Here is a 72,089-nt window from a genome sequence, read left to right on the forward strand (position 1 = left end):
GAACGCGGGTGGAGTTGTAGCTGGGAGCCTCGGTCAATACCATGTTGAGGGAATATCGACGCCTTGTTATCAGTGTTATTTTCCTTGTGAGCAGTCCTCCACACCGCTAAGCCTTCGTGACAGTAATGTAATAAAACTAGCAATATATCATGTGAACACCATAGCGCTATCGGCAGGTCAATGTTTGTCTTTCCAGAATTAACTTGGTAATAAATGTGACATGGTATTACACAGCTGACGAGGGTGATTCAATTCAAGCTCTTCTATGTACCGTAATGTTTATACGCATATATATCCACCAGCAGAAGATATGTGGCAATGGACCCTCCCAGGAACGAGTTCAAACACGCATGACTTCGTAATAACATAGGTCCCAATGGATTTCTTGATTAAGCTTTGGTTGATGACCGCTTTATAGACCTTCCTGCCTTACCGTCCTCGCGTTGAAAGGAAATTTGACTCCACCTTCCCCTGAAAAGACACACACATTAATTCCAATCAGTAACGCTATAATTACGTTTCGCGGCTGTAGATACAAGGTTATATAATTACAGAGAAGGCAGCCAGTCGAGGCAGTAGCACATTAATTTCCTTCCACTCTTGTCTGTGGTGATGGAAGGGCTAAGATTTATGTGTGAACCTTACACTTCGGAAACGTATGTTACATTAGGTTTGGATGGTTTATTGAAAAACGAGTTTTTAAGTAAGAAGTCATTTTTTCTGTGTGGAAACCGCACACGCGTTAGTCATGGGTTTACAAAACAGCCCAATAGTTTCCAACAGTTATATCTGGTCGAATGTATCCCTATGGTCATAGTCGGAATAAAAGCCTGTAAGGTTTTACGTTAATTGCATGTATACCCGGCTGTAAAGTAAACTTCTTGAATCAGTACTCTTGAAACAAGTATAGTAACGTACGGGTTTTCAGTACACATCGGAACTCTTTATGTTAGACACTTTCACCCTACCCCCAGCCACTCTCCCCAACCCACCCACACGCTCCACCAAAAGTGCAATAAACATAAACTGTCTCTATTTTAATATCTTCTTGTCTTGATCTACAGATAAAAACCGTTAACTTCATAGCAATCAGTGAGTCGAGGCAATTAGACACGCGGTAGAGGGATTGACGTGTAGTTGTTTAAATATAGCAGCTATTTATTAGATCTATACAAGAAAGCAAGTTCCTAAGCTCATAAAACTATTGTGAATATGTGTATGTGATACAATTCATTCAAGCTTACATGGGTTTATTCTCGGGAGGTTATAACGGGAGACTAAATATTAATTAATACACTAAATCATATCTCTCCGATGTAATAAAACACCGCTGATTCATATACAGATACATATAACATATACATATTTGGATTATCGACAACCTACATACTAGAATGGCACACGATTTGAATATTGATTTCACCCATAATATTCTTTGCGTCTTTCCAACAGCATTGAAAATTATTGACTGCTTCTCTTTGCATAATTCCGTCCTATTTTCGTAATTTATTTAAATTTTTAAGTTCGTTGCTTGTTGGTTTGTGTTAAACATCGCTAGGGGAATTGGACTTGTGATTACTGACCCGCGACATCCAATTTGGTTGACGGCTGGTTTATGAATGTATGTTTCGACGCATAGATTCACGTGTGTCACGTGGTGGCTTGTACAGACGTGTATTGAAGGCGTATTTTAGTTATATATTATATTTATGAATTGTACGTTCTGACTGAGTGTGTCTCGATGATTGAAATATTTCATATTATACAACCATGAGTTCATGTCTCTCACAACAATGATTTATAATACGGTGGTCAGGTTTACAGGTAGATGTAACGGAGTGACCACAGTACACCATCTCCCTTCGCCAGATCTGCTGGCAACCTCACCAAGAGAGCTGGGTGCGCGCCTGCATTAATCTTCTTAGGTAGAGGGAGATTGGGGGCGCCTTAAGCAAATAAGCCTGTGAGAATCAGCCTAAAATAAAAAATCATACCGTCGCCGTAAAAATGTATTCATTTCTATATTTAAAATAATACCTTTACTCTATACTCGCGCAAAATTCTAATCATACGCTTATCCAATTAGGCAATGGTAAATAATACTGGTTTATATATACATGAATGTCTACATATGCTTCTGAAGAAACGACGCCATGAATTAAATGCGTAGCTTGATAAGTACCGTTGCAGAAATGCGTATGTCTTAATTCAAAACATGTTCGACCCTGTTATGTTTTCAGTGGGCACAAAATAAAATTATAACATTCATCTTAATCGTCAGGTGTAGCTGGTGTCTGAGTTATAGCGACCGAGGTGCAAGCACTCACATCATCCGTCGAAAACACGTTCAAGAGGTAGCCAAGTCGCAGTGTGTGAACGGGTATGTGACAGACGATGTCCTGTTTTCACGCGAGTGGCTAGTAAAACGCAAGTCCTTGTGGCAAAACTGTACCGCGTGAACGAGGCTCAGTACACAGTAACGTAATAGACTAACAGTGGAATTCATGCTGGTTGTAATATTTATAGTAGTTCTTTGTCTTATGGTGTTACAGTAATTTTATTTTACGCTACTGTGGTAAGTTTCAGGTTTAAGGACACACGCTCTTAATTACATGGAAGGTTTTTAATTCCAATATACACAAGAATATTTAAGAGCTGTTGATAAAGGATGAGAGGGATTTACGTTCGTTAATAATAAGGCAGACTACGAAATGCCGGTGCATTTGTAAATTAGCGAACTGTAGATCTTACCTTCTGGGGGTACAGGACTTCGGCAAGAAGAGTGTATATTATCTCCAAACTTTGTCAGGTGTAACAGTAGGTCAGAGCCATAGTGTAGTTACGCGGTGCTACCAGGGGGCATGTTGCACCAAGGCCTGTCGTCTGTAGACTGTATATGTATTGTAGCTAGGACACAAAAATGCCGTTCAGGTCAAGCGACGAAAGTGTCCCGGCCTTGCGACTAGGGGTGACACTCGAGACTTAATCTTCCCAAAATGCAGCTTAGCAGGTAGATTAGTATGACCGAATTTTGTCGCTCCAACGACTGGGTCGTAAAGCTGGAGTTTACGAGAGCAATAATTCCCCTAAGCTTCGCAGGAGACAAAAGGCGAATGCAAAGTCTTGTTTGCATTCTCGAAAGGGGTGCAACCACTTTGCCCCCAAATGGTGTAAATATGAGAGCGAACTCTTCAGTGCATGGTGGTACTCTCGGTCCTGTTGTTTCGTTGCATATGAGGTGATTTGGTGGAGGTGGGTGAAGGGAACAAGGCACCTGCTTTAAGTCATTTATCAAGCACCCGAGGTGCAATAAATTCACCGGAGTCGACAGGGAGGCAAAGAGCCGTAAACCCCCTACCTTAGTTGACATCCACCGAGCGACCCTTTATTCACAACCTGTGAATTATCCGGCGTCTTGTTATATGTGTGCATATTGAGATTATTTATTAGCAAAGTGAATTCCGCTGAATTCTTTCACACGTTGACATTTATTTCACCAGTGCATCTGAAGCAACTACATTTACGATTTGGTTTATGCGTAATGTTTCACACATGGCTACTATTTAAAAGTTTATATGCCTCTCGTTCAGCAGAGAGAGTGGCTAAAGCAAGGAATAAGCAAGGTGCCAGTATGGTAGCGTCAGTATAATCTGACAGGGTGGGATGTTATGTCTGGTGTCTTCAGCGTGATACTTTAGTGGCCGATGCACTTTGACTTCATGGACTCGACCAGCCATAAGAAAACACAGTATATGTACACACACCTAATGACTCCTCGTCGGCGTACGACGTAAAACATCAATCATATTTACATATATTTAAGCTTATACGTGCATTGACAAGCACATATAGGTTACTGCCACGGCTGGACAGATATTGGTACTCCTATAAATATTTTCAGAGCATACAAAGCAATCCATTAATCAACAAATCAATGAATGACAAAGGCTGTTCAAACATACGTTTAAAGTAAAGAGTCGTAACATTTAAGAGAGAAGAATACATCAGTCTACAATATCAGCTACTCATTTTTGAGGCTCTAGACGCAAAATCCACTAAAGCTTTTCCAACTAAAAGTCCAGGTTTATCGTTAAAGCTGGTAACACCACAGAGAGTTAGTCATCAACGCTGGTAACAGCACAGAGAGTCAGTCATCAACGCTGATAACACCACGCAGAGTCAGTCATCAAAGTTGGTAACACCACAGAGAGTCAGTCATCAAGGCTGGTAGCACCACAGAATGTAAGTCATCAATGATGCAGGCAAGATAGTAGGTTTCCTATGCAAGGCATTCATTTCCAACTCAAACTCGTAGCCGCGATTTCTAACCAATGGAATCAAGTGATGGCATTACTAACTGTTCATGAGGCTGTTATGTTAGTCTCCACCAATCAGTGCGCTGCTTACTAAAATTTGGCCCGGATTGTTACACGGAAAAATAAGCTACATGTGCATGCATCTGAGAGAAACAGATAATTCACCCATTCGTTGATCTTTCTGATGGTGACGTAGTAAAAGGAGAAATAACGGAAAACTTCCGCATTCATTCCCTATAAGTAATAAGCCATTTTAGTCATGAACGTGTTCACTGATAATTAATCGAAATAGAATTAATGGATTGCTCCAGTATCACCAAATCTTTGAAATACCGTGAACGAATGTTGACTCCCATTAAGATATTACCCAAGTGTGGGAGTATTTCCCATTCACGTGATTGCAAAAATCAATATATTATATGTGCAAGGCCGGGGTTGAAGGCTTTCTGGACCTTATTGCAAATATGGTTTGCCATTTGTAATACTATAATAAAATCATAAATAAGTACATAAGCTGATGTGACAAAATTAACATCGAGATGCCGAAACCTTTTACACATTCACATACAATATATACTGAAGAGTGACGTGGCTCAAAGTGCGACACTCCCAGTCACGCAGTACACGAGGTGCGTATTTATTTATTATAGGATAGACAAGCAATATAAACACGTTTATATATGTTTAAAACGGAGTCAAGGGTAATGCATTTTCAAATTTAGTACAATACTTGCACCACCGTCCTTCTGTTAGCCATATTAATTGTTATCAAATGCCCATTTACATTTGTGTGATGTGAGGCTATATCCAGCAACAAGTACACACAAGAATACGACTGCTAGCCAACACATTTTTTGTGCTACCTCACTGAACACTATACCAAATGTGACGCTTCCCCCAGTCACGAATACCGGACCGGCAAGTATGGTTATATAATCTCTTACATACATGTGTAGGATGGAAACAGGGTAATATTAAGCAAAGTTGCAATGTCAAAGTCGGTTTATCATTTCAAAATAATTGCATGTACATTTCTCCAGCACTACAACCGATAACAAACACTTACAAAATATTATTAAATTTTCGTACTTAAATATTCACCGCTTGTATACTCACATAGCTGTTTGAACCAATTGTTTCTATCTAGTCGATGTTGTTTAAACCGCGTAATGCTTATACCTGTACAATTAGGTCAGAATTCAACCGATCTATAGCCTGTTTGTTTTTGTCGCCTATATTCAGCTGTCTGTAAAATCAGTCAAAATTACTTTTAGTCAGTGACACCTAACAACAAACGTTCTACATGTGGACATGTTGGAAGGTCATATTCTTGCAAAGAAAACGAAATTAGAACACTGTTTGTAATTCATAATGTTAATGTCCATAAGCTCGGTTTCAATGGCAAGAATTTATTGCCTTGGGCGACGTCAGAATTATTAAGAAAACATCGACTTAACCGTAAACCCTATTACTGACATTGTCATGTTCGATATTATTTACACGTTTTAGCATAATATAACCGTAATAAATGAATTTTATTTTATCTCTTGCCGTATATGATCTCATGGTAGTATAAATTTAGAGGTACATGTAGATATTAAGGAATATAAGCGATGTACATGTAGTCTATTTGCAGAGAAAGTAGTGTAGGTCGTGTTACTGAGTGGAGTTTGTTTTAACCGCCTGTTGGTGCAACCATTGTAACACAAATAACTCTCCACGCTCAATGCCCCCAGCATGCATCTTGCTTTTGAATAATTATGACGTCAGTCATATGAGCAATGAGTCCTTTTTGGGGTAATAATATGGAAGTTTAACATATCAATGTGTAGAGCTTGTGTTGTTATGTGTCACTGACTAAAGGCAATTTTGGTAGCTAGATTTTACTGACAGCTAAATATCGGCAACTCGCTTAAAGAAATAGAGTATAGATACATTACTTATTAATATGGTGCCACAATCTTCCATAACGAACATAATTTGTAATTATTATTCCTTAAACAGGCATAATGGGATTTTTTGGCTTAAAACTTTTCTGTAAAGGCTCCTACCTTTTCAAGTGCGTGCTCTGCGGGAAGGCTATTCACTTGTCACCTGACAAAGAAAGACTTGTCGTTGACGTCTGCTCGCAGGATCTTAACAAAATGGCTACGTCATGTTGCCTCGACTTCTCGGCAAATGATTTCGCGACAACGACTGGAAGAATACCAGCAAATAATAAAACAATCGATCACACGTACTTTCATTAGCGGAAAATTATAGGTCTCCGTCTCAGACCGTTCAGTGGATTAATCTAAGCTCAGACTGTATTGGGTCATCTTAAGCAACGGGACTGTCCCCGATAACACAGTTGTTAGAGTGTCCGCTTCGGAAGCGGTAGATCCAGGGTCGAGTCACACCTAAGACTTTAAAAGAGGAAGTTGTAACTTCCTCGCTTGGCGTTCAGCATGAAGGTGATAGTGCAACAACTGGTTGACCCGTATCAGTATAATGTCCCTGGCGGGGCGACTTACTTGCCTTCGGTAAGTCGTCTCAGTGAAGCTGCACTAGATAAAAGAGCGGTGGAAATCCGTCCTGCAACAAGGAGGCACATCACATGCACACTAAGGATTCCTTCGTCGTCATATGACTGAAAAATTGTTAAATACGACGTTGAACTCCAAGCACTCACTTACTCACTCAAGCAACGGAAAATCAGGTCATTTATACTTAAATATATGCAATTGCCTGGTATTTCTAGTTTATACATGCCGGTGAAATAAAATCCCTGGAACATAAACAAGGCTGTTGTATCAAAGATAATAGTCCAGGTACTCATACGTAGGCACTCAATGTGGCCAAACATCGGTCCCTCATTGAAACAAACACGAAATTATTCCAGATATCGCTAATCATGATCTCCGTTTGGTCTCCATAGTTGTGGACTCACATATAGGGGGATAAGCATTAATACTAGGCGTGATAAATGTTATGGGGATTCTTGTTCAGAATATTTCAGAGATTTATTAAAATGATTTTGATTTGCAGTTGGTTAAAAAAAAGAATGATTGTGTATATATTAAATGATTAGTTTGAGTAATTCTATACCAGATAGATCGTAGCTGGGTTCTAGAGGATGTGTCAGTCCCTGCTATTTAAGCATTTACATGAACAGTTAAAATAAAAACCCAAACTCATTTAAAATCACAAGAGGCCGGATTTTATCGGTTGCCTGTGACCATTTGCCAACTATCACACTGTCATAGCTGCTCTGGTCTTATATTAAATATTTTGATGTGTTTATTCCATCTATAGTTTGGAGGGTACATGTCACTGATTCTGTTGGACATACGCGAGGGTTTATATTTAACGTTCCAGTTAAGAAACAATTCATGTAGCAAAGCATTAGGCATTATGCAACAATCGGCTCTATAGAATGGCTATGGACAAGATCTATGGTAGTTGATCCGATTGCAAATTCCTTATCAAACATATCATATGTAATATTGAGTCTTAATAATCGACTCCTTTGAAGCTTGCAACGCAGGTATACCACTGAGCTGTATTCATAACCCTCTTTGAAAGCAAGGTGCTCCTGCAGAATTCACGCAAAACCATGCAAGTCTGTTTCCAGAGCTTCTAACAAGGGCCAGACATTTCGTCTCTCCGAATAAGTGAAAGCCATGGAGACGGCGCATGCCCGTCTCTAGTCATTAGGGAAAGATTTACTGAGAATGGCCTAGGTCATTCCAGCAACAACCATGATGATCTCTCTGTGTGGCACTAAAGCCTTGGCGGCAGGATGGCTTGATGCTGACACCAGTTGAACAGCGGCTTATAGATCGGTATTGGGCTGCGTGGCTCGCCTGCGTGGCTCGACGGGCTCTGAGCAAGGCAGTCCTGGCGGTCATTAGCAAAAGACTTTGTTAGACTGGCAAGCAGCAAAGGCCAAGTTCAGGCCATCCATCCGGAAATAGGGCTTCGTTTCCAGGCTGATCCAGAATATACCTGATCTTGCTGTTTTAAGCGCCAAAGGCTTAGTCCGCATCATCGTCAGTTACTTGAATTACTGTAGAGCGGGTCGTTCTCGAACAGTTGAGACGCTAACACCAGTTGCCCGTTCAAATCTGGACTCGGGCAAGGAATTTGTAAGTGGGCTGCGGTCGTGGAAGCTTATGTAGCCGTGTGCACAGTCTAGTGTTCACCGAAGGCAAGGTTATCTTCCACCCAATATGGGGTTCGTGTCTGTAGGTCGTACATGGGACAGTTGGTGTGTAACGTGCCAAACGTTGGTAGTTTATTCTGCCAATAAAACTTTGAGGTATGAAAAATACTTAAACAACTATCAAACAAATATATATTCATGCTTGATAAATTAATGATTAATTATATGGTTATATGTACTACACGGACGTCAGACTAATTAATCGTTTCCTGTCACAGCGTGCATGTCAACCGGTGAGGAATCCAGACATATAACGGATCACTTCGTGAATCAGCTGATAACTCTGTTATGTATCTTTACATTTATTTAATTTCCTCGTAATTTCGGCGTATATATTTCAGGTGGAATTGAAAAATCCAGTTTTCCAACTGAATTTGGGACCATTCCTGTTGTGTGGTGCTAGTGAAGGTACATATTATTTTGTCTGTAAAATATCCCAAAGCTGGATATCTATCAGCGGTGGATTACCGTAACGATTACCTAATGTATGCAAAAGGACCTGGTATGCTAAGGCGGGGAATAAGTCTCTGTGCAAGAAACTGTGCACCTGAAGAAGAGAAAATGACTATAGCCGTGAGTGGCCTTACACTCGTACACTCGTAAGGCCACCTTTTTCAGTGCTGTTTTACTCTTCTTTTCCTGTTATATGGTAATCATGCAACTTATAAAGGGTGGCCGAGATAGTTAATAGCCCAGACGCCTTTTATCGGCTGTCAGTTCAAGTCCAGTTCACGCTGGTTTCCACTCGGCCGTACTTGGATAGGTCTTCCAGCGGGCTCTCTCCAGTTTTCTCCCACCATAATGCAGGCCGCCGTCGTATAAGTGAAATACTCTTGAGTACGGCGTAAAACACCAATCAAATAATTCAACTTATAAAGCTCCAAAATGCATTGAAACAAAATGCACTAATCTCATGAAATCGAGAAATTGTAGCCCACTACAGTCACACTAAAATATCTTTTTTGTATTAGACACCAACTAAATAAATATATCAAAACTGGTATTTTTTAGTCAACTTAATCATATTCGATATATAACAAACAAACAAAAAAGGAAACAAAAACAAAAAAAACAAAACAAAAAAGAACAACATGCTTCATGTACTCCAAAGTGGGTGTGTTACTTCACTGTACTATAAAAGGACGCCTTCAGACATTATGAATTAAAAATAGGATTTTAATTGCATTTTTTTGGTAATAATATGGAAGTTCAACATATCAGTGTGTAGATCTTGTGTTGTTACGTGTCACTGACTAAAGGCAATTTGGTAGCTAGATTTTACAGACAGCTAAATATCGGCAACTCGCTTAAAGAAATAGAGTATAGATACATTACTTATTAATATGGTGCCACAATCTTCCATAACGAACATAATTTGTAATTATTATTCCTTAAACAGGCATAATGGGATTTTTTGGCTTAAAACTTTTCTGTAAAGGCTCCTACCTTTTCAAGTGCGTGCTCTGCGGGAAGGCTATTCACTTGTCACCTGACAAAGAAAGACTTGTCGTTGACGTCTGCTCGCAGGATCTTAACAAAATGGCTACGTCATGTTGCCTCGACTTCTCGGCAAATGATTTCGCGACAACGACTGGAAGAATACCAGCAAATAATAAAACAATCGATCACACGTACTTTCATTAGCGGAAAATTATAGGTCTCCGTCTCAGACCGTTCAGTGGATTAATCTAAGCTCAGACTGTATTGGGTCATCTTAAGCAACGGGACTGTCCCCGATAACACAGTTGTTAGAGTGTCCGCTTCGGAAGCGGTAGATCCAGGGTCGAGTCACACCTAAGACTTTAAAAGAGGAAGTTGTAACTTCCTCGCTTGGCGTTCAGCATGAAGGTGATAGTGCAACAACTGGTTGACCCGTATCAGTATAATGTCCCTGGCGGGGCGACTTACTTGCCTTCGGTAAGTCGTCTCAGTGAAGCTGCACTAGATAAAAGAGCGGTGGAAATCCGTCCTGCAACAAGGAGGCACATCACATGCACACTAAGGATTCCTTCGTCGTCATATGACTGAAAAATTGTTAAATACGATGTTGAACTCCAAGCACTCACTTACTCACTCAAGCAACGGAAAATCAGGTCATTTATACTTAAATATATGCAATTGCCTGGTATTTCTAGTTTATACATGCCGGTGAAATAAAATCCCTGGAACATAAACAAGGCTGTTGTATCAAAGATAATAGTCCAGGTACTCATACGTAGGCACTCAATGTGGCCAAACATCGGTCCCTCATTGAAACAAACACGAAATTATTCCAGATATCGCTAATCATGATCTCCGTTTGGTCTCCATAGTTGTGGACTCACATATAGGGGGATAAGCATTAATACTAGGCGTGATAAATGTTATGGGGATTCTTGTTCAGAATATTTCAGAGATTTATTAAAATGATTTTGATTTGCAGTTGGTTAAAAAAAAGAATGATTGTGTATATATTAAATGATTAGTTTGAGTAATTCTATACCAGATAGATCGTAGCTGGGTTCTAGAGGATGTGTCAGTCCCTGCTATTTAAGCATTTACATGAACAGTTAAAATAAAAACCCAAACTCATTTAAAATCACAAGAGGCCGGATTTTATCGGTTGCCTGTGACCATTTGCCAACTATCACACTGTCATAGCTGCTCTGGTCTTATATTAAATATTTTGATGTGTTTATTCCATCTATAGTTTGGAGGGTACATGTCACTGATTCTGTTGGACATACGCGAGGGTTTATATTTAACGTTCCAGTTAAGAAACAATTCATGTAGCAAAGCATTAGGCATTATGCAACAATCGGCTCTATAGAATGGCTATGGACAAGATCTATGGTAGTTGATCCGATTGCAAATTCCTTATCAAACATATCATATGTAATATTGAGTCTTAATAATCGACTCCTTTGAAGCTTGCAACGCAGGTATACCACTGAGCTGTATTCATAACCCTCTTTGAAAGCAAGGTGCTCCTGCAGAATTCACGCAAAACCATGCAAGTCTGTTTCCAGAGCTTCTAACAAGGGCCAGACATTTCGTCTCTCCGAATAAGTGAAAGCCATGGAGACGGCGCATGCCCGTCTCTAGTCATTAGGGAAAGATTTACTGAGAATGGCCTAGGTCATTCCAGCAACAACCATGATGATCTCTCTGTGTGGCACTAAAGCCTTGGCGGCAGGATGGCTTGATGCTGACACCAGTTGAACAGCGGCTTATAGATCGGTATTGGGCTGCGTGGCTCGCCTGCGTGGCTCGACGGGCTCTGAGCAAGGCAGTCCTGGCGGTCATTAGCAAAAGACTTTGTTAGACTGGCAAGCAGCAAAGGCCAAGTTCAGGCCATCCATCCGGAAATAGGGCTTCGTTTCCAGGCTGATCCAGAATATACCTGATCTTGCTGTTTTAAGCGCCAAAGGCTTAGTCCGCATCATCGTCAGTTACTTGAATTACTGTAGAGCGGGTCGTTCTCGAACAGTTGAGACGCTAACACCAGTTGCCCGTTCAAATCTGGACTCGGGCAAGGAATTTGTAAGTGGGCTGCGGTCGTGGAAGCTTATGTAGCCGTGTGCACAGTCTAGTGTTCACCGAAGGCAAGGTTATCTTCCACCCAATATGGGGTTCGTGTCTGTAGGTCGTACATGGGACAGTTGGTGTGTAACGTGCCAAACGTTGGTAGTTTATTCTGCCAATAAAACTTTGAGGTATGAAAAATACTTAAACAACTATCAAACAAATATATATTCATGCTTGATAAATTAATGATTAATTATATGGTTATATGTACTACACGGACGTCAGACTAATTAATCGTTTCCTGTCACAGCGTGCATGTCAACCGGTGAGGAATCCAGACATATAACGGATCACTTCGTGAATCAGCTGATAACTCTGTTATGTATCTTTACATTTATTTAATTTCCTCGTAATTTCGGCGTATATATTTCAGGTGGAATTGAAAAATCCAGTTTTCCAACTGAATTTGGGACCATTCCTGTTGTGTGGTGCTAGTGAAGGTACATATTATTTTGTCTGTAAAATATCCCAAAGCTGGATATCTATCAGCGGTGGATTACCGTAACGATTACCTAATGTATGCAAAAGGACCTGGTATGCTAAGGCGGGGAATAAGTCTCTGTGCAAGAAACTGTGCACCTGAAGAAGAGAAAATGACTATAGCCGTGAGTGGCCTTACACTCGTACACTCGTAAGGCCACCTTTTTCAGTGCTGTTTTACTCTTCTTTTCCTGTTATATGGTAATCATGCAACTTATAAAGGGTGGCCGAGATAGTTAATAGCCCAGACGCCTTTTATCGGCTGTCAGTTCAAGTCCAGTTCACGCTGGTTTCCACTCGGCCGTACTTGGATAGGTCTTCCAGCGGGCTCTCTCCAGTTTTCTCCCACCATAATGCAGGCCGCCGTCGTATAAGTGAAATACTCTTGAGTACGGCGTAAAACACCAATCAAATAATTCAACTTATAAAGCTCCAAAATGCATTGAAACAAAATGCATTAATCTCATGAAATCGAGAAATTGTAGCCCACTACAGTCACACTAAAATATCTTTTTTGTATTAGACACCAACTAAATAAATATATCAAAACTGGTATTTTTTAGTCAACTTAATCATATTCGATATATAACAAACAAACAAAAAAGGAAACAAAAACAAAAAAAACAAAACAAAAAAGAACAACATGCTTCATGTACTCCAAAGTGGGTGTGTTACTTCACTGTACTATAAAAGGACGCCTTCAGACATTATGAATTAAAAATAGGATTTTAATTGCATTTTTTTGGTAATAATATGGAAGTTCAACATATCAGTGTGTAGATCTTGTGTTGTTACGTGTCACTGACTAAAGGCAATTTGGTAGCTAGATTTTACAGACAGCTAAATATCGGCAGCTCGCTAAGAGAAATAGAGTACAGATACATTGCTTATTAATATGGTGCCACAATACGCTAGAAATACGTATTGGCCAAAATATAACAAAATTGATCACTTTATGAAGTTTATGTTTTACATATGAAGACAAACGTTAACCAAAATGAAATACAAACATTGAATAAGTGAAACTTTTAGTAGAAATATTTTTTTGGTTAACGTCGATTCACATACAGTAGATGTTTGAGACAAAATTGGCGTTTCTGATCGAGAGTGCAGTTTGGGCGGGTTATTACTGAGCAGCCATCTCCTTTAAGGGAGTATAACTTTTATGGCCGCTTCGACCAAGTTTTATACTTCTGATTCGGAAATTTACAGAATTCTGTCGAGTATTTTGAAATTTGCACTATCTTACCGATTCCCTGCTGTAGCATACCAGATCCTTTAGCTGAACTGAAAGTATACTATATTCAGAAGGACTGAAAGTAAGTTCACCTGGCTTTTACTAGCTGCAGTACTAATTAAGCGCTTGATCTCAGTAAAAGTTGTCCAGAGATCATCAGATGAGCAACTATTATCTTCAACCGCAGCATGAAACCTTTTTGACAAAAATGAAAACACATCACGCTATCCCTTTGTCTTCAACTTTTTTCTGCAAAATGTCCGACAACTTTAAGTACACAAAGTGCTAACTGCTACGGAAAATCTGTTGAAACATTTGAGATGTATGTTTAATAGTTGCCTCATTTGCAAACATGAAAAACGGGCCAATTACAAGAATTGATACGTAATAGGTTTGGGCCTATCCAAAGTAGATAAGTCCACAAATCAAACGTACAATATTTGATTTATCTTTGCCTGGTTTACCACTATGAATTAACAAATACTTGGAAATCAAAATCATAGATTTCAGTGCACGAAATACTCATTCATTAATAATTTTACAAATTCTACTAGCATTTCTACAGAGGCCGGCGCGGTGGATTCCAAATCAACGTAGGCCTATATGTACAAGCAGCAGAGCACATTAGGAAGTACCTAAGGCAACGCTGTAATGTGTCTCTGGCGAAGACGTGTGCCGATGGCTGGACCTTCAAGCACTGGAATTGTATATTTAGATTCGCTCAAAAATGCTGATGTAAAAAGTACTCAAGGCTGGGAAGGAACATAACACAGACATGTGGTACATGTGTTAAAGAGACGATCATACGCACTTCCTGGCGGAGATGCTAGATTTATATCTGAGCAAAGCCATGCTGCAGAAACTAAATGCCTCGTATTAAATACTCGAAAGGCCGTAACGAGAGGGCTTGCTCTGCTGAGCTAATACAAAGCCTTACGCTGAGATCAGAGCCTGGTACAGCCCGTATCCATGTGTACGTCAATATCTCCCTGAATACCCCAGAGCGAGTGGGAAAAATCGATGGACGAGTTCACGGTCCCCTGAGACGGTGAGCTTTATGTGACGCGTCCATGTTCCCGAGACAACGATAGGTCCGACTCAGCCTTGGCCAAGCTGCAAAAGGGTTTTCAGTCGCGTGTTTTGGACAAAACCATATTGCTGCTGGAGGACCAAATTACTGGAACCGTTCATTGCCTGTGTCCATAGACGGCGCTAATTGAAGCTGTCAATATTTAAACATACCTGGAAATACCACGGACCCCAAAAGCGAATGGACCGACCTTGTAGGTCAATGCTGAGCCGAGATACTAGTTTTGTTTTGATTCCGGTCCAGGCTATCTCTATGTGGTGAGGAATCCACCATCTCTAACAAACACATCTAGCTTAATCGAGCAATCGCTCGTGTCGGATTTTGCAGAAGTACGGATTTTACAGGATTCAAAACGGCGCCATTGCACATCGCAAGGATGACATTCAAGCTTCTCTTACTTGGAGTCATACTCGCTGCAAATACAGGTAAGCAGATTTATTCCAGTGATGTTTTTTATTATGACTTGTGGGCTAGTAGCCGGATGACATGACGTCATCGGGGGACAGCTGCCAATGTTGGAATGTTACATGGAGGTGAAAGGAAATGCCACATTGCAGGGAGGCCTCTGATTATAAACAGTGTTATTTTGCTAGCAGAAATACCCCTACAGATGCTGTACGCGTGTATTGATTAAATGGTATATGCAGTGAGTACGCCCTGATTGCGGCTTAACAACCACTGCACACAGGTAGTGGCAAAAAAAATACTTCACTAAGCATCAGTGAACAGCGTTGCAGTGAAGCCTGGGCTGAGCTACTGTAGTTTATTTATGAGGATGGCATACTTCTGCAGCTTAAAGCTGACGTACATTGCCGCCATGTTAAGTCCTCAGCAGTATCCTTCTGCCAGTCTATGCATGTTATCACCTACGTTACCCAATCAACAACACCCGGATAATCAAATGTCAATGCATTTAATTGATCTTAATGATTTATTGTTATGCGCTAAATTACCACAGTTCAATGTAATACATTTATATATTATACTAAGCGCAACTCGAATAAAGGCAATCTTTCGTTTGAGTTGGTGGGGGATCTAATATTAGGGTAGTAGTAATATTAATATGGGTTTTCCAGTTCTAATTGATTTTTTTTCTTTTGATTCTAAAATACTTTGCTGCTCATAATCCTTTACGTGCTGCTGTGTGTAAGAAGTCAAATTTATGTTACAGAAACACTTGTTGACACAAGAAAATTTCCTATATTTCCAAGGAACAGTTCTCAGCTAATGAAATTTGAATGATTTAGATGGCAAGGAACCGAAGGAATTATCATATGTATTGTATATAATTAAAGATGTATAGCACAGAGTAAAACAAAGCAGTGACGGTTCAGAGTGGCTCAGTCGGTTAGTGCGCTAGCGCAACGTAATGACTCATGAGTCTCTCACCAATGCGGTCGCTGTGAGTTCAAGTCCAGCTCATTCTGGCTTCCTCTCCGGCCGTACGTGGGAAGGCCTGTCAGCAACCTGCTTATGGTCGCGGCTTTCCCTCGGGCTCTGCCCGGTTTCCTCCCACCATAATGTTGGCTGCCGTCGTATAAGTGAAATATTCTTGAGTACGGCGTAAAGCACCAATCAAGTAAATAAATAAATCAAAGCAGTGACGACTGTGTGATATCTGGCAAATGGTCACACTTAACCGATAAATTACAGCCTGTTGTCTATTTACCTCGGTTAAGGATTTACCCTAACTGTTCATACAAATGCTTAAATAGTAGCAAATTACATGCTCCCTAGTATCACGTTTATGAGTTATGTAAAAATGTAGTATCAGGGTTATGTAAAAACAATGATGTTAAGCGCAATTTATTTGACGTCACCGGTCTAGACTACTTTGAATGCTATGATGTCATCACATTTAACACTCAGTAACATAAAAACAATGCAAAGGGACATTGACAATGGCATTGGCAGAGCTCAGTGATGTTGCAGTCGATGGCTACCAGCTATCAAGCGAGCTATGTACCCACTTGTTGCCCATATAATGGATTGGTGAATGTGTCATGATCCTTACGTAGGATATGTTTGTGCATAAATACCTCGCATGGAAGTTTTTTTTTGTTTCAAATGGAGGTGGGCATGCGCAATTGAGCGATGTTCATTATTATGCGAATGAGACTGTAACCTTCAAGAAAAATACCTCATTATGTTTAGACTGTGTTATAGAACGACGGAAGTGTTTCTTTCAGATAGACAGAGGAGGCGTTTTTACTTAATAAAGATACCAACCGCTTCTATTTCCGTTTCTGGAGAGTTAATATATCCTTCAGATCGAAATGGTATTTTGTGAATTACTCTTCAGTGGAGGTGTTGTTGATAGACAGGAAGGAGGAAATCTGTGAACCAAGCCTAAACTTACAAAGTGCATGTAATCCAAGGAAGTCGGTCAGGATATATATAATCCGTTTTGTTTTGATGGTTATCTTCTCTTTGTCTGGAACTCTTTCGCTTTTAGCAAATGTTCCCTTCCAGAACACTTTGCAAGAGTTCGAATAAGAGATAATGATTATTTGCAGAAGCTTAATAAGGTGATGATGTGCATCCAATCAGCCGATCCATTTCACAGGTGATAAATTTAACCGCCCAGTGATCGGTGTCGGTGACAGTCAAAGCGAGAGAATTCAGTCAGTCAGCTGTTTAGTGAAGCAGCCATGTCTGGCAAAGGAAACCAAACGAATCGATCATATATAAGTAGACAATAAGCCAGCCAGGCAGCCATCCGCAGCAGACTCTCGTTCTATATCACCCTGCTATGTGGAATGAGATGGTAATCAGTCTCTTCTTTTCATCACACGACCCATCATGTCCATCACGCCGAGCAATGCTTCAGTTTGACTGAAACGGCGTCAGACTATATGCGGATATTTTTCATTTTAACTGAAGGTACATTCAAGTTTACAAGTATGTCCAAAGGATTTGATCCCTATAAATCGGTTCGGCAAGAAGGAATAAATAATCTTTCGTGATTTTGACTAAGATTGAGTTGAATTATATATTATTTCTGTGTAGGAAAATCAATTGTAATTCTTTTTGTTCGAAGAAATCATTTCAGAAGAGTCTCTATATATTAACTGAAAGACAGTATATCATAGACTGGCTATTAAAACATTTCTTGCTTTGTGGCATTTTACTGTCACTTATATGTATGGCAATTGTGCAAGCTTACTCTAATCCAGGTGACTTTTATTTTCAAAACGTTGCCTCTACATTATTTCAAGAGGTTCTGTCAGTGAATCAACCCTTCTTAATACAAAATGTTGTCCCCTGTATCATAGAAAGATGTTCTGTAGTTGAATCTGTCCTACCTAATATCAAATTTTGTCCTCTATATTATAGAAAGAGAATCTATCAGTGAAAATATCCTTCGCAATACAAAATGTCCCCCTATATTGTAGGGGTTCTGTCAGTGAATCAGTCCTTTTTAATATAAACTGTTGTCCTCTATACCATAACAAAAGGTTCTAGCAGTGAATCAATCCTTCTTAATACAAAATGTTCTCCTTTGTATCATAGCAAAAGATTCTAACAGTGAACCAGTGCTTCATATTACAAAATGTTGTCCTCTATATTGTAGCAAGAGGTTCTAGTAGTGAATCAGTCCTTCCTAACACAGAATGTCTTCCTCTATACATTAGTAATTCCTTCTTAATTCCTTCCTTCCGTCCTTCCTAATACGGAATGGTGTCCTTTGTGTCATAGCAAGAGGTTATATAAGTGAACCAGTCCCTTCCTAATACAAAATGTTGTCCTCTATATTATAGTAAGAGATTCTAGCAGTGAATCAGTCCTTCCTAATACAGAATGTTGTCCTCTGTGTTACAGTATAAGGTTCTATCAATAAATCAGTCCTTCCTAATACGGAATGTTGTCCTCTGTGTTATAGTATAAGGTTCTGTCAGTAAATCAGTCCTTCCTAATACAAAATGTTGTCCTCTATATTATAGCAAGAGGGTCTAGCAGTGAATCGGTCCTTCCTAATACGGAATGTTGTCCTCTATGTTATAGCATAAGGTTCTATCAGTGAATCAGTCCTTCCTAATATATAATATTAACAAGGAAACCAGAGGATTACAAACAAATCCGCTTAATAGTTTAGGTGCGATATGTATCCTTGACAGTAATATGAGAGTAAATTGACACGTGAAAGTCTCATGTATTTGTATATGATATGGAACGATTTGAACGATGACGAGAGCTATGGAACTAAGTGCTATTCCATTGCATTAATCAGGAGTACAGAGCCTATAGACATCACAGTCTAGGGACACGTTTTCATTATGAGGTAGATTAGACATAACAATACAAGCCTCATATCACATCCGTCAGTGTTTATTGTACGAGGTCCCGTTTACAGGGCGTTAACTGATATACTGACTATTATATAAACAAGGCCGTCTATAAACTGACGGACTGATTTACCCAGCCAGCCAGAGCACGGGTAATTTCCAGCAATAATTAATTTGTCTGCATTGGCTGTTTCCTAGCTACATATGAAAATGGATTTGAGCGACAAACACACGACAGAGAGCTTTGTTTGCACGCTTCAGTTGTGGTATAGACTACTGCAGACACTGTACCCACCTGATGTCGTTGCACACGCAGATTTGCCAAAGTTACACGCGTATCCACTATGCCATTTTATTTATCAGCATGTACCATAGAGACTCGCTTTTGCTCGATCGACCTCATGATGATGATGATGTTATTAATTACGCCGGGACAGGGAGGAGAGTTTACGGTGGAATGTTGATAAAGCTCGTCTAGCTCTGACCTAGCCCTTTGGGGGTAGAGACTGTCCACACGGCATACTCCCTGATCGATGGCCAGTACCACGTTATTTACAAAGATGCTCAGTCTGTATTGGCCGGTACATTGATGTAACGTTGGAGTAGCCTTTGGGTCTACTGAACTGGAGATCCAGGTTTGCTCTCTCGCCTATAGGCTGACAGGCACTCGGGACACAAAAGCAGAAGGGCATTAGCAGATTCAACCTTCCGTGACCAAACCAGCGATCGTTACGTATCGATTTCTAGGCTACACGGCCTACGGAACTCAACAGATTGAATATAAATAAGTAACCACGTGACTCCTACATAGATGTTTTAACAATAGAGTCTGGTGGAATTTAAAAAAAAGGTACTGTAGCTTGTAAACTCGAGTAGAAAGGCTTTATAGTTTACCATTGCCACACAACAGAGGCTATTGGGATACATTCCGATGGATGTCACCACCCTCACGTTGAGTAAATATTGACATATGTGTAGAAACTAAAAGGCTAACAGCCTAAATAATTCTGATCACCATTTTGGTACCAAAAGAATGGTATGCAAATATAAAGTTATTGTTAATTTTCAATAATAGTTATTTAACCACAATGTTTGAAATTTGTTTCTGACATGTATTCTGGTTTTTTTTTATTAATTTAATATAATAGTGTTATAAGAAAGAGCACACCAGATAAACTGACACATCACCAGATAAAATGACATCTCAAGGAGACCAATCATTGTAGTACAGTGTGTAATAGTTCGTTAGCAGCTGGTACAGTTACAATCCGCTCAGTCTTCCCCCCCCCCCCCCGGGAGGGTTCAGTCATATCAAGCGTATCATTGACCCAAAGGCATCAGCGCGTGACAAAATATGACCTTTAATACTTTATAAGGGTAAATGTCAGACATTGGATAAATGAAAGAACGACAAAAAAGAAAGATTAAGCCGCTTATCAACGAAATTATAAACTAATAAATATGTGATCAAGATGATGATTGAACGAATAAACGTAAACTAAACGTAAAAGCGACAGTTCGAAAAACACCACGTACATGAATAAATTAATAAAAGAACGATAATACAAATTAGAGGTTGAAAGAGGAAAGAATTTAGGAAATAAAACCTTCGTTTTGTCCTGAATCACAGATGTGTTTCTTGCCGATAAACATGATGTAACGTTCATTTTGTCCTGAATCACAGATGTGTTTCTTGCCGATAAACATGATGTAACGTTCAGATCCAGTGACGAAAGCGCGTTCTGTATTGCACAGCACTTTCAATCACTTTTCATTCAGGCCTGCTAATAAAGGAAATCTAATGATTTCAGTAAAACTAGTTAAACTTTGACAGCAATTGCTGAAGCTTCTGGAACAACATAGTGGTTCTCTTCTTTTCATGGCTGCATGGCTGCATGAATGCATTTCAGTCTCCCGTAAATCGCTACAGAATACAAGAAACTGATATATTTCTTTATTCAATTTTAAAATACTTCGATCATTATAATTGATCTTTCCCCCAAGGGAAATAAAGGAACTAATGCAGACTCATTCGTTTCGCCTAAAATAGCGAAGAAAGCATGGAATAATACCAGCCCGTTTTATTGATACTGACGGAAACGTGCGTGGTACGGTAAAATATTAACTGGTGTGTACAGAATTTTGGACCATGTTGGTCGCTGTAGAGAAGACTGAAAACCTTTAGCATTGGTTATAAAAGTCCGTGGGTATAAATGTTCTGTGTGTGCACAGAATTGGAATATGAGCACAAAAACCTTTAGGTAATCTATCTGGCTTCTTAGTTTGCCTTCCAAGAACCGGTTCTGATTAAAACGTATCTGTGCGCTTGGTTATAAGTAAAGGCTAATGGCATATCTTGGAAACTGATTTTCTGCGTCCAGCAATTTTGCTTAGCGTTATAAATGCTTTCGGCTGTGGATGGTAGTGTGACAAGTGATGCTCAGCTGTAAAGCGAACGAGAATATGAAGGAGTTAGACGTTGTCATCTAAATGTAGACGAGAGGGCCTCTTGATGTCCAAGCCTTTAAACGCGACGTCATGTGTCAAGAAACGTTATAAAATATGCTATCTGAATAAGGGGGCATTTTTTAAATAGCGTCACCTAGATGGTATTGGGTATATAAGTAATGTTATAATGAAAGTAAAATATTTTTGAGCTTCTAGATTCAGAGAATGGCCTGGTAAAATAACACGAATCAAATAATATCCCCTCATACGACATTCTAATAATATTAGCCCTATCTGGCAAAATGTGACATTTTTAACATGGTTTGTAAGTAGAAAGTAAATCACTGGTTGAAATCAAAAGACATTGTTTCCCAATGTGTACAGATGATTGGCAAGTTTTTCTATACCTTTCTGTCAGCATCATAGTTACATTTTACATTTTAATAAAGCGTCCCAAAATATGTGAAAGCAATTGCATTTAAATGTAACAAAACCCAACAGACTTTTTATCCGCAAACTACTGAAAGATTGGGTGTGCAGTGGAAGACACTTTCACTCCTACATGGCAGGTAATTGCGTCCAAACGAAAGTTTTCTTAGTGATAAGGCAACTGGAGATGTAGGTAAATTAGGAGTGGTTCCTTTAATTTCTTAAAAAATATGGTTTTTGAGAGATTTGACTGCTGGACTTTGGCATTAAGATTGTTGAATTCAGATATTGGCTTAGAATAAGTGATACCACTTGCAATTAATTCTCCAAAGAAATGACAGACATCTAGTGAAATAGAGAATTGATTATCAGTATTAGTTTTCTATTCTCGACAAGAGTTTGATGGATTGGCTGAACGTCGCTGGGTCAGTATCGGCTCACCTTTGTCTGCGCTGTATCCTGTCAATATTTCTCGGGAAAATTAGGTTGTTAGAACACCCGGGCACAGTGGAGGCGAGAGAACCTATATATTAAAAGTACATATCGGATATACAGGTGTCTGTTTCCAGGGCTATGTTGGCAACGTGGGGTGGAAAGATTCTTTGAGGCTTTTTGTGTGGCTTTACATGAAATTCAGTAGATCACGTGTTCCATGCCAATATGACTACTTCGTGTTTTACTTCGTCCTTGACCTTTTTTAGAGTACGGCGCACAACACCTATCAAATAAATAAATAAATGAAATGAACAAATTTTCAGTCATATGACGACGAGAATTCAGTAGGCGTGTGCACGTTTCCTGTGACAGGGCCTCCACAGTGCTGCCGTCACTGAAGTTTCATGCCGGAGACAGCAACCAGACATGACAACTTACCCCCCCCCCCCCCCCAGATCTGTGGGTGAAAAGCCGTGGGTCACACGTTTTTAAGATCGACATTAAGATCGGTCATGCCACTTCATGTAGGTAATCATTGTAGTAAATAGTAACTGTCAAGTCAGAAATCAGCGTGTATAATGTCTGTGTCGACTCTTATTATCAACCGTAGGCCAACTTTAACATATTGATATTTTAACTATTTCGTTTTTGTATCTATCAAATGCAGACTATCTAATTTAGAATAAAGTCTGTGATTTATGATAGCGTCATGTGTGTTATGAACTCCTCAAGTTTTTGGCCACGCCTTGTTTGTTACTTATTATCAACAGTGGAAAATAGATTTATTTATTTATTTGTTTGATTGGTCTTTTACGCCGTACTCAAGAATATTTCACTTATACAACGGCGGCCAGCATCATGGTGGGAAGAAACTGGAGAAAGTCCGGGGAAAGCCCATGCCCATCCGCAGGTTGCTGACAGACCTTCCCATGTACGGCAGGAGAGGAAGCCAGCATAAGCTGGACTTGAGCCATCGCATTGCTGAGAGGCTCCTGAACCATTGCGTTCCTCTGGCGTACTCACCACTTCGGTCATGGGGGTAGGTGATAATTATATACAAACATCTTGGAATACATTGTCGTGGGAGTTTTATATACAATCGACAGTGTTGCTGACATTACTGACGGTCTACGGGGCTGTGAAAGGTAAAGTCGACAGTGTTGTGGAAGTTATAGCGGGAAGGTACTATCGGCTGTGTGGTTGATGTTATAGTCGACAGTGCTGCCCCAGTTACAGTGGGTACACTGGTGAGAATTAGGTTTTGCAGGGGTAACAGTAGACGGTGTTTAGAGAGTTACCATCGACGGTGCAGTGTCAGGCGCTTATATGGATATCTATGGATATCTATGGATAACCATGGGTATCACTTGCTACGGTAATGTAACATAAGCAGAATATGGGTCGCAAATCATACCATGTATTATAATGTGGTTAGTTTTTTTGTGACCATTGTATAACAAACTTTTATTCATTTCTACACAAATATTTGTGTAAACAGAGCCCTGTTTATAAGTATTTGTTCAAGGCAGAATTTGCCGTCTGCCATGAGCTTACATAAGACGTGATCGGCCTGCAACCTGCGGATGGTTGTGGGTTTTCCGAGGCTCTGTCCAGTTTCCTCCCACCGTAATGATTCTCACCATCGTGTAAGTGAAATATTCTTGAGTATACGGCGTAAACTACCTATCAAATAAATACATCAATGAATACATTAGGAGTTGGTCGGACTCTCCCTGGATCAGTCATCTAAGGTGTTGGCCGTCAACGTGTATCACAAACTCTTAACATGACATACTATGATGGCATCCAATTCCCGCTGATTCCGCATAAATTTGTCTGGTAGGCTACCTAACGATGTGGTGTGGTCTCATCTGGGCTCTGTCCATTTATTCTCAGCCGTGTATTTTTAGATCGGACTAATAGAACATTCGTATTATCTTACTATAGGTATACAGGAGCCTATCGCTGGTTTATAAATATATTAGGTCTTGAAATTGAAGATAGATCCGTTGCCTCTGTGGCTCAGTTGGTTAGCGCGCTAACGCAGCGTTATGACCCAAGAGTCTCTCACCAATGCGGTCGCTGTGAGTTCAAGTCCAGCTCATGCTGGCTTCCTCTCCGGCCATACGTGGGAAGCAACTTGCGGATGGTCGTGGGTTTCCCCCGGGTGAGATAATCTTGAGTACGGCGCAAAACACCAATCAAATAAATAAATAAATAATAATAGAAGATAGGTCAAACACACAGTATGGGCTGGTTGTATCGGTGAACGTTTATGACTTTGAAAAAAATATTTTTTTTCAGCATAAGATGTAGGTAATGAGAATAAAGCTTTTTGGAAACAAATTGTTTTATAGTCAAAAGAAGGTATTTTCAAAACTTCCCAGTGGATCCTCCCTAATAAAATAAGAGTTAAACAGATTTGGGAACACATTCCAATTGAATACATGTGTGTTATATTATGGGCACATATAGTAACACATATTACAAAAAGGTACAAAGCACTCGGCGAAGGTAGCAGTTGCTACCCATAATGTAATAATGTTACTTTACGAGTGGCAAAGTCTATCCATATTGTAATATTATTACATTATGGGATTGCGTTACATTACGGGCGTCTAAAGGGAAGCGACCAGCCATTTGACCGCAAAAAGCCGCACGCTCAAGTCCAACTCTTTCCTTCTCGATCTCGGTTTCAAGCTAGAAGTTTTGTCAGGTTCCCAGCTACTTATAAGGGCCCCCATTAGTATTGTCAGTGTTGTATGCTGTATGAGCCATCCACGGTTTTATTCGAATGAACAGTGCTCTAAATTAGCTAGAATTCCAGCAGTAGCTTTCCGGGCTAAGGACCCTTGAGATATATCATGGTCACTGAATATTAATACGATGTTAATTCCGCTGTGGCCAATGTTATTTAGTTCTTTGGTCTCTGGTATAGATTTACTAACGGATGGTATGTGTCGGATGTTTCTCTTCATCAAACTGACCCTACCGGTCAGGGACCCTTGAGAGTTATAAATATAAGGACTCATGTTAGCAAGGCGAAGAACAAATCCGACGAAATTCATGTCCTGGCTTCCAGCGAGTTACACAAATGTGTGAACATGCAATATCCCGCGGAATCCCCACATATCTTCTTTGGTTCGGAAGTATATATCATGTAATTTTGTTTTATAGAACAATTTTATTTCTCATGGCTTTCCATATTTTCTGCGTCATTCTCTAACGGTGATATTAAGCGGATCCAAAATGCAAATATTTATAGCGCCAGATGTCATGACAATACTCTGGAAGAATGAGAATAAAACTGGAAAAGATTAACAAATTTGGAATACGCCTGGATAGCTATAGCGATAACGAAGTTCACGAGGTTTATGAGTAGCGCACTGCGTGATGCGATGCAATTTCCGCAGTTTTCTGAACCATTCTCTAGCATGGCACTAATAGAGTTAGATATCTACTGGTCAGGTTTTGCAGCTGCTTTAGTAAACGCTGACCAGTGAAATCAATCTAAACTCAATTGCCCGGACTAGACGAGGAAAACACGTCGCTTATATATGGACAACTGGAACGCTGGAGTGTGATTAGCCTGTGGTCTTTGAGGCGCTTATTTCATTTAGCTATACGAAGGTAAACACTGTGTTGGATCCAGTCACTCAGGGGAGTCTTGACTAACTTGTGGTATTAAGGAACCCACGGGAAAGAAGCGGACGACGGCTCCACAATGCAAACATAGCATGCCAGTTAACCATTCCCGAAATGATGAAGGATTCAGCATTAAAAGTGACCACCATTTGTTCAACGCGCACACAAGGTCATTCCATGTACCGTGTTTTTTGTGTTATCATACAGTATTAAGAACTGTATACTTTTCTAATCGGTGAATTTCCTACCACTCTCTCTGTTTATCTCAAATGTACTTCAATATCCGTTTATTTTCTGGAGAAACAGAATGCATTGTGTAGGAGCATGAACATTTAGGAGACAGGTAATATTTGACCAGAAGTATTCATTAACTCGATTCTTCGAATATAGGTCTTATACATTTAAACAGATTAAGTGGCTAGTCTGTTATGTTCAAAGATATTTGGATAATGCCTGACTTACGTTGAAACACAGGCATCCAACATGTATTCCCCTGAGGCCTTAATTTGGGGAGTTGAGATAAAAGTTCCTGGCTGTTGCCAGTTGATGGATGACACTCTGGCAAGCTTGGAGAAACTAATATCTTATTCAAGTCTGACATATGAACTGGTATGATTTGCCCTTGCGTTCATTCACAACTTACGTCGGTGTTGTGCTCTCGGGTACGTGGTTATAATACTATATGGTCAGTTGTCAATTTGTTCGCTTTTTTCTCAGCTTAAGACATCTTCCAGGCTGTTCGTCATCGTTCGGCCACTATTCACATACATATAGAGTGATACAGATGGTTTTCTGTCTGAAAAACACAAACGCCAGAAACACCGAGGTAATGGGCTTTTGTTGCTATGCCTCCCAAGGGTGGGCGGCTTCCGTTGTGTACACGCCTGCCTGGTTTAACCAATCTAGGTGTGTTAGAAAGGGTTTGTGTGGCTGCACATCAGCCAGGCATCGTCCACGACAATAAGCCGGGAGAATCATCGGCTCTTCCCCGGGCCGGATTGAACATCAGTGGCCGAGTAAATTAGGTTTTCTACGAAGACTAATCTCATTGGCAGATTAAAGATTTTTCCTTTCTTTAGTTGTCGATAGAGAGCAATAGTCGAATAAAACAGAAGTAAATCGGTATTTAAATTTGTCCTGCTGGGACCCCACAATCCGAAAGCAAAAATCGATTTTTCCAGAGTGAAGATTTGGAATATGGGTTTATTCTCCAGCGAGTTCTGATAACCAGGGATGTTCAGGTTTGCAGGATACATTAACATATCGGTGGCATCGTTCGTTCACTGATTTGGTGACAAGTATTATAGTACTTTCCAGACAAGCCTTGCACTAATCGGTTTCAGTATGATACACTCAGTGCATTGCTCTCCGATTTACGTCGTTAAGTGCCAAGATATGTTAAAGTTATGTCATTAATTCCTTCCTCTGTATGGTTTACTGTAACGCTACCGTGAAATACAAAATTCAATATCATTGCACAAATATCACTGAAAGGTCAAGTTCTGTACACAATGCCAATGTTGATTGCAACCTCAGTGCAAACTTTTGCCGAGAAAGGCATTCCAGTAAACAATGCCGATGTGTATGCCAGCTGAGAACTCACTGCCACTCTGACGCTTACCGTAGCTGACAATGTCGCTGGTTGTTTCAGCGCATCCATGTGAACAATGTTGCTGGTTGTACCAGTTCAGGCTGCCACTGTGAAGGCTATCTGAGTGAGCAGCAATCTAAGTGAACAATGTCATTGCTTGTCTCAGCGCACGAAACCACTGTGCTGTATCATTCAACACCGAGACTGGTTCAGTGCTCAATGAATAATGCCATTGTGAAAGCAATCTAAGTGGGAAATGCCATTATGGAAGCCATTATGGAAGCGCAAAACACATCTACCAAGGCCATTTTTATGGAAAATACAAGTGTTAAGTACATTTCAGAAATATTGCAGCATCTGCGAATGAGCCAAGATGGACTGGTAGGGGTGTACAGACAGATTGGGGCCTTTAATTTATTTATCATTTTGGATCGGTGTCGATTGCTGTTCTTGAGAATTTTGCACTCATATATCAAGTTTATGGATGGAAGAAACTGGAATGCCCGGAGTAAGTGCCTTTGACAATATGTTCGGTCGCCGTTGTATAATATTCTTGAGGACAACGTAAAACACCAATCAATTAAATAAATAAATCAAATAAAAAGGCCTCGTTTTTGGTCATTCCAAAAACGGCCTGCTGCAGTAGAAACTCGTATCGTGGGTATGTCTGTTTTTGGTAATAAATACCCCAGCTGTCACCTGAATCATCATGGTGCAACTTTTTACAACCTTTATCTCGTTAATGTAAGTTATCCTCAGATAGTTAATGAAAAATTAGTTCTCAGGTCGGATAGAAAAAAGCGAAAATATCAACTTTTAATGCCACAAATCGATCTCAAGCCGTACATCATTGTCAATTACACGAGACCGAATATAATCCGGTGCGTTGACAGAGTAGAAAGAAAACATGTGGAGGGAAAATTAACAAAATCGATTAAAGTGGGACATGCACGGTGTTGAAATGCTGTTTTCATCAAGTTTTTCAATAATTAGACAAGAAAAGGAAATAAATTTCACCCAATACCTAATTTCCGCTCTGTTTATTTTCCACAGATCCTGCCTGGGGCGATAAGAAGAAGGTGGCTGTAATTATCGTGAGTGTTGCTGTTTTCATCTTCACCTACACATAACAACATGTAGGAAAGCTCAACAACAGCCACTGTATTTCTATTTCTTAGAAGCCGTACATACTTAACAGTTTTAGCCTTGGCTATTTAAAGACAAAATCTCCGTCCATTAGATTGCTGAATAAGCCATCAGTCTATTATCTTGAGAAAATAACCAATTGTACCTCGAGAGCCTGGAGTCTTGACATCTGATAAACTGGCGATGGACATGCAAACAGCAAGAAGAAATGGCTGTTTCCAAGTGGGTTGGTCGAGAAAATTCCAGCAACTTTTAGGAGATATTCGTGAATATATAACCAGATTATTAATTTGTATTCTGTCAGTAAACATATTGTGTCAACCAAGGCTGTGTGAAGAAATCCTACTTCTCTTGATATTTGGCATATATATTAACTTGTCATCACCTGTCTCTGAAGCTCGTTAATCCTAATAACATTTCACATTGACCAGCACGGATGTTTGGCTTTTTCCACAGGCTCCTCCGTTTATATACGAGAGGGATGGAGGAGGTGACAACGTGACGTATGAAGGGTTAATCCCCGACGTTCTGAAGGATGTCACACGCCGGACAGGCATAGAGTTCACCATTACCCCCTTGGGCAAGGGCAAGTTTGGGGAAGCCGCTAACGAAACATGGGCGAAAATGACAGACGTCGTCACCAACCAGGTCATTGTTTCATGATTCATAGAAGCCGGATACATTTGTTAGGTTGTGAGAGAGTTATATACACTTGTCAACTGGAGGGGATGTTGGACAGTTGATCAAAGAAAATAATTTTAACCAGATCAGAAAACATATAGCTTAGCTGGTCATACACATGTCAACTGTACACAACATAAGTTGCTTTATCGTCCTATACAATTGCATGTAGGGCCCTACACTGTTCACGTAAGTTCTCGGTTAGTCAAAAGGATCTTAAACGAAGCCGGGAAGGGTGGGGTGCATTTCCGGGCAGTGGTCGAGGTGAAGGGTATAGAATTTTGCCTGTATGAAGTGCGTCATCATATAGAATTTAGCAATGAAAACAAAAACAAGAAACCAGCTAGCAGTAAATTGTCTTGCTTTACCAATGCCACTAATCTACTTATACAACCGATAAATACCTGTATTAGACTTGTATGATTGTTCACTTTTCACATTATACTGTCTTTCACAGGGAATTGCTTCCAGCAAAGTTATCATGCCATATCTAGCCTAATCTCTAGGCTCGTTTTATTATAGTTTGAATGTTATTTGTAATTCGACCACATTAACTTCTTGTACTCAGGAGGCTTACGTCGGCGCCGGTCCCATTCCTAAGACCCGATCCCATCCTCGAGGGATGCACTTCGCATCGACGCTGGTAGAGCATAAGGGCTGGGCAATCTTGATCAGGAAACCAAAGTTTCCTGCCAAGAATTACCTCAGAGAGGCCCTGTCACTGTTCAGACCATTTGATCCCTCCGTCTGGCTCGCCCTGCTAGCTGTTTTCATCATTGTACGTATACGTTTTTATATTTATCTTATCGTCGAAATACATCTTCATTTTTCAAGTTGAACCATTGTTTAGAATTTAATTTGGCAGTTGTTAACAAGTAAGTAAAGTAAATAAATATTATAAGATGCCTTTTACGGTTGTCACGGCAAGGAAAGTTAAAAATGTGGACCATTTTATGGAATGCCCTGTCTCTTCTAAACTTGTCACCCTGGTCAAATTTTCCAAATTGCACCTTTATTTCTTTGTTCAGGTGAATATTTTATTCCAGAGGGCTGCTAGTCAGAGGCCTTTTGGTTACATTATAAGCAGCTAATAATCCGACATGTACTTTCTATCTAACTGTTATTGGGCATCAAAGGCTGGACATTGTAGCCGTACCTATTATTTTCGTGTAAACGGGTAGCACTTGTACTGACCTTGAACATCTATTGTTTTCATGTAAATAGGTAGAACTTCTACTGACCTAGAACATCTATTGTTTTATGTAAACAGGTAGCACTTCTACTGACCTTGAACAACCTAATTAACCCCAACGAATACAGATACCTGTACAAGAGGGACAAGCTTCAGAAGAAAGATGCGAGCCACTTTGGACCGTTTGGGAGCTTCCTCTTTGCCTTCAGCACGCTGACTTGGCAAGGTAATGATCCTTTATACCCTGATTCTGGTGCAAGTTTGCAATACATGTAACTTGTCATTTATTTTTTAACCTATTGATCATTAGTTTCATCCCACCATAATGTTAAACACCAGTTATATAAATAAATATTAATCATCTTCTTGTTCAACTTCTAATTTGATATGGACGACCTGTCATGAATTAATATCATGAATCCGGCCATAACATAGAAGGGCTACAGATACTTACAGATAATTTCCCCTTTTAAAATTAACATATATTGAGTTGGGTGAATACGATTTTCTTTGGGATGTGGTAGTGGGAACAGAAAACGATTCTTCATTTCCCGTTATCGTTTGACCTGCGTTTGTATTCACGACATGGGCCCGCGGCCAAGCTGTGTAGTTGTTTACGTCTGGTTGGCCGCTGTGGTAGTCGTCCGCCATAGGATGGTTGCTTCAAGGGTGAAGTTGTATCCACAGCTGCTCCGTACCAACATTACCTGACAGGACAGACGGATCAAGGCACTTGGGCATCAAACAGAGGCCGGCCAATCAATAATTACTCCGGCTTGTAAAAAATGTTGACGTGCAACATTTAGAATGAAAAAAATGTAACAGGCAATCTCCTCCATCGATTTTACGCAATGTGTAATTCTGCTGTAAAGGAGCTTATTTTCAGACAATGTGAAAAAACAAGTAGTGGGAAATGCATAAATTCCACATAAAAGGAACACAGATAAAGTGACATGGTTCATTGTGATAAATGATTCGGCAATTAATCATTTTCTGGGACGACTGGTATATTCATGGAAGGGCTCTAGAGGCTTTTACAGTGATTGAAAATGTATTTTTACGATAAATTTACTCTGCCTCCTCATATTCACTTTAATCGAGTCAACCGATTTTTTTTCTTTCACATGTGAGAGATTGAGGTTCAAGCCCGAGTCAAGGCATGTCTAGCAGTGGTGTGTACATTATGTTGACTAAAATCACGGAATACATGAACAGTGACCGTGTTGAACAAATTCGCCATGTTGGATTATGTGAGCCCAAATGCATATTTTTGATTAACAACAATTTAAAAACTAGCATGACACATGCTTTAAATTTTGACAAAATGTACGTGCATAAAGCATATCCATTTCATATATTTATTTGATTGATGTTTTACTCGGTACTCAACAATATAGGCCTTACACGACGACGGCTAGCATTATTGCGGAATGACATCATCTGCAGACTCTCAGTATGTCTCGCGTGTTTGTGTTAATGCTGGACATATAGATCTCAGTCACATGCTAAATCAGTTGTATGTACGTCCAGCATGTAATTAAAGACATACTTAATGCGAGCTGTATTAAATCTTATTCATTGTCGAAGTGGACAGAGGACTAGCTCACGTTTTGAGTCTTTGATGTTCAGATTTACTCTCATGCCAAGCACCAGTTGCGTGTGTGTATCAAGTCAATACACGAGCAGCTGTACGCGTATGCTTATGGTATAAATAAATAATGCGACTCCCGTTACCAGGTTATGTCAGAAACATCGTCAAACATCAAGCCCAGCTAAGCTATTTTTATCTAGGGCAGAGATTGTAGACATCACGCTGTTAACCGGCTATTGGGTAGCGTGAATCAGACTCATTTTCAGTCATCACACACGCTAAGTAACTGTATGCTTAAAACACTAGCACTATTATACAGTACATTTAACATTGAGCATTCGTTTACATCATGATGTAAAAATACACTTATGACATAGTGGTATTCAAAGGTTTTTAATGCGGGAATTTCCTCCAGCCATTGTCTTGTATGCCGAGAACTAATATATCTGAGTTATCTACCCTCAGGCATCATCCAGATGGCGCTATGCCGATATTTGTCATGGGCCATGACTGAGTATTGCTTCCTATTGAGATTCCTCAGTCATGCAGAACAGAGATAAACAGTACGAAATATAAACTGCTTTTGGTATAAAATCTGCCACTTAAAAGGTACAGAGCCGTTAAAGATAATCAAATATATACACTTTGTCTACTGCACTGACACAATGCAACCAAGCATGTAAATACAACATTTTGTCTATTGTAACGCTGCACTGTCACATCGCAATCAAACATGTATATACAACACTTTGTCTACTGTAACTCTGCACTGTCACATCGCAATCAGACATGTGAATAAACACTTTATCTACTGTAAAGCTGCACTGTGATATAGCAATCAAACATGTAAATACAACAGTGTGTCTACTGTAATACTGCACTGTCACATCGCAATCAAATATGTAAATAAACACTTTGTCTACTGTAACGCTGCATTGTCACAGCACGATCAAATATGTAAATACAACAGTTTTTCTTCTGTAACGCTGCACTGTCACATCGCAATCAAACATGTAAATACAACAGTTTGACTACTGTAACGCTGCACTGTCACATCACAATCAAACATGCAAATACAACACTTTGTCTACTGCAGAGCTGCACTGTCACATCGCAGTGAAACATATAAATACAACAGCTTTTCTTCTGTAAAGCTGCACTGTCAAATCGCAATCAAACATGTAAATACAACACTTTGTCTACTGGTACGCTGCACTGTCACATCGCAATCAAACATGTAAATAAACACTTTATCTACTGTAACGCTGCACTGTCACATCGCAATCAAACATGTAAATACATCACTTTGTCTACTGGTACGCTGCACTGTCACATCACAATCAAACATGTAAATACAACAGTGTGTCTACTGTAAAGCTGCACTGTCACATCGCAATCAAACATGTAAATACAGCAGTTTTTCTTTTGTAACGCTGCACTGTCACATCGCAATCAAACATGTAAATACGACACTTTGTCTACTGTAACGCTGCACTGTCACATCGCAATCAAACATGTAAATACAACAGTGTGTCTACTGTAACGCTGCACTGTCACATCGCAATCAAACATGTAAATACAAAAGTTTGTCTACTGCAAGGCTGCACTGTCACAGCACAATCAAACATGTGAATACAAAAGTTTTTCTTCTGTAACGCTGCACTGTCACATCGCAATCAAACATGTAAATACAACAGTTTGTCTACTGCAACGCTGCACTGTCATAGCGCAATCAAACATGTAAATACAACACTGTTTGCTGTAACGTTGCATTGTCACAGCGCAGTCAAACATATAAATACAACACTTTGTCTACTGTAACGCTGCACTGTCACATCACAATCATATAACATGTAAATACAACACTTTGTCTACTGTAACGCTGCACTGTCACATCACAATCATATAACATGTAAATACAACACTTTGTCTACTGTAACGCTGCATTGTCACATTGCAATGCACTTTCAGATCATTTGTACATGAGTCTAACTAGCAATTATTGATATTTCAGCGTAATAATGCCTTATACTTTAGGTCAGCATGTTATAGCCACAGTCCCACTTAAAGGGATATGGAATCGACGCTGATTAGCTGAGAGTGGAGATTGGGTTTCCTTGGTTACATGTTGCAGCCTTGGTATAAATGAATAAACCTTACCTAAAATTCAGTTTAAACAAAGCCTAACCTGACCTTTTCTATCTCTCACACCAGTCAGTCAGAATCCTCTCTCGCTCGCCGATCAGAATCGATACTGTTTCCCTTTAAATGTGTGAACCAGTTAAATCTGTCATTAACTTTAAATAATAAAGTAATAATGTCCCTCTAACGTTGTATTAAGACAAAGCTGGTATATTGAGAGTTAATTCTGACGTAAATTATGAAAAACTGGCCTATCCTGCAGAAAAAAAATATGTAGTAGAATCAACAAGATATTTGACGAAGGATAGAATAATAATGGCTGTCAATGAAAAAACAGACCAACAACAATCCGAAGTGATGAGTTAGACGACCGAGACAATATAATTTAAGCAAACTTAATATGAAAGTTAACATGGAAAGAATCATGGTATGCGTTTTGTTTCTCTTTATAGGATACGAAAAAGCACCTCGGTCAAACAGTGCCCGTGTTCTGGTCATGTTCTGGGTGGCTTTCGTGGGAGTAACACTGGTGGCTTATGTTGCTAACTTATCCGCATATCTGATGACCGTCGCCAACAAGCCAGCATCCCGCTTAACCCCGCCTGTCCAAGGTGTTCACGATCTGATTGCCAGCAACATCAAATTCGGGACGATCGGTGGCTGGCCAACTCTAAAGGCCCTGGCGTCCTCCGGTAACAACTCCGTGTCTGAGCTGGCCCAAGCCCTGGAGAGCAGAGGCCAGCACGTGAGCACTGTCCAGGAGGGCATCAACAAGGTGACCAATGAAAACTACGCCCTAGTCATCGATAGTGTCATTGCGGACAACGTCGTCAACAGTCACTGCAACATCATGTCCGTCGCAACTATTCCGTCTGATATTAAGTGGTATGCTTTTGCCACAAAACATCAACATCACCAGGACTTTGAAACAGCCGTCGCTGAAGCTAAAGAGGACGGCACCATGCGCAGAATAGGCAAGAAATGGCTACAAGAGGAGACGTATTGCAAACCCGAGCCCAAAACCGATGTCATTGGGGGCGTCTACTTCGCTCCCATCAACATATATCAGTTTGTAGGTCCACTGTGCATCGTAGGTGCTGGCATTGTCCTTTGCATCGTTGTTACCCTCGTTGAAATCTTCATATATATGTTAGAAACACGGGTAAGTCAGCATGCTAAAAATGCCAAATTCTACAGCAGAACTATGGTTTTGTAACGTTGTAAAGTGCTAACATCTTTCCGGTGAACAGAGGTTTTCTTTCAAAATGCCTTGTGCAAAGGGAGATAATATAAGGGCAGATAACTCGTATGGAAGCGTGATGGTCTTCCCTCGAACATGACTGCTATCCCACTGACATGGCTAACAAAAAAGAGTTAAATGCTTTATGAATATGGCGTTCAACGCTAATTAATCAGTCAGTTATTAAAGGAACCAATCGTTGTTTGGATGTGATACAATTTTACGAAATTGACGGTTTGAGCATTTGTTCGGCTCGGGGAACTGACATGTACACTATGTCTTTTACCAGTGTTTCCGTAAGAGAGATGAAGTAAGCATGCAAGCGTTGAGAGACGAGACTCACTCTGATAACATTGACGGTCTTCACTATGGACCAGCCGAGCAGACCGAACCAGCCCCTGCCCCACGTCAGCCCGAGCACTGGGTGTGCTCCTCTGTAAGTTGATGTTTCTTACACTTATATATATATATATGTCATGTATACGAGCAAATATATTTCAAAACTGATTGGCTCATACCCTATTCTAGGTTCACTCTGTACCATTACGACGTACAGCATAGAGAGAGAAACCAGAGCAGCGACGACAGTGTGATAGCTGGCAAATACTTGTAGTCAAATACTATTTTAAATACGAATCTTGTTAATTTATGTCAGTTAGGGTTTTATTCTAACTACTTGTGTAAATGCAGTTTATTATACGCCACTGGTCTAGAATCAGGCAATACGCTGTGTTCTCATCACATTTAACATAACATTAAAACAATGCAAAGGGGCTGGGAGAAGTAGTCCACCAGCAGGATCCTGGTTTATACAGGAATACAATAAACTTAAAAATGTACAGCGTAGGGGATAAAACCAGAGCAACGAGAACAGTGTGGTAGCTTGAAAATGGTTAGACGTAGCACAAGAGGCCGGTTGTTTAAAAGTTTATTGAAAGATAAGGCACACTTAAATCTCGTTACAAGTCTCATCTTAGTATAACCAAATAACGCTGTAGACTGGGCTAAAGTTAATACAAGATTTAAGTACTAATACACTTAAAAGTGAACAGGCCTTCTCTACGGTTGTGTGATTGTCACATCTATATTTTCCTGATCGCATCCCCATAAGCCGATAATGTTATCTTGCTCTCAAACGTATGGTAATTTGATAGCCTTTGATGCCAACCATTCAATTAAGGAACTGTCAGAAATACATGTACATCGGAATTGAAAATGTCCAGGTCATTATTATTTTTATTATGTTTTATTACATCAGTTTACTGCCCTGTATTCAAATATTCATTTTTGTTTTCATCCCATCTTGATTAATGATTAGATGTAATGAAGGATTCAGTGGCTGTGGCGTTGTGATGAGCGATATTCATTAAACATGACTGCTATTCTACAGTTGTTGCTGATCCTCTGACTTTAACAATGTATTCTCCACCGCTGCGATAGGTTCGTCAAGCACCACTCGCCGGAGGGCGAAACAACGCGTCAAAGGACGAGATGAGGCGTCTCCATGACAACCTGCAGGATATTCCTGACATCGATGACATCTAATCAATGCTCAGAATTTATCATTAAAGTTCTTAAAGCTATCACCGGTCTCCCAACGTACCTGTGCTGAGGAGAGGGACGTCTTAGACTCGTGAACGGAGCAGAAAGCCAAGTTTTTAAATCTGAAAACGAATCTACCATCTGATGTTTGGGTTAAGGAGAAAATTGTTTTGCAAAACCTCAAACGGCCTCGTGTAAGACTTTGTCCACCATTACCCTGTATTATCACATCACGTGCGAACACCTTCAACTGTCATTTATTGACACTCTAGGGAAGTGGTAACAAAGCCATACTCTGTAGGATAAGGGTCCAAAAAGCATAATACTACATTAACAACTCTGTTGCCCAAAATGCGTGCTGTGTAATGAACAAGTCATTTGAGGTTTTGTTGAAATAGTATAATATGATGGCTCTCAGGAAAACAACAGAGCGAAAAGAATCCGCCATAATGAGTCCGACGACAAGTCCGAACATAACTGATCAAAGGAATGCCCCAATCACAACAGAGTGTATGTCATCCTATAAACTTTGCCATATATTGCATTTGAGATTTGAAGAAATACTTCATGTTTTGGTGGATGTGTTGAACAAACAAGAAGACCTTTCATTAGAGGCGCACTTAGTTTTTAATGGCTGCGCTGGAGCTTTAACACACACTATACCTGTACGTTGTATGAATGTAGTACTTGTATTCTGTCATATCGCGTACAAAACTCTATGTTTGTCGAAAGTATTCTGGCTCAGATTCAGTTACTTTTCGCAAATGGAGACCCATTTTCTGGATATAATATAGGTGTTATCTAATTTTTCAGACTTCATTGTCACGAAAGTGTTTGGTAACTGCTTGGCATAGTTTAAACTTCAGTCATGACAAACACATATTTCATGTGTCGATCGCTACTGCTGCACATTTTCCCAGACTTACAACCCTCAATTTGGCAAGATAGCCGTATTTAAAGATTTGACCAAAGGATAATTGTTGGTTTATAATTCATCCCACTGAATAGATGCCATGATAGTCTTTTGGATTTGAACTGTTCTGATCAAAATACACAGTAATAGCCCTCTGGATTCCATTTATGTCGAACATAGATTTGTGACAAGGGCAAGAAAAAAACTAATGGAATGTTGCTGGAATAGGCGTTTCAAATCCAATTATCCGAAACATAGATTTGTCGCTATCTTTAACATAAGACCCAGTAAACACCATGGAAACACTGCTGCAGTAGGCCCGTGGATTCAAAAGTTTTCGGAACATAATTTCCCGGCAAGCCATGTGAAAAAAAAGGAAATGTTGCCATACTAGGCCTTTAGATTAGAATTTTCCGGAACGTATGTTTGCAACAAAGAGAAAGTTAAAATCTGGCAAATGCTGCCGTAAAATCTTTTGGATTCGAAATGTCCGGAACATACTTTTGAGACACAGGCCAAGTTAAAATCACAGAATGTTGCAGTAATACGCCTTTCGATTCAAATTGTCCGGAACATTGATTTACATCAAGGAAAAGGCAAAATCAAGGCATTGATGGCATATTAACTCTTCACATTTGAGTTATCCGGAGCATTAAAGTTAAAAAGGACCAAGTTAAAACCGAGGGAGACGCTGTGAAAAACGAATATTTTTTTAATTTATCAGTTTTAATGCCGGGTAAATTTTTACCCATAGTAAATGTCACACAATGTATCCTCCAGTTAAGACGGAACATACGTTGCTAAACAGATCTCGTATATACTCACTTAAGCTTTACGCGGGTAACACACATGACCTATTTATTAAATTATTAAACTCAACTGTTATCAATATTGCGTTTCTCATTTTTGAAATCGCATTCGTTATATATATATATCTATAAAAACATGTACATATGTTGGTGGACATCTTTTCGCGCATTGTTGTTTGTAGCCTGTAGCAATCATGATGTTGTGGATGTACTGAATAAAACAGAAGACTGTCTAGTGATGCTAAGTGTGGAGTTTGTGTGCTTGATAGGTGGCGGCTTCATATTAATGCATACTACCTCTTATGTCATGTAACGCTTATAGCGTCCGTAAAGAAAGCTATTAGCGCTTTATTTTGGTACACTAGTGATGAAAACATTTTGCTAAATTTGATGTATATCTTCGATTTTGGACAATATGTGTAATATTGTGTGTAATACTGGGCATTAAAGGTCCACATTTTAGGCATTCCCCCAGAAGAATGTCATCCTTTATTTTATTCTTGGAAAAAGGTAAGAAAAGGTGCAAAAAACAACAAAAAAGCAACAACAAAACATTGCGATACCATTTTGTTCATTAGCACATAGCTTGGTTACATTAGGAGTATAACAAAACAGTATGTTTATCTTCATCTTGCTCATTTTGTGGTAATATTTCATTAATTTTAAGAAACTGCTAATATTTGAAGATTTGTTGGCTGAACAGTTATAAAATACATTTAATAGTAAAGGTTAAAACACCTTCACTTTCTTTGAATGTGTTAAATAAATAGCAGTAGTGAATTTGTAACTTGCATGTTTTGCGCGCTATTTTTTTTTTACATATTTAATCGCATATAACTGTGCCAAGAAGAACTGCTATGCTGTTGATGTTGTCTAGTCGTTGTTAGTAATACGCGTAGGCAATGTCAAATAGATTCAAACGCTTTTATAACTGAGATTAAGACATTAGCTACTATATATTCCCCTTGTTAGTATGTTTACCTGTCTTAAGCAATCTCCTGTGTTCTCTTCCGGCTCCAATATATGTACTTAGCTATTCAGCTTGTGAGTTAGCATTAATAGCTATATAAACTTACTACCTGTGACACACGATGTTGTACCCTTCCTAATGTTAACTGTATGGGGTGATTCGAAAACGGATTTTTATGTAAACGCACAAAGCAGTGCGGTAAAGACAACAAAAAGTGCCAATGCCTAATCCATCGAACCCCGTAAGACCTGAATTTATTCACGGATAATGAGTCAGATTTTAAGAATATCACGAAGGACATGTGTACTTTGCCATCGTGCAAAAAGGATCATGTGGTTCATATCTTGCTCATATCACTGTGGGTGTTGGTGTGGACATAGGTTTTCTAATGTTAAGTTGAACAGTAACTCTACATTCCGTACCCTAGCACCTTCTCCCAATAGTGACCCCATCGACTGTTGTCCACTCTATTGTTTTGTAAACTCTGTGCCTCTCTGTAACTCCCTTTGAAGTCCGGTCTTCTAAAGGCAGCGCGTGTGTTTAACCTTAACGTATGTACAAAGCAGACGTGGTGTTTATTCCGTGTTGATATTACGGTGAGTGTACCTCTAGTCATTGATCACATCTCAGAACAACTTTAACTTAGAATCAGATGAAGGTTAGTGGGACGTTGTGCAATATCTAATTCTACTTGTCGTTACCCGTTGTCTGTTTACTATTTTGTTATACAAATAAAACTATTCGAACATGATACATAATCTGCCTCGTCTCTAATTTCTTAAATAGATTTATGTGTGTTTATTGCATAACCAGAGCTTCTGCTTATCTCCTACACTCAAAAAGTTAATCTGTTAATTTTAACGGAAAGTCTGTTGGCATAGTGATACTAAAATGCATTCTATTATTATAACACCCCATTGTGTCATATTCAACATAATATTTTGTTGAATTAATAAAATCCTTATGTTGAATTAACAGAATATATGTGTTCTACTTAACACATTCATTATTAACAGAATAATGTGCTACAATAACAAAACACATTCTAGCAATACTCAGACAACAGACTTACTTTTAAAATTAGCAGATTAATTATTTGAGTGTAAGTATGCTGGCATGCAACATGAAATGGACGTTATCGCTTAACACTTTCACTAGCCGGTTCCCAGGTGTGTAAAAACGCCCTCATTGTCTGTTGTTACGTTACCGTGCTTGTGAACTACCTCTTTGCGAGCACAGCTAAAACCCCCTTTGCCCACTTAATTAGGCAGGCAATGTTCCCAACTGAGTGGAACAGAAACATATTTTCTACATTTATGTATGGGTATATAGCTTGAGTTAATCTAATAGTGCGAGAAAGGTCAGATATAATGTGGAATACGAGTAATATCCTATATTTTTCATATTAATATTGTATTTCCACTTTACATGATTTTGCCTGGTCCCATGGCGTATAGGGGATATGTTACTGAAGGAAGCTGCAACTATTGCCAAATCCTCACGAATCATGCTGTCTAAAAACTGCGCGTTATCACCTATAACCCGCCTACTCCACAATCACCGTTATGCCCAAGGGGTGAAGGCAATGTTTTGCTGAGTTAAATTAGACTAACAATCTACATAATACCGATGAGGAATGTCATAAACGAACCAATCACGGTAGTCCTACATAAAAATATTTTCGGTTAGTTGGACAAATTCTCTGACCCTAAAAAGTGTCTACAAAGGTTGTCTAGAATCAATGTTGACTTTCTACAACCCAACAAATTTAATATAAATATACATCTATATATAATTATACATCGACACTGCTTTGGTAATAATTTTGTAATGTCGACTTTTCCACGGGAGACGTTTTTCAACAAATGTACGTTATATGTTTTATGCACTGTAAAAGCAAGTAAAATCAAGGGACGCTACTCGTCCAAGTGTTTTCGTGCCAATATACTCGTGGTTATGACCCCTTATGACAAGCATCAGTGTCGTCTATTCATCGCTGAAACAAACGTCATTCAAAAAATATTCTTGGACTACACATTCCAGGTCGACTCCTACACATTGTAGCAGAGCAAGAAGCAGAAGTGGAGGTTTTTGAAGAAAATAACGCGACATATTTTCTTACTTATGCACTGCATAGGCCTACATTACAACCGATCTCGTCTGACATGTGCCTGTGCAACATTTAGGGAATAACTATTAATATTCGTTAAGAAATTCGTACAAATTTCAAATCACATATCCGCAAATAAAAGGTCATCTCAGACAAAAAAGTAAGGGCATGGATTCATTCGTTTAGCCTTACCTCGACCTTAGATCATAAGCAAGATGTAATGTTCACGCATGCGTATAGCTTCCAACCATTCAGTACACGTTATATCTCTGATCCCAGGTGCCACATATGTGATAGCAAATAGTCAAGACAAAAGGCTGTGATTCAAATATGGCGAAAATACCTTTTCATTACTGAGCACAAAGAGCGAGTAATAACTACGACGTCCCCTTAAAATCATACCAGAAAGTTCATAGCCCCAACACAGCAATATATTCTGTGAGCGGCAATTGCGACAAAGCCAATACACATGTATGTCTCCCAAAAATGAGTTTAACTCGGACATCTGGGATAGAACTTATCACAGTAAGTTGATGCCTTGAAACCATACATGTGGATCTCGTTGCAGGCAGGCCTTCTGCTTGAAGCAGAGCTGTGAAGGGGCTAGTGAAAGGGTTGGTTGGAGAAAAACGTGTGAACACCGGCAAGATGACTTAGTAATATATATATCGCCCATCTTTTGGTAAATTCGTCACCTTAGGTGAAACGTTTAAGTATTTGTTATGTTGTCATAAGGTATCGTTCATTTTACCGCCTATTTGTCAATTTTTTGTTAATAATTTTTATTTCAAAACCTCTTTTAGGACAAGATCACATAAACTACTGCAGAGTTTTTGTCAGTTATGAAATGTCATGGTAATCTCTGCATATTTTAATAAGGTTAAAGTTTTAATTTTTATCCGAAATAATATAAAAATAACCTCCAATTCACAACATCAAGATATCGGTTCCTCTAAAGAATAAGAATCTGTTGATCAATCACTGGTTTTGAATTTTACATGCTAAATAACCGACGTAAACTTCTTGATGCTATGTTACCATTTTAAACGTCCCAAGGAAAAATCGCCCACCAACTGTTACCGATTATAGTCAAGCGTTTGAAGCGAGGAGTTATCAAAGTGCATTCTTGCAGCTACTGGACCCTTAACTTTGGCATCTGACAAATGATCATTGGACACAATTACTAGGGGATGCAAATAGTTTCATACACTGAAATACCCTGTCATAGACAATTACGCCTTGATGCGAAGACCAAGCAACCGGAAAATGGAACGTTAAATTGATTATCTAGATCGCTTGTTTGTTCAAGGTTTTACATTTCTGTACCCAGCGGTGTTAGTGCCATGCTTTTAGGAATAATAATCCTTACAGTACATTAGATATATGTGGGATGGTAACCTAACTGTGTCACCAATGAATACCCTATATTACCGTCATATAAACATGGATTTTCAGTTGACAAACTGAAATGTCGATAGAGTGTCAGTGAATAAATCTCTGGTTTGGGACATATCCTCCGGCAACTGCATTCCAGCATTAATTTTACTTCACTCGATGAGCAACTGACAAGTGTTCAGGATACACAAAGCCCACGTGAAATTAAACGACACATTGGGCTCCGCTGAAAAAGCCATCTGATTTAGAAGAGAACCAATTCCAAAGACAAATCATACTTTATTCAGAGCCTCAAAGGAATGTTTTACTGAGATGGTGTTCAAGTTTATGTCACGCCGTTGCCATATTTCTTTTCTAAGGACTTATTCAATATCTTTTGCAGAAATCCCCTGTTGAAAGAATAGGAAAACATTGTGTTCGTACAAATTATTTATTTATTTATTTGATTGGTGTTTTAAGCCGCACTCAAAAATATTTCACTTATACGATGGCGGCCAGCATTATGGTGAGAGGAAACCGGGCAGTACCCACAACTATTCGCAGGTTGCTGGCAGACCTCTCGTACAAATTAACATTGACTCACATATTATACATGTGTATTGCTCATCAACGTAAAGGAAGTTTTGAACAATGAACTGTGTAAAATATCATCAAATGCTATTTTATGCGAAATATCAGATATATGAACTGACTCCGTGAGTTAAATTTAACCAGCCTTTTCAGCAAATTAATACCAAATTATTGTAGAAAAACTTTGTTTGAAGCATATTCCCATGTGCGACAAGCGTCATACACGAATTTGTTTTGAGACAACGAAGAAAGTTGAAAAAACACGTGAGCCATGAATGGCATCAACTGCACATGTAATAAGTGTATAGAAACGTTACACATTGTGTTCTGCACACTGACCAAAAACCACCAAAGTAATACCTCGATTGACTGCAGAACAATGCGAGAGGGCCCTGGTATGGTATCCTTGGGAGCCACCCATGCCCACATTGTAAGCACCTTCGGCTGCTACCGTGTAACTGTGTCAAACTTGATGCAACGTTACAGACAGACAGGGCAGACATCGGACAGACCAAGAAGAGATACCTGCGCACCTTACACCTAAGGAACCGCTTCCTGACAGTGACCCGTCATCGTCAATCAGTGTTTTAGGTCACCGGGTCAATCAGCAAATCGTGTCCAGGAGACTCATGTTAGGAGACTCAGACGGAATTAGGGCCTATCTCCCATTCAGAGGGCAGTTGTTGACAGCCGAACATCGTTACCAGAGGTTGCGATGGGCTGAAACTGTACGCCGTTGGCAGCGACGTGATTGGCAACGTGTTGTTTTCACGGATGAAAGCCACATCTGCCTGTTCCAGGAGGTTGTACCCTTTGGTGGCGGCAGCGTGATGGTGTGGGGTGGAATTTGTGGAGAGGATCGGACACCACTGGTCATCATCTACGGGAACCTAACAACTCAACGTTACGTGGATGAAATTCTTCGTCCTGTTTTTCTGCCATTCCGTTAACAGCAGCACGTGGTGTCCTGTACCAGCATGACAACGCCAGACCCCATACAGCACGAGATGTGCAGAACTTCCTGGACGCCAACGACGTCAACGTCTTGCCGTGTCCTGCACGTTCCCAAGATGTGTCCCCCATAGTACACCTTTGGGATATCATGGGTCGTCGAGTAAGACAACGGTCACACCTTGCAGCCAACTGACAAGAACTGGCGTTCGCTCTCCAGGATGTATGGCAACGAATCCCACGTCATCTCATCAGACGACTGAGAGTTTTTGCATGCATTGAAGCAAGGGGTAGCCACACGCGATATTGATTGGTTTTGATATTGACTGATTTTAAAAATAATCAACTTTTTGTATACTCTGCCCATTGTTAACCAAGATGGAATGGCTATTGTTCTACCCCTGCTCTGTTTTGTTCGCTTATAAAAGGATTTGGGATCTGTTTGTCCGTTCTTACTCAAGGCTTTCAATATCTAAAGGCATTGGTCTTTTCAATATATTAAACTCAGTCATCCTGTTTTTTGCTTTGGCGAAATAAATTGATTTGAACTCTTTGTAAAGTATCTTTTGGCCGACAGTTTATTTAATATGATGTGTTCAGTGAGCAAGCATTATGTAAGGGTATCATTATCGGGCAGTGGGATAGTCAAAAGATACTTGTAGGTAATGCGTATGGTAATCAATGAGCACCTTGCTGAAAGGTTCACCAAAAGCAGGAATTGGAATTATTGTTGCAGGCCTTACACTATGCTGGGTCTTTCCTACCAGCTGACAGGTGTGACATGTCTTACAGAAATTTTCCACATCCTTGTAAATCTTAGGCCAGTAAAATGGCGAGTGATTTTACTTTCTGTCTTTCAAATGGCTAAATGTCCACCTATTGGGATCTTATGAGCCATCATACGTACTTCCTGTTTATAACTTGGAAGTAAGACCACTCGATTAAACATTGCCCAATCAGCGTTAGCTGATACATGAGGGGGTTCATACCTTTCTTCTGAACAGCTCATCCTCCATGTAATAACCAACAGGCACATCAGTTATTTCCTCCAAAGATAAAGCAGACATACTCGATGTTTAACCACATCGGATCGGGAGAACACAGGGTCTGTCTAACTCCTGACCCTCTACACCATCAATATCATGAAAGAAAGTTTCAGCCAAACTAGTATTACCCGCTGAATCCCCAGTGGTAATAGAAGAATTGTCTTCCTTCCATCTAGCTCTTTTCTGTGATCTGGTAACCACACAAGGGGGAAATATACCTGAAAACTCCTCCTACATGTCTTCTGTATTTCCCTCCAAAACCGGAACATTACAGACACGAGGACACACCTTAACTTTATATCCTGCTAAGTCATTACTCACCAAATAGGAAATACCCTCCACAGGCAAAGTATCAACTCCGCCTACAGTCACTAAACCAGTAACCAAATCAGAAGTATGGGTAACCTCCGATAATGGAACAGAGATCTCCACTCGTGGCCCTACTGGTTTACAACTAGAATTAACAAAAGCTACTGACTTTCGCTTCTCTTTCCTTTTCAGGGCTGGACAGGTGGATACTAGATGTCCTGTGACTTTACAATAACCGTGAGAAGGTGGACTTATATCTTGAGGTTTGGACTGGAAGGTATTCTTGTCAGAAGAAAACCCACATTTGACTTATGCTTCTCATCGTTCTCCTTGTCAGTACTAAAACTTGAAGTCTTCTTACCAGAATTCCACTTCTTCTGAAATTTAGGCTGAAATTTTTACCCATTAGTGTTATGAATTAACTCATATTCATCATCCAAACTAGCTGCGGTCTTAACGTCCTTGACCTTCTTCTCACATAATTGAACCTTGACCTCATTGGGAACACTGTTCTTAAATTCAAGAGAACAACGTCCGATAAATCCGCAAAAGAATGATCTAACTTCAGGGCTCTGTACGAGGTATCAAACAGTGTTTCTAATCGTCCGTTACTGAATTACAATCTGTTCGGTTAAGATCTGTAACGGTCGTCATTTTCGAACTGTATCTAATACCGCTCAAGCTGGGGCTAGGGGCCGTAAAGGTCTCCATGCTCATAACATCTGCATGATGCCTTTATGAACAGTTGCAATCAAAGCGCGACTAAGATACCTTGTTTAATTGTTATTTGACCTGGAACTCATTCATGGACTACGAATTTGAACTTTGATATGGAATTCATGCCTGGAATATCCACTGTCTGCCCGGCATAATTGAAAACTGATGACCGCTTCTCTATTGTGTGTTAGCGGCTTTATTTAATATTTGTATAATTTCTTACATATCTTTGTCTTTGGGAGCTAGTGTTAAACGTTGTTTTGGAAATGAATCTTGCTATTATCGACGTGGAACGCCCTTTTCAGACCACGAATGGTATGCGAATGTCGGACATGACGCTAATATGTACCCATGCCCCATCTTTACCCCATCCTCAATCTACGGATGAATGTCCAATACGTGGTTTATTCCCCAACTGCCTGTGAATGTGTAACTTCTCAGGCCGGACGGGTTGACAGTAGCGTCCGTGATGCCGAGCTGTCGATGTATATTTCCTCGAAAATATACACAAAATCACTTTCAGGATAAACTGGGATGAAATGCACGTGACTGCACAAAGAGACAATGAGCGATACAAGCTCCAAAATAACGTCTACAAAATAGCAAGTGGCGAAACACAAGCTCACAAAGTGCTCTGTACAGAAAATTTAGTATAAATGACGAATGTCGCATGTCGTAAAAGCCGATATCTCCAAAACCAAGCAAAATCCTTCACAGTGAATGACAGTAAATATGACTGCTCTCAACTGGACTATTTATAGACCAAAGTAAAAGAAAATTCTGGATGGTTTGATCGTAAGCATGTTTAGAAGACCGATACATATTTCCAGAATGTAAACTCAACACAGCCAATAACTTACTCAGAAAAGAAAATGCAGGTCAGACACTGAAAAACCTAAACAATTAAAAAATATGATACAATATTTACAGACGGGGTTCGTAACATATGGGAGCTAATAACTTAAGTGATTCACAAGAAGAGTTCATTTGAAAGCACGAGCTGTGGAACTGACGTTCGTGTATCATACGTATACCATGGAGTTATGTTCAAATTTGATCATAGCCAAACCCATTTGTACAACATCCTGAAATGAATATGTAATAAATAAATAATTATATAAATATTAAATAAAATGCTTGAGGTTTAACGTCGTACTTAACAATTTTTCAGTCATATGGCGACAAGGGGGGGTCATTAGATGTGTGTACATATACTGTGTCTTCTTGTGGCCGGGAGAGTTCATACCGCCAAAGTACTGCCGCCACTGAAGTATTATGCTGAAGACACCAGACATGACATCCCACCCAGATACATTATATACTGACACCAGACCAGCGGGTCTTTTTTCCATGCTGTAGCCTCTCAGTGTTGAGCGCCAAGCAAGATGGCAACAAGTAAACTGGAATGAAATGTATCTAATGACGCAAAGAGACAATGAGCGATTCAAGCTCCAAGATAACGTCTCAAAAATTAGGAAGTGGCAAAACACAAGGTCACAAAATGCTGCGTACAGAAACTGGAGTACAAATGACGAATGTCGAATGTCGTGAAAGCAGATATCTCCAAACCCAGCAAAATCCTTCACAGCGAATCACAGTAAATGTGACTACTCTCAACTGGACTTGAGTAAATGGTTGCTTGCAAGTAGACTTGAATGAATGATTGCTCTCAAGCTGACTTGAATAAATGACTGCTTAGAAATGGACTTGAATAAATGATTGCAAGCTTTACAACTCCATCGCTGATATTTATAGACCAACTTGAAAGAAATTTCTGGATGGTTTGATCGTCAACATGTATTCAACACCGTTACATATTTCCAGAATGTACATTCTCTTTAGAATGACAATAAACTCATAAACACCGAAGCCTGGAGAGCGTTCGATTGAATCACAATGCAGGCTATGCACAGGGAGAAAAATGTAGGTCGGACACTGACAAAGAAAAAAAAAAACAAACAAAAAAATGTAATACAATGTTTACAGACATTGTTCGGAACAATTATAAGAATGTCGAATTTGGGCTGTACCTACCTTAGAAATAATTTATAAGACGAGATTAAATTACAATGCAGCAAAATAAAAAACACAAAGCTTAACGCATATATGTACCCGTTAAATGTAATTTCCGATGAAGATGCCTCGCAAAAAATATTACTAGCCATTTAGTTATTATTATAAACACATTTAAAAGAACTACGTGTCATAATAATGGATATGATGAATCAAAAGGAACTTTACCGAGTGACATTTGTTTCTAAGGCTTCAAGCGCCGGGATCTAATACATCAAAGTGATGCCAATAAATGTAACGGAAGATAAATCACATATAATGTTAACCAGACGTGTTGACTGATTGCTGGTCATTTGATGAAGCTACGTTTTGCGTGTCAGTAGGTAATATTTCTGCAGGGCAGAATAAACAGTCCATGCTGAAGCTGATGTCTAAATAACTTAATTACTCCTAGACTGTATAATGCTTCTGGGCTCTCAGGATGATATATATCACGCACACCGCCTACGTGCTCTAGTAGACTTATGGTAAAAGCTTTTCGATAAGTACAGTTTTTTTACCATCCCAGTCTAGTTCTTTACGTGTACTTGCGTGACTTGCCTATGTCATACACAAGAGGCTTTCTGGTTCTGTCTCAAGTTCTGTCACATAAGCAAATTACCTCAGGGCAAATTATCTCTAGTTGACCTCGGTGGACTTTTTGAGACATCCCTGGACTCACTCCAGTAATGAGAGCTGTAGAAAAAACAATAAAAGAAAAACATTGCGCAGCGAGCAAGAACAGAATACAAGCAGTATGTTTAAGACAAAGAGTAAATCAAGTGTAGGAAATGTGACAGATAACAGCTGGATCGCAGTGGGCTAAAAAGCTTTTTCCGCGAAATGAAGTCTTTTTTATTATCTTTCTGAGCCTGTGTAAGGCATATAAACACCCCCGGCCATCGGCCTTATTATAATTACCCATGGATACGTTTTAAAAAGTAGTAGATATAACATGTAAGGTAGCAAGAGTAAAAAAAGCATGAAATGTGACGTTATTTCCCGTGTACCCACAGTAGGAAAAGAATGACAGCCGCCATAAACACACGGTGTTAAATTGCCGCTAAAGGCAAAAGAAAAAAGATTCTACTGACTGATTTGTCAAAAAAGTCTGATAACTGTAATGACATTAGTATATCGATCACCTGCCTCGCTATGTATTCATCTCTTTCCTTCAGGAACGCCGGAAGTTCACAAACGCTCAGCCTTTCAATTTTCTATGTAGTCCGTATGTTCTAAAAAGGATTTTTCAGACGTCCATAACATCGCAAACGCAGCTCGTGCTTCCCGGTCGTGCGTGGGAAGGTCTGTCAGCAACCTACGTTTCTCCCAGGCTCTGCCCGCTTTTCTGTCACCATAATGCTGGCCGCCATTGTTTTTTCAAAACATTTTTGAGAACGGCGTAAAGCACCAATCAAATAAATAAATATAACAATACATCCAACGCCTGGTTGCCTAATATTTCTGAAAATCACATAGTAGGGAAACCGTTTTATCTTAGAAATAAAAGAGTTCGAACTCGAAAATCTCTTAATATAGATTACAGTAATCATGACCGAAAGACGAAAATGAGTAATGTCTAAATACAAGACCTGTTTTGGGGCCTACAGTGTTGGTCTGTATCATTTTCTACAGAATAATACATTTTTATACACAGACACAGAGGAAATATCAATGAATTTATTTTTGGTCGTTGCTTAATGCTATACTGAGAATGTCACAGAATAACCAAAGCAAGCACCAATTCGCATTAATACGCCATCGTGCAAAAAAGTTAAAGGAATGGCCTATGTTAAGGGGACATATTGTCGGAAGAAATTCAGATTTTTTGATTTGGCTCAGCTAGATACTAAACTGAGTTACAATTGACTCTTAACTAAACGCCCATATTTTTTGGAAAAGTTCCAGTTAAGAGAATTACAAGGGGCAATTGGTCACTGGTGTAACCTGAGATAACATGCAAGTGAGGCAGCACAGAGATTCCAACAGTGTAACGTTCGCTCGTGTATCGCATACGAAACATTGAAATACGATCTACCTTTCCATGACTACATTTTATTAAAACTTTGGTAATTTCCCTAATGATCTGTATTAAAGAATACAAATTCTTTGTAGAAGTTAAAGCTAGCTGCAAGGTAGGTTGCATAATTACAACACAACGCCATGTGTGACATTTGAAATTAACTGAATGCAGACCATCATCTATACAACATATGGCGGTACAAGGGAGGAAAATCATTCAACAAAGTAAATCCTTGGGCATGATTCTAAATATGGAATCAGGGCCCCATCAGTAATGCAATGTGATTCTGTGTATTTTAGGGTGTGATGTCTTTTTTCGCCCCCACTCTGCCATTTTTTGGTGTACAGGTGCATGCTTGGTATCAAAAAGTGGTGAAGAGGCTGTGAGTGATATCCTAATGGCGTTGCTAGCCACGTCTCTCAGGTGCCGACGTTTGATGGATAATCTATGTCAAGATTTTTATGGCTGCTTTCTCACAGGCTGGGCCAGGTATGTACCAAAGCTTATCGGCCACGGAATGTTTGGGACTGAGCTACAGCGCTAAACTTTAACATTGTCGTTTGTGGAAAATTAATGGGTATCTGAGGCCTGTACTAGGGACTATAGCAAATGGATGGGCCGAAGGGCCAATTGTCCACTCAAGGTCAAATATATGTCATTAGTCATCTGGAAGTCTTAACTATGTGTAGATGATGTTTAAACTAGGAGCACAATCTTTTTTCCGTCGGTAATATGTCCATATAAAAGGTAGGATGTCAACTCTGGGCCTAACCACAGACAAGCCATCTGACAGAGAGAAAGGCTGAGACTTTTCTCAACGCCTTTACAAAAGCAACCAAGGCTTACCTATCGGCATGAAAGTGTTACCTATAACAATACTATACACGATACCAGGGGATTGCTTGTCATTGCTTTCCAGACACGTGATTTCCTGGGTGCAAAGAGCGAAAATAAATAAGCAAATAAATAAATGTGATATAACGACAGACGCATTCAAAGCAAATACCACATATGTTTTATTTGTTTTTTGTTTAACGTGTATCCAAGAATTTTTCATTGTAGGATATCAGTTTTATAGACTGAGTACCCCTGGGTATACACAGGAAAAAACACCAAACTTTGGCAAGATACTGACGAACTTCCCTACCTGTCACGTGCAGGTATGCACACCATATAGGTAGCCGAAGGACCAGAGAAGCGTTGTCGACCACTTACTGTCAACAACTCCTCATGAACTTTGACAGCAGAAAAATCTCCAAATTCCCGGCCCATGGTCGGATTTGAACCCGCACTATTTCCTTAACACGTGGTGCTCTGTTATATGATAAGTACTCGTATTCCTTGTATATTAAACCGTTAAAATATGTGTCTTTGACAGCATCAGATATTATTAAGCCAGATGTTAAATTATGTATTGGTGTTTTTGCTCCTTGGCGTTGCTTTAGGATTGGCAAGTTGACAGAAAATCATGATGACGTCATTATACAAGCCTTAATCAGTAATTAGTGCTAATCCGTTGCAGTGAGCACTAACGTTACTGCTAAATTTAATATCGGGTCTGCTGACGTCTGAATAGGTGTTGATGGACCACGTAGATTCACCTTTAAACTGTAAACATGCACAATTCATTCCAAGAATAAACTACGAAGCCTATATTACTCGTGCATATTGACGATATTTTATACAATTTTGTTATATGAACATTTCCTTTGTGTGGTCTCCTGTAAAACAATTAGAAATGGTTAACAAAAGTGGACTTATTAACAGTATTATCGGTTATTATCTTTGTCGGATGTATATCACAGATTATATTGTTGAAAAGTAGTTAGCATCACTTTGGAGTTTAAAGAAGTGACTTCAGTGAGTGAGTTAGTGCTTGGGGTTAAGAGACTTCAGTGTCAGACACCTGATGAGCAGCACCAAATGTCCAGATCATTCGGTGAACAGGCTTCCCACAGAACCAGGTCGCAGGTGACCATTACATTTAAGTGTAACCATTATCTCTATGAAACCACACTGGTCCCATCGCTGCAAAATTGTAGTTATTGGATGAATGTCAAGCGAGTGGTTTTCGTAATGCTACCGGTACTATTCGGGATTGCGGTTTGGAAGTGTGTAGTGGTCTCAGCGAATGCCAGATTGTTCATTATATATTTATTTGACTGATACGAGGACAATCCCGTTTCATGGGTAAAGGAAACCGGGATGACTGAAATCAACTGACCTCTGACAAGTAACTGACAAACTTTTCACAGAAGAGTGAGCCCACGGCTAATACCATAATAATGGGAGACCCTACGGGCTATATGTAAGACTACAACAACGGCTTATAGCCAGCAAGGCCACCAGAGCCATATAGATTATGGCCAGAACATGTGCCCAAACACGTGCAAACCAAAATAACAATAATGTTGATAATCCATGTGTTGTACATCACAAGAAGTTGTCAGGATTCGTCTTGATGAAGATCTAAAAATTAACTGCTGCTGATTACGTCTAGATTCTCTAATAAAATCATGTCTTGCCTTCTTGTTTTTGCAGGCATCTTATTTACATAATGTACAGAGCCGCTTGTATTCAGACTATAACTTAGCTAACAGATGCTACTGATAAAGTAAGTGTTTTCTCTTAGGGAATTAGCATCATTCAATGTCAATAGCACAATTCAAGAGCTTCATCAAATGCGACCTTTCCAACGAGGAGAAATCTCTAACGTAATGTTAGCAAAACAAATTGTCTTTTTGTCGATCAACATCACTTTCAGCCCATTTTCGGTGGTATCTGTGATCATCTGTTGCAGGAATGTAGCAGTGACTTTATAGAATATTGCATTTTAAATACACTGGACATAACGATGAAGTATCATTGGTCTGGTTAGGCCTGGGGCATTACCACAAACGCTAAGCACCAACCACAAGTATCCTGTTAGAATTTTTCGGCATGCTCCTACAAAACTAGCCTAGTGCTGATCCTATACGACAGACCAAATGTCTTTGATATCTACAGTCGTGTTACGGTTTACAAGCAAATCTGCCAAACTTTTTAGCCCCTTTTATTGTGTTTATTTCTGAAAAAGTCTGCTTCTTTATAGTACTAAAAAGGCAGATAATCCCAAATAACTAGTGAATACAGCCTCCCTGTCACCTAAAATGAGTTAGAGCTATATTCTAACCGTTCATATAAATACATAAATAGCACCACTTTACATATCTCTTAGCACCGTGCATGGCTTAAGCAGGTTTAGTTACAAAGATGATCTGATGTCAATTGCAAAGTGTTATGAGAAGTCACTGTCCTAGAACTACCCAAAATGCTGTGATGTCATCACTTTTAACACAAAATAACATAAAAACAATGCATAGAATAGCACCCGTTAGACTAGAGATAGTCTAATATAAGCTATTAGATCAGGTAAATAAGAAAAGTTTGCGGAGTGGTGAAATTCAGTGGACCATGACCAGACGGTTCAGATTAAGCAATCTATTACAATTATTCCAATACAAGTTTAAATTCATTGTTTACTCATACCTACAAATAAAGGACGGAAAAAAGTTTATAAAAAATATATCTATCCCCCAATTAGGAAAAAGGGAAAACAGAAGAAAAAAGTTAGAAGAAAACAACAATATAACAAAAGCTGTACCTTGGATACAATCACATTTATACAAATAAATATACAGCCTTACTGCAACCCGCTACATGAACGTAACGGAGCAATCTGGGAGGTCAGCGAACTGGTCATCGGTAATTAACACATATTCTGTATATTATCTGCTTATCGAATTACAGAGCATTGAAAAACCTAATTGCTGCTTCAGGTGCAAATTATACTGTAAATTGCACTTCTACATTGACAAGAAGGTGAAAGGTTGACATAAAGTCTAAAGTCTCACACCGTCAGTTTTGCCAGAGCCTTTGTGAATAAGTAATGAAATGTAATAGTCATATGAGAAATAGGTCGTAGCTGATAGTATGAAAAACTTGTTGACAATCTGCGGATGATATTTTTGAGTACGGCGTAAAACACCAATCAAATAATAACTAATTATTTTAATCAAAAACTTGTAGATCCACCAGTAAGTTTATCATCGTGCAAATGCATAGATACTCTGAGAAGTCTGAGAAGTCGCATATGCGAAGTTTCAATATTTCGACAAAATTTATTTGTCATCTTCAGAATTATGACATATAACATTGTGTGGAAATATTGAAACATCAAATGATAGTATGTAATTTCTCAGTATTTTTCGAGTATCTATGCTTCTGCACTATGCTGAATTAGTGGTATTATAAGATGATCAATGTACATGGCTATACAGAATGTTTACGTGGGTAGAACTAGTAGAAATTAAGTACTCAGGAAATCAAAATGAGGACATCACATAGAATTAGCTTAAGAAGATGGAAAAGCTTATAGAAAACTCACTTGTATACTTTTAGTCGTAAAACTAAATGTAAACATACTTTTGTGAGTGCGATAAAAACGCAGCTGTCTACAAGGAAATTACATTCAATCCTAAAAACTTCTTAGTAAATTGTCCTGCGTTTAAGGTAATATCATATTGGATAGGGTGGGGTGAGGTAACAACAAAGGGGTCGACATCATTCTTGTGACCCTTCGCGCAGTTTATTGCTCTGGGAAGATCACTTGGCTTTCACCAAAATATCCTACACAGTGTATATAAATGCGTGCCATTTGTACGTGGGAAAGCTGTTCAGTATCTTATGTGAAGACAATTTGATATAACACCACATGCGCACCTACAAAAACCTGTATTGTCCAGGACCACAGCATTTTACCGAGATCAGCCATGTACTTGTTGATTTACCCGCATCTGCAGACATTTCTTGCAGCAACAGGGAAGCAAAAACAGTTAATGCTAGATTCACCTTCCAGGTGACAAATTCAAAAATTCAAAATTTAACTCTCTGTCTTCTTCAGAGACGCCGGTAGTCGCATGTTCAACGGCACGTGTTCATATGTGTGCAGTCTCGAATATAGCTACTTGTTTGACTTCTGCAAATGTTCAAAATTCAAAATTTAACTCTCTGTCTTCTTCAGAGACGCCGGTAGTCGCATTTTCAACGGCAAGTGTTTATATGTGTGCAGTCTCGAATATAGCTACTTGTTTGACTTCTGCAAATGCCTTTTCTTCTCTTTGATATGGGTCATGTGAAAACCAATCATTTAAACTTTAGTCCATGTTTCATGATTGAAGTTGCCAATTGTTTTAGTCACACTTAAGAGTGAGTGAGTGAGTGCTTGGGGTTTAACGTCGTAATTAAGAATTTTTCAGTCATATGAAGTCGAAGGAATATTTAGAGTGCGTGTAGTGTGCCTCCTTGTTACAGGACGGATTTCTACCGCTCTTTGATCTAGTGCTGCTTCACTGAGACGCCTTAACGAAGGCAAGTAAGCCGCCCCACCCAAGCCATTATACTGATACGGGTCAACCAGTCGTTGCACTACCCCCGTTGCTGCGAGGAAGCTGCAACTTCCTCTTTTAAAGTCTTAGGTGTGACTCGACCCAGGGCTGACCCTGGATCTACCATTCCCAAACTGTGTTATCGGAGCCGTTTATTCAGTTAAAGAGGGACTGACACAAATTCTGTATTCCTTTATGTACCTTGATAGCTATAACGGACTTAAATGTGGGATTTAATATGCAGTTGTTAACTGGAATAGAAACTGGTAAATTTTCTAGATGTAATCGTGCGCTTTAGCACGTCCTTCATTCAGTGAATAGCCTAGGTTAAATGATAGGATGACAAAAATCGACCCATCGACAGGCACACCGAGCAACGGACATATTGACTGACAGAGACAGAGTGACTCGAACCAGGATTGGCCCTGCATCTACCGCTCCTGAAGCGGACGCTAGACCAACTGTGCTATCGGGGCCGATGCCACACGTTAGTTGGCTTTGTTATATTGGCACCTAGAATTTCATGACGTACGATTAGGAGTTAATGTATGCTGTGTTGGTCGCCATCGACACCAGTGTGCATTACGAAGATATGTTAAGTTACCACATAATTTTTATAGGAACGGTGAATTTGTGAGTGACCTTTACGTCAGTAGTAAGGCAGAGATGTACGATAAAAAAGTGCAAATTTCAAAATCTCATTACAGTTTTGTAAATTTCCAAATCAGAAGTGTAAAGTGTCCAATCACCCACAAAACTTATATAGCCATAAAAAGATGGTGGCTTAGTAATAACCCGCCAAACGTTCATATAACCCACGAGAAGGCCCTAACATTTTTTTGGAAAACCATACTCTAGTCTACAACGCCTTTAGACATCCATGTTTTAGACTGCATAACATTTTAGACCAAATCAAATTGTACTCTGACAGAGTCTGACAGCGCATGCACCAGACTTGAGAGATTTTGCTCTGACCGCCTTCAGCATTTGACTGGCTGATAACATAAGCCGATATTCTAAAGAAAAATTAAATTACCCGCCAGAGTTTATCATTTCCTATTTATTTATTTATTGTAGTGTTAAACTCAAATTTGCATGTTTGCACTTAACAAATTTCCATGAGAAACATAGTTAATGAGATTTATTTATTGATTTATTTAATTGGTCTTTTACGCCGTACTCAAGAATATTTCACTTATATAACGGCGGCCAGCATTACGGTGGGAGGAAACCGGACAGAGCCCGGGTAAAAAAACGATCTTAATGAGATTCATGCTCCATATTATCTTTCACTGTTTTAATTTATTTACATTTACACTACTTCTTTGGAGAGCGATAGTTCAATCTAACATCGTTAAATCCATTCGCAGTATCTCTCCCATCGCTTTGCAGTATCGTTCCATGGATTCGCAATATCTTACGATGATGGCCTTAACCGGCTTATATGCAAATGACAGCTGCATATTCTGTGTTCAAACGCATCAAACCTTTGTACATAATATCAAGACATTTTCTATTAAATAGATAATTAGTTTCTAGTTGCTAATAAAAAAAGAGTCCGAGAAATGGAACTGGATAAACAGATCATGTAAAAAAGAGAAATTCGGTCGCATAATTATGCGTTACACTGCCATATTTTCTATGCCGAAAGGAAATCTTCTTTCTATAGAGAGCAACTGAGAATTAAAAAACGCTTTAAAGAGGGCTTATTAATTATTTAATATGTTAGCTTTTTCTTGTTATCGCTTTCATAAGTCCCATTTAATAAAAGTAGGGGTATATCAGTGAAACACCTGTCCCAATGGTTCAAAAATTATTTGTCAATTTTCCATCACTGTTAGCTGACAACACTGGTTGTTGTTGTATTGGTGTTTATTTTTTTAAAATATATTTTTCTATTATATAATAAGAGAAGTAACATATTTAAATTACGCTGATTTTCATATTATCAAATTTCTTTGTCTGGGTTAACTTGCTGTGAACGTGTGAAAAGATTTGCGAGCAATTTTATTTGCAAATTTCTTTCATGAGTAATCTCACCCTAGTTTATCTATGAGGTTAACTATTGTATTAAATATGAAAAGCAGATTGCCTTTCATCAGGGCCATGCATGGCTTGAATGTAAAGTAGACGAACGAAATGGTTTTTCGAAGTTTGTTCCAGCCCGCGTGCTTGTAGTGCCCTACATGTCTTGCCAATATGTCTTGTATAAGGTGTCTTGTATAAGGTGTGTTTCGTAATAGCTGTAATTCTGAAATTTGGTCAGATTGTCAAAGGCCCATATTCACTGAGTCAAGGTTTTCACCGATACCACAAATATTCAAATAAACTACACCATTTTTAGTTCAGGATAAACTCAGTATCATGCCATTCTCGATGTTACCGATTGTTAACATCAAAGTCATTGTAGTAAGAAATGTTTTACATTGGCTTTTATTTATAGAGAAAGACGTACTTCTGTTCTTTACATGACATGTTGCAGTAAATTTACAGTTACAGTAGGACTGACCTTGTAGAGGAAAGTATTTTACGTCTTATGAAGGATTTCGCCCTTCAATTAAACCCTATGGCGATTTATGAAAACTGCCTTGAAACTCTTATTCAAGGGTTATATAAGTCTTTATGAAAACTGCCTTGAAACTCTTATTCATGAGTTTTACACGCTTTGTCACATCTTATTTGAAAGCCTTTGTTGTTATTTAAAAGACATTTTAACAGAACTTTCTGGATGTATTATAGTTGCATTAGATATGATATCTACGATTAATATTCCAGTCAATTCTTTCTGCTAAACCTGAGCGATATCATTGCGTGAGGGCGGCAGGTGCGCAGGAATATGTGTTAATGACGCATGAGCTAAATGAACGACTGAGTTCGCGGATAACAGCGCTAATGAGAGGAATATGTGGATTCCGACAGGTCATTTGGCCTTGTGGAGAGGGGGGGGGGGGGGGAGGTCCGTGAGTCGTTAGCGTACCAGCGCGGTCCACTTATCAAGTAGCATCTCACTAATGCGGTCGCCGTGAGTTCAAGTCCAGCTCATGTGGACTTCCTCTCCGACAGTACGTGGGAAAGTCTGGCAGCAATCTCCCATGAGATTTGATTTGATTTGATTGGTGTTTTACGCCGTACTCAAGAATATTTCACTTATACGACGGCGGCCAGCATTATGGTGGGAGGAAACCGGGCAGAGCCCGGGGGAAACACACGACCATCCGCAGGTTGCTGAAAGACCTTCCCACGTACGGCCGGAGAGGAAGCCAGCATGAGCTGGACTTGAACTCACAGCGACCCTCCCATGAGAGATAACCAATAAACAATAGGTCATGGAAAGGTTCACATTTTGTTGACAAAACGGTGAACTATCACTCTCTATGTTAATGTGCAGTAGCTAAAAATGATGGCGTAACAGTTTTTCTTTATGCATCTTGCCGCATCTATTAGTCTGTGACAATCTGTTATGTGCACAACTGCCGTCAACTTCTAAATCTAGCTTGCCACTGATTACATATGCTAAGTTCAGGGCCTACTGTCTGCCTCTACCTTAGAATGTTCCAGAATACGCTCAGTTCGGGGAAAGTGTTCGGGAATTCCACAAGTCTATATAAGACCTATGAAAGCAGGTCAAAGGAGGAGAAAAAAGAATTATTGAGAGTTTTGGATGCTTTCGCTGTATATTACTTTAGTAGGCGTTTAGTGCTTAATTTTGGTGTCTTTATAGCCCCTGGCTTTGTTATATCATATCTCCACCGAGCACTTGTTCAGTCTGAACTTGTATATTTAATTTGTGCTCTTGTGTACACAGTGCTTATTAGTACACGGGCCCTGTCTGTGGAATTTTGTGTATATTTCGTCACACACTCAGTTATACTGTGGATTTTCCCTCTTATTTGTGCATTTATACCTGTATGGTTTTCCGCATTGTGGAATATATGTGTCCGTTTGGACTTGACACCGTTGTACATGTAAGTACTTTAGTATTTGTATAGATACTGCTATCCTTTCTTGTTAAATTTAAGTACTTTAGTATTTGTAAAAGTCTTGTTATCTGTTCTTGTTAAACGTAATAAATTGTTGTAAAATAAAATCTGCTGGTTTCGGTTACTTTTTTGTGCGGCTAAACTGTCGTGTATTTCGAACAAGCCATGTCTTTATAATACAGACAGTTTGGGTCGTAACACAATCCCACACCTGTTCACCCTGGATTGGTTTCTATTGTTCTATGGAGGTAACCGCAGAAGTGTGGAAACACTCGTATATTGACTATGCCTTTCCACAGCGCATGCGCGAAACGGATCGAAGATTTATCGCTCTATTTGTCATTGATTGCTAACCTGCAGTCAGAGTAAGGGAAAGGACCTGTCAGCCATTACAGCAGGAAGAGCGGCTTCCCGAACATAAGGTTGGTACATTTACTGTTTCACTCTTGCACCATAGTGTCTGTACAAGACCAAACGTTTAACATTCTAGTAATGTTTAGTGAGCTTTGTCTTATCTTCACAAGCCAGTGTCGTCTTCATTATTCTGCCTGAGTTCAGTTACACTGTATTCTGGGAACATCGTGGAACAAGCCTCTATGCCGTGGTGATGGCATCAGAAATCGATTCGGGCTATTCTACTGAGAGGTTCAATATAGACAGCAAGATTCACTTCCATAAAGATATCAATGAAGTTAAAGTGGTCGTCTTACCATAAACAATGCTCTATAGAAATCCTATAACCTTCAGAAATATCAAAATTTTAGGTTTGGAACGCCATCCTCAGCGCAATTTATTGTATGTATAAAGTGCTATTTGAACAATAAGGTAACGAATGGACTTGAATAATATGTTGGATAAGAATGATAATAAGAACGCTGAGATTGACGACCGCTCTAAAAAATGTGAACTCAGATGTCTTTAAGATAGGTATGTAATTCTTACATGTTTACAAGTCGCTAGCAAAACCTGGTTGATCTATTCAGACAGAACATCCAGATCATATGATGAGTTTTTTTCATCTCTCAAAGGCCAGATGTTAGAACAGAGTCTAATATCATTTGTACGCAGAATGCACGCAGCTGTCTTTACGCAGCTGTCAAATCTAGTTTCCGTGTGTGATATCAGTATGACCAATATCAGATGCCAGTATTAAGCATCTTGCCATCGCAAGTATAAGGGAATAGAACAATTTGCGCTGATTTTCTGAACTCTTCTTGGCTTGGGTTTAATGCCACATGGCTGTCTGGCTTGCAAGTCAAATGTCGGCATACATGTGATAAAATAAATAAGCTATCACTGAGTGTGGGTGTCTTGTCCACACAAAATCAACAGTTCATGAAACAGTAAATCATGACGTTGTTTTCTTTTCCTCATTTTTCACAACGGTGAAAAGAACACGGATCACCACGTCAGGCCTGTTCTGGATGTATACTTGTATATCAAGTATACACAGTCTATCTAGTTTATTTATTATTTCGGAAACCAATATCTTGCTTCTGTTGGGATATCTTCATAGTTCTTCCAATGTGTAATTGTTTAACTAACGATTGTAACGTTGATCTGGTAGCGAGAGATTCATGCGAAAATACAAGCCTGACCTCTATTCAACGGTCAGTGGGCACTCCATCCACTCATTATATTTGCAGGGACCTATACAGGGTTATCCATATCGAACGCTCAGTCTGTGGTTGCCTGGCAACGCATATTAGCGATCGTATTACTGCTTTGAACAGGCGTGTTGTGACCACCTGCTCGGTATTAGGCAAACCTGTGACGTCACTGAAACGTATCCCGGTACTGGCCTTCTTGTGCTGGCCACAGCAGGCGGACACAATCTGCCAATCATATGTCCATGTCATCGCCTCTCCCTGTTTAAACTTGGGTATGTCGCCATGAAGTGGCATTAAATGGAATACTGGTATTCATTAGGGTTATTGACATTCAAGTTAGCGGAATGTTTCCAACCCACGCAAAAGTCAAGCCGTCAAAAGTGGACAAATTAGCTCTGTGCTAGCGGCAATACGAAAAAGGCGGATGGAGGGAAATTTCTCAGCCGAATGCACTTGTCAACAAAATTTTCAAAAAATGTCTTTTTCAGTAGAATCCTATTGAATTGGGCGTATTCAACGTTGATTTGATTTGATAGTGTAGATTTGATTTGTTTGCAAAATAAAACCTGTATGGATTGTTAGCAGACGTACACATGTCTACTGATTATATAACATACTACCTGGAGGGCATACAAAGCAAGTTTAATGACGTGTTTGCAAGCGAGTCAGTTGTTACAGGAGCCTCGCCATCGAATGGTACATGTTTGAAAAGGGAAATCGGAGCGCTGAACAACAGCGTGGACAATCAGGCCTAATGCTGATTTGTCAATCTTGCGTAATAAGTGTTACATGATATGTTATCAGTGGTGTTTTGTCCTTGTGTCCACAAGGCTGATTAATCAGATGTCAGTATAGAGTAAGGCACTTGGTTGCTGTGTCTGGTGCCTTGGTTGAATTCTACGCTACCATGCACATGACTGAACGAGTATATCTCATTTAGATGCTGGGAATACCACCATGAAGTGAATCGGATCAACAGTGCGATAGAGTTTTTATATATTTTTATATGTTTACAAACTAACATTTCTCAAACTGCTTTTTAGACTTAACACTAACTACAACAGAACGGTTTACATGCACTAGATAATTGCAAAGCCAAGACAGTTACATTTTCTCTTTGTGTACACATCTGTTTACTGCCACACACCATCTAAACATAATCAATGCCTGAGTGTCCTTCCACTCGAAGATCTACTTCGTCACTCATACTAAGACGGCATCAGTCCGAGCTTTATATACCCAGTCGCTGAAAACATCATTTGCATATTAACATAATACAGCACGTATATGACACTTTTTAAAATATATTAGTGTCTTTTTTGCTTTCTTTATGAACACGATATGCAAGTTATCTGTCACACGTTGTTAGACAGTGTAAATATAGCATAGCATCTAACCATTCCCTGACCGTTATCTCATGTTATGACGCGGCGGGACTACTGCACGATTTAGGTGTCATTGGTTGGAACTAAATTATCCACGAATCACAATTTATAATGGGGATATTTTTGAAGTTTCAAGTATCAAGAGAAAATCACCTTAGATACCACAGCAAAGCATTCATGTAGACGGAAGGCTATTTCCGTGGAAACAAAATCAATACCAAGATCGGAGATGGGCGCTAACATTCCAAGGTTAACTTAAGCAGTGGTATTTTATTTCTTCATTGCCGTTAGATTTTTGTTTCTAACAGAAATATTGTACGATTCCATTTTCTTTAAGTAACCTTGAGCAGACTTGTTTAAACAACATATGTTTTGCAATCACTGAGAACATCCCCCAGATATAAAGATTATAGATTTTTATCTGGTTTCTCGTATATATCAGAGAGTAAACAAAAACATTAGCGCTAACAAAAACTAGACAACAATATTTATAAGCGTGATTATGGCATACATAGCCTGAGACATTCGTTTTTACCATGGCGCCATATGAAACCTACAGGACCTTAATTGATTCTATCTTTCTAGCTTATTCAGGCTACCGTGTGGAGTTTGTAATAATGCTGTAATAAAACGCTGTCTTATATTAGACCACATTCTAAACAGAAAATAAATACATTTTTGTGTATCACAAAGAGCGTATACGAAGAAAAAACAAAACAAAACAGAAAAAAAAACAAATAAATGAAACTCAATAACACGTCAATTTGTGTCGTACATCTCACTTAGTGACGGAAAAGCCGTGTATCAATAAACTCACAGCCGTAACAAAATTTCTTTCTTAAATAAAAAGAACAAGCTTTGGTCTAAGTTGAGAAATAATTCTCTTATACTTTACCTGCCTTTAAGGGTTGATGAAACACTCATAGTGCTTGTACTCTTCATATAGTTAATGGCGTGTCCTCACGTTTAGAAGTAGTGGCGTTCTCAGCATTGCTACGGTGTAAGAATGGTTTTGAAAGATAGCAGTGATTCAAAAAAGTTGTCATTTATAAAAATTTATCGTAATTTAAAGATAGCAAATTTGCCTCCAAAAAGAAAGAAAATCTTAACAGCGTTCAACGTTTATACCCATTTCTGTATTTCGCAACAATGTGGGTGTAGTATTGCTGAATTGGGTGCAGTTAAGCTAGAATAGTTCAACCATTTCTATATTATTTGATTAAATGCAAATACACAAGCCTACAGCATAAGGAGTGACACCAGAGCAGCATTAGTTGTTAAATGTCACACTCAACGGTTGAAATCCGATGTTTTGTCAATTACCCCAATTAATGTTTTATTCTAACAGATCATGTAAGTCCTTAATTATAACACCGGCCCTCTCGCACCAAGGCTTAAGCGAAATTATATAAAAAAAAACAGTAATGTTAGTTCCAATTTGTCAGACGTCATTGATCTATAGTTACTCAAAATGCAATCAGCATATATATCTAATGAATAATCAGATAGAAACAAAGCAGAGGGAATCATGGTTTGCACAGAAATACAAGATAAAAAACTACATCCTATTCACACAATCATTGCTTTACAGTTACGTTTAATAATTGTCTTAAATGTTGTTATACCCCATATTTCCAAATTAACCGTCTGTAAAGTCGTTTACAGAAGTTTATATGACAACATTGTGTCACTTTACTACAAACGGAACTGAAGTTATCGCGATTATAGATAGGTTAAGCGTAACGCATTTACATGCTTGTATAGACGCGGAAAACATGGTCTTGTATGTACCGTATATTAATTTAACGCCAGCTTGAAATGCGCCATTACATGTACACAGTTTTTCATCTGTCTGATTAAAAGGAAAGGTTAACACTTATATTTTATGATCTAACGCCTACTCTGTGGAAATATTTCTTACGTTTGTGGAGGATGCAACATTCATAATTCAGATCACTGACGCACCAGAAGCATTATTGCCACAACAGGAAGATACCACCCATTACTGTCACCTACACAAAGCATGCCTAAAATGTCACCAATGTCTATAGCGGCAGGTCTGAATCTGTGGTTAATCAAAGTGGTCAATATATGCGTAGCCGATCTGCAAAGCTGTGCTTGTCCCGACAGATTCTGAGAATCCATAAAGTATGCGTGAAAGCTAGGCTGTTTTGCCCTGACAGACCCCTTGTGGGTTCATTACTGATGCATATGGAGTCTTAGGTAACGGGCGACAAAAAAGAGATAGAGGCAAGGTTTTGCTGGGAATAATGATTTTTTCAACCGACATGGCCTGTGTACAGTTATATGTGGCATTTAAAGTCTATGCCCATTTTACTGTTGAATTTGTATTGCCCATAAACAACTTTCCGAATAAACGACATTTGACAGTAAATATCAAGGTATGGCCTGGAGATAAATGGTAATCCACTAGGAATCGACCAGTATCTGTGAGACCCAGTTTTATATCCACCGCCAGTCCTATCGATCAGGGCAAAAATAGACGTCAAGACAAATCCTCACGTTGTGTGACGTACTCGCTGGTGGACACCGGTAAGCTGTAGAGAGCGGAAGCGAAGAGGATGTAGCTGATGGTGGCCGTATTGATTTGTGTGGAGAGCAAATTACTGCCAACGCAACTGGGTCATGTTTGCCACCACCAAGCTAGCAAGCATGATATTTTTCACAAAGGCATGCTGACCAAACTTGCTGTAGCCAGAGCACGTCCAGAGATAACACCGACCAGTTGGTGACTGTTTCGTAGTTATGAAGAGACGAAGAGCATTTATTCTTGCGATCCTTCAAATCAATGTACACCAATTTTTATAATGACTAGTGATAGAATGTAAACGATAATTTTCAGTTATTTTCCTAAACTTGTTGTTCTTTGATATTGCTGTAATTTGGATAAGTGGGATGGGCTTGATATGTTTTATTTCTGTCATTTAGCATGGGCAGTTTACGCTCAGTGCGGTTCATGAATATAGCCTGGGTCCTAATGGACAAATAGCCAGAATGGACTCGCCCACTTCATGACAATAATGAAGATCGTGCATCTTGAGGCGACAGGCTAAATTAGATAATGAGAAGTAATATTGCGGCAATGCTGCATTAGGACTGACTTTAACGAAGCTACAGTTTACTGCTAAGCACTTTATACCCGCTTAAAGCATGAAATTGACTACTTTAACAGCAACTGATTCACAGTTATATGCAGAGTTTCAATATAGACATGATTTATTCATTCTATGCATTGCTTTTATCAATATAGAATCATATAATTTTCAGGCAATTTTATTTTATTTTTTATATTTATCTAATTGACGGAATTGTCCATGACAGAATTTATTTATTTGATTGGTGTTTTACGCCGTACTCAAGAATCTTTCAATTATTCAAAGGCCGCCAGCATTATGGTAGAAGGAAACCGGGCAGAGCCCCGGGGAAACCCACGACCATCCGTAGGTTGCTGTCAGACCTTCCCACATACGGCCGGAGAGGAAGCCAGCATGAGCTGGACTTTAACTCACAGTGACCGCATTGGTGAGAGGCACCTGGGTCATTACGCTGCGCTAGCGCGCTAACCAACTGAGATACAAAGGCCCCCCAGAGTTCTTAAGGTGGCTGCCTTAGAATTCTTAAGACAAACCAATAGCTAGTTTAAGACCGGCTCTTGTGACGTCGATCAAGTTTGTGGGTGAAGAGTAACCCAGTTTTTAAACCATAGCACCATATCCTAGACAATGTCTTCACGAAAAATGTTACCAGAAACGTCACTTACGAAGCTTCTGGAATAATAATGTCTCCCGTGTTCTTCGTAAATCAATTTTTCATAACTTTTTCCCCTAGATGACGTCGCCTTCTGGCACCATATCCTAGACAACGTCATTCACGAAAAATGTTATGAGAAAAGTGACTTACAAAGTTTTGTGAAAGTGACCCAAGATAACGTTACTTGACGTTTGATACTTTGATCTTTGCAACATAGCTTCTGGAATAATAATGTCTCCCGTGCTCTTCGTAAATCAATTTTTCATAACTCTTCTCTAGGTGACGTCGCCTTCTGGCACCATATTGTAGACAACGTCTTTCACGACAAATGTTACCAGAAAAGTGACTTACGAAGTTTTGTGAAAATGGCCCGTCTCTCCAGTGATAATTAATTCCGTTCTCTATCTTATAGTTAACTTCAGATGATTGTCACATTGCTCACAACTTTCTAACGAATAGAATTACAGTTACAGTTTTACAGTTGAATTAGTCAAAACGGATGTAAGCAGTATCTTAGTATTAAGCCAGCGATTAACAGATCAGTGCTTTCACCAGGATATTCCTCAAATAAATATTCTTCTTGTAGGAAAATTGATTTTAGTTTGTTTTGACCAGGACACCAATGATCCATTTGTCCAATTCAGATAGTTTGTGTGGCTATGAGCGGAACGTGCTTAATACTAGCCTTGGTATCAAAGATGCCTTATTCCGTTGAGACCAGTCAACCGTTCGCTCTATCTGTGAAAACAACGCATGCGTATTAGGAATCTGCCACCCAGTAATAGCCTCTACCGTGCCTCCTAAATCCCCAGGCATGTATTCATTACACTTTGTGGCATTTAGCCAATCTGTCTATCTCTTGTCTTTCCATCACAGGTCCGGCAAAACAGAAGGCACAATACCATCTTCCTGGCAAGGTCGCCGTGACATTAATAAAAGGGATAAGGTAAAAAGTGACAATGAAGGTCTCCATAGTACTTGCCGTTCTAGCCACGGCATATGCGGCTCCCATTCAAGAAGGAACGGCTGGGAAAACAGCTGAAGATATGATACATACCGTTTGTAAGTACACCCAGCTATTGTTGTCTTACTGCTGAGCGTATGCCAGACTACAGACATGTCATTGTGTTGAGGTTGATTGAACTGTATTTCAAAATTATTGATTTAATCAATTATTTGTTACCAGAGTCAGTCGACGAATGATCTAGTCTAGCCTATAGGACATACTCTTCTCTTCTGATTTCTTCCATTGTATACGTTGTAAATGCTTTGGTGGTTTGTGTTTTGGGAAATTAGTCTTGCCTTTATTGAACAGGGACGACTATTTTGTTTGACGGTTGTTATACGAATGTTTCGAAACGCTAGGCCTATATACAATACAAGGATCACGTGAAATCCACTGAACCTGCTTCTATTACCATACACAATATACCTAAAAGACTTTACAATTTAAATCACAGGGTAAACATAAAGTGTCTAAACAATGCATTAGAATTTAACATTTATTTACTTTATTTGATTTTTGAATAACGCCATACTTAAGAATTATTCACTTATAAATTAACAACTGGAATATAAAAAAAAAACAACTTGGATTAGGATGTTAAATATAAATTGAAAATTTATCCAAATTAAACTTATCATATCATCAACACTTCCATGAAAAGCTTTATCACTGTCTGAATAGATCATTATGTGTGTATACACATTCACCTTAAGACTGGTATTGAAATTTCAATTCAACGGGAAATATGTTGTTGACATATGTTTATTATTATCTGTTTGAGGGCCTTTGGAGACGTTACGCCAAACATAACAAGACTTAGATGAATTTGCAGACATATAAATATAGTATTGGCTCGAACATGAGAAACACAAGGATTTGGTGCATAGTGCTGCTATTCTTCTACATTATAAAGACACTTTCTAAATATGAGGTATGGAGAGGGCGTAGTCCTGGTTCCATCTATTTCACCTTGGAAATACATGTAGCTTACCTCAGAATTCCATCCACGTATACATATAATGCTCACGCCATCCCAAACGACGTAAGAGAAGTCTGAGCAAACAAGTATAACACTCTTTGTTTAAAAACACTTGCTTGGCGATTACTGTGCGAAATGTACCACATTACAATAACACGTTGACTTGATTCCTTCCTTCCAGATAGACGATAGGCAGGTGGGTCAAAACGTGTATTTACAGTTAAGCCCGGTATTATCCTTAGTCCGGGCTAATGAGATTTCTATTATTAATATACATTTAGGATAATGCACCTTGGAACAACAACCCTTCAACCCTTCGGCCCTTCAACAACGGTATGTTCATCTGTAAATCTCTAAATTTCAACATTTTCTTTGCAGCAAAACGAACGGATGAACAAATATTTTTTGGAAATCAACAAAACGCTCCTCGTGTTAAAAAGGCAGATCCTGAAACTGATTCCAGAGGTTTAGTGAGAGCTTTGCCCGCTGATGAGATACGCGATGTGAATGAGGAAACGTCTGCTTCAGAGGAAACACAGCCTACAGAGGCACGAGAACCCCCAAAGAACCCAGTAATCCAAAATCAAAACTCACATCCAGAGGATGAGTCAGTTGTTAGTGAAAAACAGGATCAAGACACCGCGGATAAAACTACCGACGAGGAAGTTCTGAAAGAAGATCAGCTGTTAAAGGCAGAGATGGCAGGTGAAGCAGAAGATAGTGAAAACAGCGCGCCTCTCGAAGAGGGATCAGGGAGTGTGAGCGAACCAGCTTCAGACGAAATGTCCTACGATTATTTACAGAAACTTTACAGTAAGTACAACTAAACAGAGGCCTTACAGTAAGTAAAATTAAAATATCAGCCTTACAGTAAGTAAAACTAAAACTGAAACCTTACGGAAAGTAAAACTAATACAGAAGCCTTGTTGTAAGCAAAACTAAACAGAGGCCTTATTGTAAGAAAAACTAAAACAGAAGCCTTACTGCAACAACAACTAAAATGGATCCTGTAAAACATCTGCATTTTTCCTTGACGGAAAAGTATCCGTTTTTGCACACACATTATAACATATCAGAAGCTTTCGACGGTAACTATATCTCTAGATCATTGTTAAAGCTAGATAACGATTCCCCCAGTTCACATACAGCTGGCGCAGTGTGGTTCCCCCTCTCCATATACCATGGCAAATGATTCTATGACATATATGTGTCATGTTTTTACAATGGTCTGGGTTAAGTGAGTTATGTTGTCCTGGTAATTACGATGATGTTAGCTGAGCAAGTTTGCACAAGTGAGCCATGGAACAAGAGGAAAGAATTGAATCATTTATCGCGTGACAAAACAAATTAACATTCTGTGAAATGATATTCGTTAACAATTAAAATAGATTCATTGGAGAAAAAATTTGAGAAAACAAATGTACGGAGTGACGAATGAGGGTTTCAAGATTGACTGTTGACATTATCTGGGAAAAGTCAACAAATCTCCTAGTTGTAATGCTGTTCAGAGAGAATGAACCCTATGTCATCTCCTTGTGTCCAATAAAAAAACAAAACAAAACAAAAAGCCAAAAAAACAAAAAAAAAAACAAAAAAAAACAAAAACAAACAAACAAAAAAATACAACAAACAAACAAAAAAACCCAAAAGCAAACAAAAGAAAAAAGCGTTACCATACCAGAGATCAGCACAGCGAACGCCTCACCCTGTAACCCGTTCAACAGTTATTCTGTAGTTATAACATGTCCATGAACCGTGTTACCACTGAACTATATTTTAAATATTGTAAATTCACTCTGTGGTCAGTTGTTAGAGTTTCTGGCGACATCTGCCACAGTGAGTAACCTCTCGGGTGGTCGTGGATTTTCGCCTGGCTCTTACTCCAACAGTGATGCTGGCCTCCGTTGTGTAAGTGAAACATTCTTGAGTACAACGTAAAACACCAATCACATATATGCATAAATACATAAAAAAACAAATAATATCAAAGTGACAAACTCTTTGAATGCTATGACTGTGGTAATGTGCGCTTTAATTCCAAACCAGGACGCACGTGATATAAATGGAACGCTCAACATAACATATCTTAAATACTGTACTGTTTTGGCGGACCAGTAAATTGTAAAGACCATCATGTATTAAGCTAAATACAATTAACTACAGAATGGATAGTAAAACCAGAACAGCGACAACATTGTGATAGTTGGAAAATTTCTACCTCTTGTCAGTTTATCTCAGTTAGGGTTTTGTTTTAATTGTTCATGAAAATGCTTTATATAGTAGTAATTTAGACATTCCCTTGCACCATGGTTTAAACAGAATTGAGTAAACAATGCAGTGATGTTAAAAGAAATTTGTTAAATATCTATATTGCCATTAAACATGTAGCCATAAAAAAGTAAAGTCGTGGTAATTCCCAACAGACGCATGACAGCAGTGAATAATTGATGAATATGCCCCTAGCCAAAATGTCATGACAACGAATTTGAAACAAAAAAGGAATGCGATTTTCTTCGGGCAAAATGCTTATGACAAAACATCTCAGCATACAAACACAACCGCTGGAAAATTCCAGCGAATTTTCACCACCACAGGGATAAATATCACATGGAAGGTCATCATATTACCAGAAGGTCAGGTCAAGAATACTAAAATTTGTGTTGTCATCAATTATATATTAGCACATTATAATTATTCAAGATGTTGTTATATAAATATAAAAATGTTCTTTGGTTTTGGGAACACCAATCAAATAAATAAATATAAATGTAAAAATGTCAACATTTCTTAGCTAACATGCACCCC

General features: G+C 39.2%; 3 protein-coding genes across 3 annotated transcripts in view; 2 read left to right on the forward strand and 1 right to left on the reverse strand.

The window, feature by feature from the left end:
- Nucleotides 1-3,110, reverse strand: part of LOC135477407 (uncharacterized) — a 6,185-nt gene extending 3,075 nt beyond the window's left edge. Inside the window, exons 1-2 of the mRNA XM_064757488.1 lie at nucleotides 2,752-3,110; nucleotides 1-471 (exon numbers count right to left, since the gene is read on the reverse strand). The exon at nucleotides 1-471 is cut by the window's left edge and continues 3,075 nt beyond it. Coding sequence (XP_064613558.1) covers nucleotides 1-43 — 43 coding nt within the window. The 5' untranslated portion in view covers nucleotides 44-471; nucleotides 2,752-3,110. The remainder of the gene's footprint in view (nucleotides 472-2,751) is intronic.
- Nucleotides 3,111-14,930: 11,820 nt separating this feature from the next.
- On the forward strand, nucleotides 14,931-40,698 carry LOC135478220 (probable glutamate receptor). The gene is made up of 8 exons (XM_064758495.1): nucleotides 14,931-15,319; nucleotides 28,782-28,822; nucleotides 29,331-29,522; nucleotides 30,124-30,333; nucleotides 30,826-30,973; nucleotides 34,933-35,642; nucleotides 36,010-36,156; nucleotides 37,161-40,698. Exons 1-8 carry the CDS (start codon nucleotides 15,271-15,273, stop codon nucleotides 37,263-37,265), a joined length of 1,602 nt encoding a protein of 533 aa, XP_064614565.1. The 5' UTR covers nucleotides 14,931-15,270; the 3' UTR covers nucleotides 37,266-40,698.
- A 20,198-nt stretch (nucleotides 40,699-60,896) lies between these two features.
- The window catches only part of LOC135482391 (uncharacterized), a 13,694-nt gene continuing 2,501 nt past the window's right edge, over nucleotides 60,897-72,089 (forward strand). Inside the window, exons 1-3 of the mRNA XM_064762348.1 lie at nucleotides 60,897-60,955; nucleotides 68,176-68,361; nucleotides 69,663-70,097. Of these exons, the coding sequence (XP_064618418.1) occupies nucleotides 68,259-68,361; nucleotides 69,663-70,097 (538 nt within the window). The 5' untranslated portion in view covers nucleotides 60,897-60,955; nucleotides 68,176-68,258. The remainder of the gene's footprint in view (nucleotides 60,956-68,175; nucleotides 68,362-69,662; nucleotides 70,098-72,089) is intronic.

Source organism: Liolophura sinensis, chromosome 1, assembly GCF_032854445.1.
Source record: "Liolophura sinensis isolate JHLJ2023 chromosome 1, CUHK_Ljap_v2, whole genome shotgun sequence".
Classification (NCBI taxonomy): Eukaryota; Metazoa; Mollusca; class Polyplacophora; order Chitonida; family Chitonidae; genus Liolophura; species Liolophura sinensis.

Excerpts from the sequence above, each read along its gene's own strand:
- LOC135478220 (XM_064758495.1), top strand. The coding sequence starts at position 15,271 with ATGACATTCAAGCTTCTCTTACTTGGAGTCATACTCGCTGCAAATACA. Across the intron at positions 28,823-29,330 it reads AGAAGGTGGCTGTAATTATC|GCTCCTCCGTTTATATACGA; the intron begins GTGAGTGTTGCT and ends CTTTTTCCACAG. Across the intron at positions 36,157-37,160 it reads AGCACTGGGTGTGCTCCTCT|GTTCGTCAAGCACCACTCGC; the intron begins GTAAGTTGATGT and ends CCGCTGCGATAG.